The sequence below is a fragment of the Oryctolagus cuniculus genome, chromosome 7 (genome assembly GCF_964237555.1).
Source record: "Oryctolagus cuniculus chromosome 7, mOryCun1.1, whole genome shotgun sequence".
Classification (NCBI taxonomy): domain Eukaryota; kingdom Metazoa; phylum Chordata; class Mammalia; order Lagomorpha; family Leporidae; genus Oryctolagus; species Oryctolagus cuniculus.
In genome coordinates, this window is record NC_091438.1 from 64,004,371 (window position 1) to 64,076,459 (window position 72,089).

A 72,089-nucleotide genomic window follows, 5' to 3' on the forward strand; every position below is an offset into this window, starting at 1 on the left:
ACCGAGACTTTACACTTTATTTGGAGAGAAAGAATCAGAGTTCAGGAAAATGGGTGCAGACTTGATGATGGGGCACCCAGGCCTCTTAAGCTTAGATATTCAGACAGAATCATTTGTAGATATTGGCCTACATGGTGGGCCTATAATCTATAGAAGTCTTTAATACTCTATATGATTTAAAATAATTAATTGATATGAGAGCAAGGGTGTGGGGGTGAGGGAAAGAGCAAGAATATTCTTGTCTGCCTGTTTACTTCTCAAGTGCCTACAATGGCTGGACTGGGACAGACCAAAGCTGGGAGCCAGGAAATCCCTCATGGGTGGTAAGGATCCAGCTACTGCAATCACCACTACTGCCTCCAGAGACTGCATTAGTAGGATGCTAGAATCTGGAGAGGGGCTGGGATCCAAACCCACTATGAGATGCAGACCTCCCATTTGGCATCTTAACCACTGTGCCAAATGACCACTTTCATATACTTTTATATAGGATATAATTGAGAAGTCCTTTCAACCATTGCACAGAATCAGGAATATTAGGGAAGATAAAAGAGGAAATGAGTCCGGATAGCTGAGCTCCAGGCATGAGGGAAAATCAGAAACAATGGCGACACTTCGTACTTGTCACTTACTTGACTTTTTGTAAATTTCCTTTCCTTTCTTCCTCCTTTCTCTCATCCTTCTCCTTCTCCCTCTCCCTCTCTCTCTTTCTCTCCTTTATTCTTCCCTCCATCTTGTTTAAGACTATGTTTCTTTCACATACACCTCAAAACAAATTAAGACAGTTTTAAGAAGCAAATGACATATACTTAAAATACTTAGAAAAGAATTATTTTTTCCTAAAGATACATGTCTTTCCAATTTCAATCATGTAGGAAAGTATACTTAATAAGTAAACACTTGGGGTTGGTGCTGTGGCTCACTAGGTTAATCCTCCGCCTGCAGCATTAGCATCCCATATGGGCACCGGGTTCTGTCCCAGTTGCTCCTCTTCAGGTCCAGCTCTCTGCTGTGGCCCAGGAAGGCAGTGGAGGATGGCCCAAGTGCTTGGGCAACTGCACCCACATGGGAGACCAGGAAGAAGCACCTAGCTCCTGGCTTCGGATGGGCGCAGCGCTGGCTGTAGTGGCCATTTGGGGGGTGAACCAATGGAAGGAAGACCTTTCTCTCTGTCTCTCTCTGTCTCTCTCTCTCACTGTCTAACTCTGCCTGGCAAAATAAATAAATAATAAATCAACTAAAATAAAATAAAAAATATTAAGTGTTTACTTAATTTTTTTATTTGACAGTTTTTTTATTTATTTGGCAGATAGTTATAGACAGTGAGAGAGAGACAGAGAAAGAGACAGAGAAAGAGACAGAGAGAAAGACCTTCCTTCCTTTGGTTCACTCCTCTAATGGCTGCTACTGCTAGTGCTACGCCAATCTGGAGCCAGGAGCCGGGTGTTTCCTCCCCGACTCCCATGCAGGTGCAGGGACCCAAGCACTTAGGCCATCCTCCACTGCCCTCCTGGGCCACAACAGAGAGCTGGACTGGAAAAGGAGCAACCGGGACTAGTACCCAGCGTCCCAACAGGGACTAGAACCCAGGGTGCTGGTGCTGCAGGTGGAGGATTAACCAGGTGAGCCACGGTGCCGGCCACACTTAATCTTCTTATTCAGAAGGTTATGCTCATTTTAGGTCTCCATTGGGAAGACATTAAAAAATTCTTTTTCCTTTTTAAGTAGGTAACCATTTAGCTTCTGACATGAATTTGCTAATAACCATCTTTCCCTTTCAAAAGATTGAAATCACTGTTGAAGGCATGGTTAATGATTAATGTGCTTTTTCCAAAAGTTAGACTAACTTTTAAGAACTCCAGCCAGAAAGTAAAATGGATGTTATCCCATGGACAGATGACATCAATTGAAATGTATTTTTTCTTCAAGGTGATTGATGTAATTTTCTATTAAAGTGACCTTTGCTAGAAATGTTTTCCCTGTAATGATTTCCTGTCCTTTTGGCTCAGCAGCCAGAACAGAAAAACTGGCTTAAGCATATTTCAGTTACTTGATGTTGCAATGGGAAGAAAACTCAACTCTGAAGCAAGCACAGCTGAAGTGCCATGTGACAGCCAACCCCTAGCCAGCCAACTCCACTGATGCCTTCCGTCTTCTTACAAAATAGTTCCTACTGTCATGAAGTCCTGCTCCCTTTTTTCATTTTTGCTCATAATAGTGATACTCTTAGAACTCCAGGTGATACACAAATATACTCTGTCCAAGATGTAAGAATATATTATGCATGTGATAGGGAGAGAGTTATAGTCTAAGAAAGAATTAGACAAGGAAGAGGCTAAGACAGGAAAGAATGGTACTGGGGGAATGACTTTTAATCTACAAGAATACTTGCAAAAGTTTGTGGGAAATTCAATTAAAAGATGTTCATTTTGGTAAAATCCTTTTTTGTTGTTGTTGTTGTTGTTGTTGTAGTTGTTGTTTCACTTTTATTTAACAAATATAAATTTCCAAAGTACAGCTTATGGATTACAATGGCTTCCCCCCCCCCCATAACTTCCTTCCCACCCGCAATCGTCCCATCTCCCACTCCCTCTCCTATCACATTCACATCAAGATTCATTTTCAATTCTCTTTATATACAGGAGATCAATTTAGCATATATTAAGTAAAGATTTCAACAGTTTGCTCCCACACAGAAACACAAAGTGTAAAATACTGTTTGAGTACTAGTTATAGCATTACTTCACATTGGACAACACATTAAGGACAGAGATCCTACATGAGGAGTAAGTACACAGTGATTCCTGTTGTTGACTTAACAAGTTGACACTTTTGTTTATGGTGTCAGTAATCTCCCTAGGCTCTTGTCATGAGTTTCCAAGGCTATGGAAGCCTTTTGAGTTCACCAGCTCCGATCTTATTTAGACAAGGTCATAGTCAAAGTGGAAGTGTGGAAGTTCTCTCTCTCCTCCCTTCAGAGAAAGGTACTTCCTTCTTTGATGGCCCATTCTTTCCACTGGGATCTCACTCACAGAGATCTTTCATTTAGCATTTAGGTTTTGTTTTTTGTTTTTTGTTTTTTGTTTTTTTTTTTCCAAAGTGTCTTGGCTTTCCATGCCTAAAATACTCTCATGGGCTCTTCAGCCAGATTTGAATGCCTTTAGGGCTGATTCTGAGGCCAGAGTGCTGTTTAGGACATCCGCCATTCTATGAGTCTGCTGTGTATCCTGCTTCCCATGTTGGATCCTTCTCTCCCTTTTTAATTCTGCCAGTTAGTATTAGCAGACACTATTTGAAATTCACACTATGTAGTTTTTTTATAATATAATTTTTCCATGAATGCTCTGAAGATTTTTTTACAAATAAATTTCAATTTTTTTGCACCAAACAACTTTTTTTTCTTCTTTTTTTAACTTTTATTTAATGAATATAAATTTCCAAAGTACAGCTGATGGATTACAATGGCTTCCCCCCCTACAATGTCCCTCCCACCCGCAACCCTTCCCTTTCCCACTCCCTCTCCCCTTCCATTCACATCAAGATTCATTTTCGATTCTCTTTATATACAGAAGATCAGTTTAGCATACATTGAGCAAAGATTTCAACAGTTTGCTCCCACACAGAAACATAAAGTGAAAAATACTGTTTGAGTACTAGTTATAGCATTAAATCTCAATGTACAGCACACTAAGGACAGAGATCCTACATGAGGAGCAAGTGCACAGTGACTCCTGTTGTTGACTTAACAAATTGACACTCTTGTTTATGGCATCAGTAAACAACTTTTTAGTTCCATTTTTCCATGAGTTTTTGGAAGTGCCCTCATGACCAGAAAACTTGAAATAACTTGCTGTTGCTGTTTTTGGGTCTGCAGTTGGTAATTTTGTGTGTGTGTGTGTATGTGTGTGTGTGTATGTGTCGTGTGTAAACCTGCCCTTGTTATTCATTGTCATTCTCTCCATGGTCTTTTCTATCTCTGCTTCTCTCCTGTTCCACCTTCTTCTCCATGTCATATTCCATCACCTCCTCTCTGTAGTTCTGCACTGGCTCTTGGACACAAATATCTCATGTTATTGCCTCCATCTTAGCATTTGTGATTCCAATTCCTGTGTAAATCTACAAATCACATTACATTCTTCACCCATATTTTTAGTATCATAGAAAGTATCAGTACAGAGTGTCAGAAAAGGACACTAGTATGTCCTTAATTTTCAGATTCAATTGTGAAAGATAATTTTTCTTAAGGACATGACCCTGGGTTGTCTTTTAAAAATCAATTTTAATTTATTTGTTTGAGAAGCAGAAAGAAAGAGAGCAGGGGAGAATGAGAGAGAGAGAGAGTTAGTTCCTATTTGTTGGTTCTCTCCCCAGATGATCACAACTGTGGAGGCTGGACTGGGCTGAAAGCCAGGAATCAGAATACAATCCAGGCTTTTGATGTGGGTGGGAGAAATACAATTATTTCAGCCATCACTCTGCCTTCCAGAGAATGCATTGGCTGGGAGGTGGAATGAAAAACTGGAGGTGGGGATTGAACCCAATGCCTCTGATGTGGTATGAAATCTTAAATACCAGATTAAATGCCTATTCTTGTATTTATGTTTACTATTTTCTCACATAAGATGCAGAAACATTTCTCTGTTAGCTTTATCTAACAGGAAATGAACTAAAAAGGTAAAAACAAATAGATAATAAGGTAGGCTTTTAAGAAATGATCTGTGGTAAGTAGTCATTATGATTTATTTCACTACTTAACATGAAAAGGTATATTTGTACAGTTATTACAAAGAGTAGTGATAGCATCCTTTTTTACAATACTTCATAATGGGTCAAATAAATCCTCCTTGCCTTTGAAACTGTAGCTATATATGTACATGTGTGGAAACTCCCCCCAACACACATACACATTCTCATCCACTGGTTACTAGCACTTTCTTAAGGTAAGAAATACCAATAACAAATATTTTTCTCATTTGGTCATATCCTTAAATTACTATTTTTTTAAGATTTATTTATTTATTTGAAAGGCAGAGTTACAGATAGGCAGAGGCAGGGGGCAGGGGGAGTGTCTTCCATTCACTGGTTCACTCCTCAGATGGCCGAAACAGCCAGAGCTGCACTGATCCAAAGCCAGGAGCCAGCAGCTGCTTCTGGGTCTCCCACGTGGGTACGTGGCCCCAAGCACCTGGGCCATCTCTTATTGCTTTTCCAGGCCATAGTAGAAAGCTGAAGGGGAAGTGGAACAGCTGGGACTCTAATTGGCACCCATATGGGATGCTGGCACTGCAGGCAGTGGCTTTACCTGCTACATCACAGTGCTGGCCCCTTGGTCTTAGCTTTGAATTGGTAGGAAAATCTCCCTGTAGCTTAAATATTGTAAATTTTGTTAATCATAACAACCAGTGCTCTGTAAATATTTATTCTTAATATGCACAGATTAATGATATTGATAGGTAGAATTATTTGGTTTTGTCCATTATTTGTACCTGGGATGATTTCAGGAGATGATGTGCTTAGCCTACATGTCTTAAATACAGTCCATATTGATTTAGGCCAATTAAACTTACTTCCAATGGCTGTAAGAAGAAATGAAAACAATGATTTTGTTGCAGAGGGCTCTTGAGTTCAACATACATATGGAAATATAAACTTAGCCCCCAAATGGTTAGATAATGTAAGAATGATAAAGAAATAAAAATAGGTGAGAGAACTGCGGAAATGACCATAATTTTGAATTAAATTTCTCCTTGGTCTCCAAATATCTCCGGATACACATTTGACTCAGTATTCTTCATAGCCCGGAGTTTCTACTCTTCCCCTCGTAGCTATTTCATTGTATCTATACCCCGTCTATATCTGCAGGCCACCAAGCTCAGTGATTTGTATATCAATGTCAAAATGCATTGTGAAGTATTTCTCCAATGATTCTGGTTCAACTGGCTTATCCTGTACCAGAAAGTTTTTATTACTCCCAGCCTTTTTTTTACTTTGTCATTGAACACCAGAGAAGTCTGTTTAGAGGTGAGAATTCTTTCCACTGAACACCTTTCTATCCAGAAAATATGATTCAAAAAATTAACAGAAATGTTGAGTTTGAACCTTTAATAACAAATTGAATGTCTGTAGGTGAATTTCTATAAATATTTTATATCTGTATTTCTATTATATTATAAATATTTTGTTTTTGATACCTTCTGTCTTATATTGTATTATGTGATTGTATTATGTAATTCTTTGAAAATCATAGATTCTACTTTGAATAATAACAGTTTTTCACAAACAACATGAAACTCAGACTGTTCAGTAAATCTTCTTGCACATTTTACAAGGATAATTTTGGTAAAAGTGAACATTTAAATTATATAGAAATCATTTTATTTGGAAATAAATTGTACCACTTCTGAAGACATATTGAATAAGAGTTTATTCTTATATATATAAATATTTTCCTATGTATTCCACAGCTGGGCTGCAAAGCTTAAAACATAGTCCCAGTATTTATTATCTAAAAACAATCTGAGAGTTGCAAATGAAGAACTTGTTTCTTCCACAGGTCCAAGCAGGAGAGAATACCATGTGAGGAAGGCAATCTTTATTTTTGTACAAACAACTCTGCCAAGGCCAGGCATATTACCAAGGCACCAAAATTGCAAGTGGAGCACATGCTAGGCTATCTTATTCACACTGATGTATGATCAACTTCCAAGTTTTTCATTTTATATTCTTGTTTTAAGGAAAGAAAATCTCCCTACCTACATCCTAGATTTATCTCTGAAATAAACAAATGGAATTTTTATTATTAAGAGCTCTTTATGTTCATCTTTGAGTTGCAACTGCACACTCATCGTCACTTATCAATAAATCATCCCAATGCCTTCCTTCACCTCCTTTCAGGTTGGAAAAGACACATTTTCTCCGGTCTGACAAATCTTGTAGCTTACTTCTTCTTTAATGTATGTCAAATATATCCACACATCAAATGACATTTCAAGAGCTCCAAACATTTCAGGTCTCAAGGTAGCCTGGTGTTCTAAAATAGTTCTATTCTATTTCTCTGTTAAAAATGAGATAAAAGACATGACTTTAAGTGACTTCTTTTACCTTTAGATATTTAGGTGTTTAACCCCTGTCCAAGTAGTTTGGGAGCTCCACAGGACTGGATCTCAGCCTTAATTATTTTAACACTCTCTCAGTATATTACTTTGGACAAATTAGATGGCCAATAAATCTGAGTTAAATTTTGAAATTTTAGAAGGGCATATTTTGCTTACCTCCAATCCTCACTCTATTCCAAAGAACATGGACAAAGGGAAGAACAAGAGGACATAAGATTTCAATACAGCACTAAGAAAATTGAAGGATACATATGACTTTCCTTACTACATTTTCACCTCATCTCTTTTTCTCTCTCCTCTCTGTCTCTTTTACATCTATATTTCTATCTCACTCACAGATGTACATAGACACACAGACACATACACACACCACCACCATGTCCATCTTCACTTATACTTCAGTGTTAATGTTAATGTTAATTAAAGACCCTGTGTTTAGTTTCTTTCATTTGAATTGCTTTCCTTACCTAGGGAGATAATATCAGGAGTATTTTTTCTAATGTCACAATTGTGTGTGGCAGATAGTGGAACTGGACATTTTGTCTATGTGCCTTAAAACTGGTTCCTCTTGTCTCTCTAACCTCTCCTAAAAATAGTTACATCTCTCCTATACTAAAATCGGTTAGATTGAGAAATTCTTTTTGCAAATTATTGTATCCTCTCCATTGTTCTCACTTTATTGCCCATTCATAATGCAACTCGTGCAGTTTGGTTTTTGTGCCAACAAACTGAAATTGCCATGGCGAAGAAAAGCAAGCAATGGCATGTTTCAACTTTTATGATCCTAGTATAAAGACCCAAAGTGATACAGTTTATTGTATAGTTGTATAAGCTATTTGACTTTCTCAAAACTCTTAGTAACCTTTGTGGAACCTGTTATCCTCTTACCACCTGACCTCTTGCTTCTAAGTTTCTTCCATTAGCAATTATTTTGTATACCACTTAAACGGTGATTTCTTTTTTTTTAATATTTTCATTTATTTATTTGACAGGTAGCGTTACAGACAGTGAGAGAAAGAGACAGAGAGAAAGGTTGTCCCTCCATTGGCTTACTCCCCAAATGGCTGCAACGTCAGGAGCTACACCGATCAGGAGCCAGGAGCCTCCTCTGGGTCTCCCACGCAGGTGCAGGGGCCCACAGACTTGGGCCACATCCTCCACTGCCTTCCCAGGCCACAGCAGAGAGCTGGACCGGAAGAAGAGCAACCAAGACTAGAATCCAGTGCCCATATGGGATGCCAGTGCCGCAAGCAGAGGATTAACCTAGTGCGCCACAGCTCTGGTCCCTTAAACAGTGAATTCTTATGTTCCATTCTCACAGCATATTACTCTCTTTGCTAACATCTTAGTCTCCTCAGATATCATTCATTTCTCCTTCAGTGAACCTATTGAAAGTGTGCCTGTGTGAAATAAATCTAGATATCAGAGAGATATCAGATGTTGATATTGGATAGGATATCTACAGCCCCAATTTTCCCCTGAGGAAATCTAAGTTTTCGCTTAACATTGGCACTCAGATGTTGCAGAAATATTACTAGTTAACAGGTGGTTCTTGAAAGAATTCATATTTTCATCTTCCATATTTTCTTTATTTCCTTCATTTTATGGGTTTCTGAAAAGCATCACTGTTTACCTGGTCTTGTAGTATTGGGGTTTTCATGGATTCCTATTCCATATCCGTCACAGCCAACCAAGTGCAAAACCCTGCTGCTCTCACCTGAATCGTTAAGTAATAGATTTCATATATTGCTTTACCTCCATCTGCCACCAAGTTCAGGAAGGATCTCATTCCCATTAGCATGAAATAATGAAATAGCGAACCAACATAATTTCACACTCAGGGTGTCCCTGTATCCCTACCTCATCAGCCAGTATATTCCCATATTATAACTAGAATGATATTTCAGTAAAAGTGTGTCCTTGTTGCTCTCCTTTTTAAAGTCCTTCATAGCTACTCATCACCTACAAGCTGAAGCCCAGTCTTGTTTTGCTTGCACAATAATTGTTTACCAATCTGTGCACTTTGCTTTTAGAAATATCTTTAAGTTTGATATTGCACACATTCTATCTACAATGCATTTGTTAAAATTTTGCATTCCTTATTTGTGCTCCTCTAATATTCAGGTCAATTTTCATCTCTTGGTGATTTATGACTCCTCATAACTATCTCACTTTTGTCCTCTTGCACTAGGTCATGTGTGTGGATCCATCCCAAATCATTACATCTTTGTATTACAATAATTTAGATGTCTGTCTTCACCATTAGATGATAAGCTCCTCAAGGTCAGAGATGATGCCAGATTTGCTTTTCTATATCTGTTTTAGTACAACTTCACACAATATGTACAAATGAGTTTGTCTTGAACTGAATTAACATTTATTGTATATGTTATCTCAGTTATTTCACATATACTTCAGTGCTTCTGAGACTTAGGATGATTTGTAATACAAAATGCAACTGGGGTGATGATTAAAACTGTGGCCTAATATAGCTTATTCAGCACAAGTCTATGAAAGAGATAATAGAATTCCTAGGTGTAGGAAGTGAGGAAATCGAATTGCAGAAAGATTGAGTAATATGTCCAATCACAAAGCTATTAAATGATAAACCCAAGATCTGTACACAGCAAATATACTTGTCTCATAATTGAATCCTTTGAGAAAATAGTCAAGTTTCTCATGTACTCTATATATGTACATATATTTACAAACACATGCATGCACACATGTAGTATAAGTGTATATGCGCAGGTCAGAAAATCAAGTTTTGTTTTTTGCATTATCTATTCTTATAGAAAGATATTCCTTTGATGAAGAATAGGAAAAAATTTACCCTGTTCTATTTTTGTGGGTATCAAAACTAAATCCCAAATAAAATTAAATCAAGTTAGAAAGATGTCCAATAAACAATAGTAAGTCAGTTCATTTTTTAAAGATTTATTTCCTTATGTTAAAGACAGAGTTGCAGAGATAGACAGACAGAGAGAGAGAGAGAGAGAGAGAGAGAGAATCTTCTGTATCCTGGTTCACCCCCCAAATGGCTACAGCTGCTGGGGCTGGCCTAGGCTGAAGCCAGGAGCCAGGAGCTTCTTCCAGGTCTCCCACACCCACGTGGGTGCAGGGTTTGAAGTAATTGGGCCATCCTCTGTTGCTTTATGAGGCACATTAGCAGGGAGCTAGATATGAAGTAGATCAGCCTGGACTTGAACTGGTGCCTATGTGGAATACCTGTGTCACAGGCAGTGGCTTAATCTGCTTTGCCACAATGCCCACCCCGAAGTCAGAGTTCTTAAAACCCAATTTTTACAGATCCTTATAGAATATAATGTAGGGTTAACTATATGATCCTTAAGTAAACTGAAAATAGATATTTGTAAAAATTAAGAGTAGGAATGTGAGAGGGAGGAAGAGGAAGGGTTGGAGCGTGGGTGGGAGGGAGGGTGGGGTGTGTCACTATGTTCCTAAATCTGTATATATGAAATACATTAAACTTGTATCGCTTAAATATTAAATATATTGCATCCTATAGGTGGCCATATTTTGATTTCAGTAAAGGTGTAACTGATAGAAAAATATTTTCTCAATATAGATGGTCCTAGACTTACAATGGTTTGACTTATTCTGAAATTTGAATTTTGATTCTTTCCCAGGCCAATGACAGTGTACAACTATCTTGTTTCTCACTTTAAATGAAATAGTACATAAATTACCCGTGACATAAAACATGTTTTTTATGAATAGGCTTTGCATGTAAGTGAATGCGTTTTCTTTTTCTTTTTTTTTTCTTTTTTTAGCACATTTAAGTTAGTCCGATCTAAGCTTGAATTTTGGCAGATTAAGTGTAATTACATTCATTATCCACTTATTATATTTCACCTTATGATGAATTCACTGGGACATACCCATCAGAAGTTGAGGAGCAGCTGGAGTTTTCTAATCATCATTTGTTCCCTAAGTATTGAAGGTTGAAAGATGAAAAAATTAGGCATAATCTGCCTCAAAAAGTTTAGAAATACTTTTGAAAATGTACATCCTTTTACCAACATGATTATGTAGAAACCTACTAATTTGACTTCTCCCATGCCCTCTTCAGTCAGCTTCTTAAATGAGAATAGTGATACCTGTCCCACAACATTATTAGAAAGATTAGTTGAAATAGCTTATGTACTTTCTGGCCCTGAGTTTGGTAGACAGAAAGTGCTCAATAAATATAATGCTCCTCCTTTTCTTCTTTTTCAATCCTGTTCCATTTTCTTCCCTATGATTCAATAGATTATTGCCATAGTGTCTTTAGTGGTCTCCTTCTCTATCTTCCTTTACAATTCATCTTCTGCTCTGCTCTCTGGGCACCCAGTGAACTAATTGCAAGGACATGACAAAGGTCATCTTGTTAATCCTCAGAAATGTTTAATAATAACAAAAATCTATCAAGAAACTTAATTTATACTTCTAGTGTTGGAAGAAACACATGAGACATTTGTGAAATTCTAGTCCAAGACATTTTTACAACATTGTAACATATACCCTGTGGTCCACACTTAATCTATGTCCTTAGCTTCCTTTTAATAATACGTCTGAGGCTCTTCTCCTACATGCTAGACTAGAATCATCACCAAGATTTTTATACTGTTTGCTAAGATAGCAGAAAGTATCAATCGTTACTAGTTGAATGTTTGATTAGCAGAAACTTATTTAAAAGAGAGCTCAGCTATTACTTTATACAATTGAGAGATCTCAGAAATAAGTTTTTAAATCATTGTAAAATATTCTAATCTTTTGTACAACTGTGTGTGCGTGTGTGTGGGTGGGTGGGTGGATGCCATTCATGCACACAAAGCATCCTCAAATCATGTAACAGCCCAAACGGATGGGATTATCTTCTGTCATGCCCATTTCAGAGCTCCCTCCCTCCAAATAAGTCTTTGTTTCCACGGGCAACAGAGCTGCACATGGATTCTGAAGCACTTGGGTTGCCTCTCATGCCCTGAGGTAAACAGTTGCCTGCTGCACAACATAAATACTGAAAGCAAAGCTCTCTTGGTAAAAGACCTGACCAGCATGAATTGAGGAGTAACTGCAGGCTGCTCCAAAAAGCTCACCTCCAACAGCTCCGCGATAAAGGTTCCCAGAGAGAGTGCTATATACCCTGTGGTTTTAATAATTTCTGCCACTTAGGAATAGGAGTCTTTTGTCAGATGTTTGCAGCTTTTATATTGGTTTGAGATACAATAGAATGTTATTAATGTCATCAATGCCTTTCAAACTCCAGAGAGAACACCATTTCTGGCAAATCTGTTTGTTTCTAAGTCAAAATGAGTTAGGAATTTTCATTGTGCTTTGAAACCAATAGTTTTGGATGTCGCTATACATAATCACATATCTTTGGCTATGTGCTAACTAAGGGTAATTATTTTAATGTCAACTTTAATAGTTAACCCTTTACCATCGCATTTGAAGGTACAAATTGAGTACATTATGTTAAACTATTTCTAAACAGTGAAGGATGGTAATTGCAAAATTCAGGTGACCCCAGAAATATCATTTTTATGTCTAACAACCTGAGTAACAGTTTGGTCAACCAGATTGCTTTCCTTCTTTATATTGATTTATTTTTTTTATTTTTAAAGTTTTATTTATTTATTTGACAGACAAAGAAATGGGAAGATTCTTTCATCTCTGGTTCACACACCAAATGCCTGGAACAGGCAGAAATGGGTCTGGCCACCGCCAGGAGCCAAGAAGTTCCATCTGGGTCACTCACATGGGTGGCAGGAACCCATATACTTGAGCCATCATCTGCTGCTTCAAAGCCAGATTAACAGGAAATTGGATGAGAAGTACAAAGGAGCTTGGACTTAAACTAGTAACATGCTGTGCCACAGCACCCACCCCTTTCTTATTTTTATCTCATCAATTGCTGGAGGAAGAAAGCAGAGATAACAGATCTGGATGAGACAGGTTACTAGAGTCTAGAATTCAGTTTATGTAACTTCTTTTCAAATATAACACAGTTTCCTTCTATTTCCAACACTGTATCTCATTGAGAGGTAAAGAATGCCTTTGCCACATTCTTTCCTCCTTTGTTCCTCTGGCAGTGTATTTTTCTTTGACAATAAGAAACATGACATCTGGCTACCTGTTGTATTTGCCTACCTTCTGGCATAACTTGCTCTTAATTATGGCACTTTGTAAAATTTGCTGAATTATTAAAGTGTAAGTTAACAGAAGTTTTTTTTTTTTTTTCAGAAATACTGGAAGAATTAACCATTACTGCCTTGCCCTTGTGTGATGCATATATAAGCTGATACCAATAACATGTAACTGTTATGGCAGCAACAGGCAATTCTTGTAGGTCTCTTCTATTGATATCTGAAAAACAAATCCAAAGAGTAAATTGATATTCAGCTATAATATTATTTCACCTTTGTATAGTTTTTTATTTTTAAATTGCTATTTATTTATTTGAGAGGGAAAGAGATTTCTATCAGCTGGCTCACTCCTTAAATGGCTGGGGCTGAAGGGAGGGGCTGGGAGCTCAATCCAACTATCCCACGTATGTAGCAGGAACTCAAAGAATTGAACTAAATACTACTGCTTCCCAGGGTCAGCATTCATAGGAAGCTGGAGCCAGGAGCTGAAGCTGCATTTAGAGCTTCTGGCACTCATATGTGGGACTCAGATGTCTTCATTGATATTTTAATTGCTTGTCCCTTGTGAGATTGTTAATGGAGCACATCATCTTATTTAATCTCTGCAACCGTACCATGAATTAGTGAGAAGATCACATTTAAGGTTATACAAAAACCAAGGGAACTTTAATTGTACATTACACAGCAATTGTTCAAGTACTTTGAATCCTTTTTTAGTTTTATTTCTGTCGCCCTAGAGTCTCAGTGGGAAGGATGGGAGTGAAGGCTGTAGAGCACAAATATGAGATAGCACAACCACCTAGTCACAGAAAGTCTTTTATCCACAGAGGATTCAATTAAATGCATGCACAATTTTCAGAAGATTCATCCATATAGATGGCTGCAGATTCAGCGCTAGAATTTAGACCATGTGACCAAAGTGCCAAAGAGAAGCAGTGATGGTAACATGAGTGTCAACAACAAATGGCAAAATATGGTTTAGTAATACTTCTAAAACACCTTAAAATTTAGACTGTTATTATTCAATCACCTCCTTTGATTTTTCACACAAAGTACATAATTGGAAGGTATATGGAACATTTTAGCTGATTTTTTCATGCCTAAACTAGCTGGCAAACATCCAGAAGGCCCCGGAGATTTTGGCAGCGTGGTTTTTAGCCATGTCTAAGTCCCTAGCTGGGCCCCTTTAACTTCCAGTGGCCACGGATATCACTTGTGCACCTGCTTTCTGCGTGAGTTCTTCAGCTCCCTTAGTGACTGAGCATAACCGTCTGACTCCATCAGCCCAAATCCAACCCACATAACAGAAACATGTTCATTCAAGTGACTGAATACTGTGTATCTGTGCATACTGTGTGGTGCTATCTCTTTTTGTATACAATGAAAAAGACATGATCTTTGTGCTCAGTCACATTATCAACCACTCACCAGTTCCTTCAGCTTTCTATGTAAAGAATTGAACATAAGGTTACAATAAGTAAGGCTTGTGTTATGAGAAAGTTCTAAAGAATGAATTTGCTGAATGAAGTCATAACTGCCAAAGTTATTATTAGATTGCTGATCACCTAAAATATGTGTCATAGGAATTCAAATTGAGTCTGCAGGTGTCAGAAGAATATTTTGTTGAAAGTTATAGTTTAATATGATGCTATCTTGTGTAGGTGTTCAGGGCATTGTTAATGTCTTTGGTAAAAGTAGTTCATTCGGTTTCTCAGGGGTGTCTACCACTGCCATATCAGTGTCAGTGCTAGTCAGTTAGGATTTATTTGTTCCTTAAAGGGATAATTTGCATTCAGTTTGTTTGGTAGCCTCCTTCCCCCTACCTCACACTGTTGGTGGCAGTTTATTTATGATATTTCTTTTAGCATTATTTTGTTCATTAAAATCTCATGAAAATGTATTGCAGGCAATATGGTATTAAGGAAGGGAGGTGAGCTTTAGGAGCCGCCAGGTAGGACTTTGAGTTTTAATTCTATAGGTATTTGTTTGCTTTGCGAGTCAGTTCACTTCCTTGGCCCTCAGTTTCTTCGTCTGTAAATAGAGGTAAGATTTCCTGTTCTTACATTTTATTAAGAGTTGACAAGTCAATATCACAATAGTTAAAAGCACAATTAAAAGCTTGTTTACTATAATCCTTTCCATGTAAGTCGTGGCTAAAGAGGTATTAAATGTAACAGAGTGTTGCTTTCAGGCATTTGTAGCATTGAATATCATAGCTGATCTTCACAGAGTAGATAAGGCACCAAAATACCCATGTGTTCCTCTGTTTAAGTGTATTTTGCATATATACTTTCAATAGCTCTGTTCAATTACTAACTTTTGGGCAGCTGAAGTGATTACTGATTAAAGATCATCATTGCATTTAGCTGATAGACAATAAATTTCTCAAAATGATTTTTTCATTTTTTTGAAAGGCAGATGTACAGAGAGAGAGACAGAGAGGTAGGGAGAGAGAGAAAGAGAGCGAGAGAGAGAGAGAGAGAGAGAGAGAGAGATTTTCCTTTCGCTGATTCACTAATAAGATGGCTGCACAAACCAGGGCTGGGCCCTGCCTAATCCCACAGCCGGGAGCTTCATAGTCTCCCACGTGGGTGACAGGGGTCCAAACACTTGAGCCATCTGTGTGGCAGGAGCCCAAACACTTGAGCCATCTTCCGCTGCTCTTCTCAGGCCACTAGCAGGGGACTTATCACAGGTGGAGTACGAACCAGTGCCCTTTGGGGTTGCTGGCGTGGCAGGCAGTTGTTTTACCATCTACACCATAAGTCTCGCCCTTAAATGTTAAATTTTGCGATAAAGACATGTGATATATAAAACCCTCAAGAACTACAAATAATTTTAGGAAATGTTGAATATTTAAATGCTATTGTAGATGAATTGTGAAGCAGTGAAAGGAAGGTTCATATAAGATTTCAAATAGTTTACCTAGGTTTACCTGATTCAATGAAACTCCACATCCATGATTTCTGCATCCATGAATTCAACCTAATGGGGATCAAAAATATATTTCTGTCAAATAAATAATAAAAAATTGCATTTGTAATTAACATATACAGACTATTTTCCTTATCATCATTCCCTAAACAATACAGTATAACAGAACATTTACATTGTGTTAGGTGTTATAAGTAAACTACATGTGAGTTAAAGTAAGTGAGATGATGTGGGTAGGTTATATGCAAACATTCTACCATTTAATATAAACAACTTGAATATCCAGGGTTTTTGGTGGCCATGGAGGGTCCTGGAACCAATCCTTAAGGATTCTCTGAGGGGCCAACTATGCCCAATTTTTTTTTTCTTGCCATTGTCACAATATTTAGTAATAATATGTAGATACATTGGAATCTGAGACATGCTCACTAATTTAATTAATGCACACAAATTGCTTATTTGTGCCATTCACTATGCTGACTACTGCAGAAAAAGTGAAGAGTGAGCACAGGCAATCTGTCACCTTTTGAAGCAGGGACTGTGAACAACTCCTCCACGAGCAAACCTTGTCAGCATCACCCAGCCCTCTAGAGCTCAGCCAAGCATCTGAAAGCCTGATGTAAGCTTGAGTATTCAGAGGCTTTCTCTTGAAATTTGAAAACATAATAAGAGACATCAAAATTCAGGGCTAATTCAGGCTGACCACATTCATGTAATCCAAGGAGGATCATAAACTGAACCAATGAGATATCTGGAACTGCCTGATTTCAGCCTTTGGTTTTGTTGGACTTACCTGGGCTACTTTCACTGGATCCATGCTCATGATTCAGCTGACTCAAAGCAATTCATATATATATATATATATATATATATATAGACAGGTAGAGTTAGACAGTGAGAGAGAGAGACAGAGAGAAATGTCTTCCTTCCTTTGGTTCACTTCCCAAATGGCCACTACAGCCAGAGCTATGCCAATCCAAAGCCAGGAGCCAGGTGCTTCTTCCTGGTCTCCCATGCGATTGCAGGGGCCCAAGCACTTGGGCTATCCTCCACTGCCTTCCCGGGCCACAGCAGAGAGCTGGACTGGAAGAGGAGCAACTGGGACTAGAACCTAGCACCCATATGGGATGCCGGTGCCGAAGGCAGAGGATTAACCAAGTGAGCCATGGTGCCGGCCCCAGCAATTCATATTTTTAATGCCTAATTCTACCAAACTCAGACTAATATGTCAACGAGTAAAAATCTGTAGTGTTTAATGTTCTATTGTATTTATTAAGTGAATATTTCTAATTTGATCATATTTATCCTTTATATTTTATCCAATTCTTTTTTTAAAATATTTTATTTATTTGAGAGGTAGAGTTACAGAAAGCGGGAGAGACAGACAAAGGTCTTTCATCTGCTGGTTCACTCCTCAAATTGCTGCGATGGTGGGAGCTGGGCCGATCCAAAGTCAGGAATCAGGAGCTTGTCCTGGGTCTACCATATGGGTCAGGGGCCCAAGTACTTGGGCCATCTTCTACTGCTTTCACAGGCCACAGCAGAAAGCTGGATCAGAAGAGGAGCAGCCAGGACTAGAACCAACGCCCATATGGGATGCTGGTGCTGCAAGCAGAGTATTAACCTACTGTGCCTGGGAAAAACAGGGGAAGATGGCCCAAGTGTTTGGCCCCTGCCGCTCATGAGGAAACCTAGATTAAGTTCCTCCCTCTTTTGGCTTTGGCTTATCTCGACCTCAGCTGTTGCAACCACTTGGGGAATGAATCAGCAGATGGAAGATTCTTTCTCTGTCTCTCCTTCTTTCTATGTAACTCTGACTTCCAAAATAAATAAATAAAACTTTTAAAAATCATTTACCCTTATTTTTATTTATTGAGTTTCCTTTTAGTTTTCTAATACATTTAGAATACTTCTAGGAGATAAATTTATGTTTGAATCACAAATCTTTATTCATAATGTATCTAAGGCAGTAATCTAGGTTAGTTCTAAATTGTTTCATTAGAGTTCTGAACTTCCATGCAAGTTCAAGAATCTTGCCAGAGAGACTGGGATGGGAGGCTCTCAGTTGATATGAAGTAGAGGGGCATTCTGCTGGGCCCAACCTTCCATCCATCACCTCCAAGGCATTGGTTATATGAATGAACATCTTTTGCCCTTAGGACTACCTATAACAGTGATGAAATAACTTTAAATAATTTCAATCTATTGTGGAACAAAATTACCACCCAAACTTGGGAATTTGTGATAGAAGTCTGAATTTCTCAGCCACAAAATAGTGAAATATAGCAATATTTTTGTTGGTTTCCAATTGGTAAATTTCAGACATTTTGTTAGGTAACAATATAAAAACCGAATATAAATGGTCATCTAAATCAATTTATAATTATAAATTATAATAGCTGAAATGTCTTGATAGATACAAGGTACTCTGACAGATTGTAATAGAGACTCTTAGAGTGGTGTTCATGCTTTCTTTTTCAATTCTTTCTCTATAAGAAGTAGAATGTCAGTAGTGGATAGTTTGGAGTTGGCATGATTCGTTATGTGTAATAAAAGTGATAAAAGCATCCTTCTGCATAAGGATATCCACTTTTTCACAACAATTTAGTCAAGATGTGGTCCTTTCCCTCTTGTGTATTCTTGGTACATTTGTTGAAGATCAATCGACTAAATGATAAATGATTTATTTCTTTGTTCTTTATTCTGCCCCATTGGTCTACTAATATATTATTTTTTGCCAGTAATACACTATTTGATGACTAGATTTTTGTTGTAAATTTTGAGATCAGGTAATGTGTTGTCTCCAGTTCTGTTCTTTTTTTGCTTTAGAATTCTTACACTATTTGGGTTCATTTCATTTTATATATAAGTTTAAGGTTTTTTTTCAATTCCCTGAAAATTGCATTGGAATTCTAATAGGAATTGCATTGAATCTCTAGATCACTTTAGGTACAAATAATAGTTTAATATTATTCATTATTACAACATATGAACATGAGATAGTTTTCCATTTATTTATGCCTTCATCAGTATATATAATCAGTCTTGTACAATTTCAAGTATATAAATCTTTCATATCTTTGGTTAAATTCCTTCTTAAGGATTTTAATTTTTGATATTATTATTTAAATACGTAAATGTAAGGTCTGGAATTGTAAAATTATAACAAGAAAAAGTAGAGGTATAGCTTCTTTCTATTTATTTATTTTTAAATGATTTATCTTATTTATTTGAACAGCAAAGTTAGAGAGAGACAGAGATAGACAGAGGGTCCCAAGGACTTGAACCTTCTTCCACTGCTTTCCCAGGTACATTAGCAGAGAGCTGGATCTGCAGTAGAGTAGCTGTGACTCGAACCATCACCCATGTGGGATACTGCCACTGCAAGTGGTTTCCCAACTGATTATGCCTCAAAACTGCCAATCCCTCATTTTTAAAGATTTATTTATTTTATTTGAAAGGCAGTTTCAGAGAGAGAAGGAGAGATAGAGAATCTTCCACCTGCAGATTCATTCCCCAATGAAGCTGAAGCCAGGAGCCAGGAGCTTCATCCAGGTTTCTCATGTGGATGCAGGGGCCCAAAGACTTGAGCTTTCTTCCACTGGTTTCCCAAGTGTATTAGCAGAGAGCTGTTGGATGGGATGTGGACCATTCAGAACTCAACTGGTGCCCCATGGCGTGCTAATTTTGCAGGTAGCAGCTTAACCTGCTAGACCACAATGCTGGCCCATTGTTACAGCTTCTTGATACTGGTCTTGACAAAAGCTTTTCGATTTGACCACAGAAACACAGGCAGAAAATCCACAAGTAAACTAATAGGACTGCATCTACTTTAAGTTGCAGCAAGGAAACAACCAATGGATCAAGGAGGCAATGTACAAAATAGGAGAAAATATATAGAAACTATACATCAGTAAAGGGGTTAATATTCAACAATATCTAGGGAATGAAACTCAGTAGCAATAAAACAAATAACTAAATTAAAAAGTAAATGAGAAATGTAGACAGATATTTCTTTATTTCTTTTTTTTAAAGAACTCCACATGATATTGCTTTTGTTGTTGTTGTGTGTTTTTTAAATATTTATTCATTTATTTGAAAAGCAGAGTTATGGAGAGGCAGAGGCGGAGAGAGAGAGAGAGAGAGGGAGAGAGAGGTCTTCCACCCTCTGTTTCACTCCCTGAAAGGCTGCAACAGCCAGAGAAGGGCCGATTGGAAGCCAGGATCCAGGAGATTCTTCCAGGTCACTCATTCAGGTACAGGGACCCAAGCACTTGGGCCATCTTCTACTGCTTTCCCAGGGTGTAGCAGAGAGCTGGATCAGAGTTGGAGCAGCCAGGACTTGAACTGGTGCCTATATGGGATGCCGATACCACAGGTGGCAGCTTTATGTCCTATGCCACAGCACCAGCCCTGAAGATTAATATTTCTATTTTTTTTTTTTTTTGACAGGCAGAGTTAGACAGTGAGAGAGAGACAGAGAGAAAGGTCTTCCTTCTGTTGGTTTACCCTCCCCCCCACCATGGCCACTACAGCTGGCATACTGCGCCGACCCGAAGCCAGGAGCCAGGTGCTTCCTCCTGGTCTCCCACGCGGGTGCAGGTGCCCAAGCACTTTGGCCATCCTCTACTGCCTTCCCAGGCCACAGCAGAGAGCTGGACTGGAAGAGGAGCAACCGGGACAGAATGTGGCGCCCCAACTGGGACTAGAACCTGGTGTGCTGGCGCCACAGGCGGAGGATTAGTCAAGTGAGCCACAGCGCCAGCCAATAGATATTTCTTAAATGACCAGCTAGGAGATGAAAAGGTGCAAAACATTAATAATCAAGAAATGCAAATTTAAATTTCAGTGAGTTATCATCTCACACCTACTAGAAGGGCTATTATCAAAACAAACAAACAAACAAAAATAAATTGGTGGAGATTCACAGAAAAGAAAATCATTGTACATGGTTGGTGGGAATACAAATTAGTACAATCATTGTAGAAAACAGGCAACGGTTCCTCGTAATGTTAAAAGGAAGACAAGGTATTTGGGTAGTGGGGAAGAACCTCTTGGGTTGTATTGGAGTGCCTAGGCTTGAGTTTTTATTCCAGTGCTGATTCTAGCTTCCTACTAATGCACACTCTGTGAGGGAGAAGTTAATGGCTCAAGTACTTCTGTCCCTGTCATCCATCTGGGGAATCTGGATTGAGTTCTAGGATCCTGTCTTTAGCCTGGGCAGGTGCTAGCTTTTGCAGTGGATGTGAGATCTCCCTGTGTTGGTTGTTCATGGTGTCCATTTCACTTCAAAAGTTTTCCCCTTTGGTGCTCAGTTAGTTGTCGCTGATCAGGGAGAACATATGACATTTGTCCCTTTGGGACTGGCTTAATTCACTCAGCATAATGTTTTCCAGATTCCTCCACTTTGTTGCAAATGACCGGATTTCATTGTTTTTGACTGCTGTATAGTATTCAATAGAGTACATGTCCCATAATTTCTTTATCCAGTCTACTGCTGATGAGCATTTGGGTTGGTTCCAGGTCTTTGCTATTGTGAATTGAACTGCAATAAACATTAATGTGCAGACAGCTTTTTTGTTTGCCAATTTAATTTCCTTTGGATAAATACCAAGGAGTGGTATGGCTGGGTTGTATGGTAGGGTTACATTCAAGTTTCTGGTTTTTCTCTCTTTCTCTTTGAAAAATATTGAAAATAGGATTAGAAGCAAAGTGAAATCAACATGCTGAATGATGTCTGCCTGTCCATGTTCATCATAATATTATTTATAATAGGTAAGATATGGAATCAACATGTGTCCATAAAATAATGAATCAACAAACAATGTGGCATGTATTCACAACAGAACTATTTTGATTTGTGTAAAGAAGGAAATCCTGTCAATTGTGACAACATGGATGAATCTAGGGGACATTATGCTAAGAGAAATAAGATATCTATAGAAAGGAAAATTCTTTAAGATATTACTTATATATAAAAAGTCTAACCTGCATTAGTAGAGAATATAATGGTGGTTTACCAGTGGCTGGGGTGGTAGGGAGGGATATGGTAATATGTTTGTCAAGAGTACAGAAAGGAGCAAACAGTTGAGTCAAAGAGTACAGATATCAGCGAGACCAGAAGAGTAAGTCCTGGAGATCCATCATACAATATGGATCTCCATATTAACATATGGAGATATTACAGTTAATAAAACATGAGTGTACTTGAAAATCTCTTAGGGAAAATTACCTATTCTCATCACACACAAAAAAAATCATGTTCATGAGATGATGGCTATATTGATCTAATCATACCATGATATACACACAAAGCAAAAATATCTTAAATGTGAGCATAGGCAATTTTTACTTCCAAGTAAGACTTAATATTGCTGGAAAAAGAAGTGCCAAGTTCAGCAGCTAGATGAAAGGGAAGGGAAGCTGAACGTGAAGTCACTCCATAATTTCCCTTAAAACCATTTCTACTGATTCATCATGAAGGAACACTACACATTAACTGTCATTGAGGTGTTCTTTTAGAAGGGGCTTGCAAGGGAAATTTTAATAACTTCAGAGATGGAAACTGTATCAGAAAAGAGATTTACTAAAATATACCAATTATTAAGTTTCTATTGTGTTTCAGGCACAAAATAATAAATCTACTCTATCCTTTTTTCCATTAAGTTTATATAAAGATACTGTTCTTTTGAGGCAGAAGGATTTAATTGACTTTTATCTTACTTCACTGTTATTTCAAAAACTTAGAATGGTAGGTTACTCATTTTTTCAAAATTTGCAAATAACTTGTGGGTGGCAAATATAAGTTTAAAGTCTGGTTGTTTGATTTCAACGCCTGCCCTAAACATTATTATATTATATATATTATACTATTATTAGTACTATTGAGAAGCACACCGGTTATGACCATTATGATCCAGGCATAGAATATGTGAACATTAAGTCACTAAGAGCATGTTTAGGTTGAGTTAACACTAAGAACAGATAAAGTTTTTCATAAAGTCATCTGTTTGGTTTGGACTCTGAAGAAAAGTCTAGATTTTACAGAGCTATTGAAATGCACAGACAGTTGCAAACATACAAATATATGCAATATACTACTTTCCAACTTTATATCCATTCTTTCTTTACCCTAGGAAAAACCTTGAGTAAGATCTAAAATACATAGTGTAGCAAGAGCTCAACAGAAAGGCAAATGAAATGAACAATGTACAATTGCTAAAAAAAATCTGATAATAGTAAAAGAGTTGGCCTTTATAGGACCAGCTCCTGTAATATTTTCGTGATGGATAGTAACTCAAAATTTTTTTTTCAATTCTGCTTGATGTTAAATATTTTTGGACAGATATGAATCCACTTCAATTTATTGTTCTGTGAAAAATATTTTACCTTTTATGAGAAAGAGAAGATATAGCCAAACTGTCAAAAATTTCTATGCTTGCTCTCTGGGCATGATGTATGAAAGATACTACAATGCTGATTCACAGTGTAGCTCAAATAGAACTCACCTTCCTTTACTATTCATATCTTTTTTAAAGATTTTATTTATTTATTTGAGAGGTAGAGTTAGAGACAGTGAGAGGGAGAGACAGAGGGAAAGGTCTTCCATCTGCTTGTTCACTCTCCAAGTGGCCGCAATGGCTGGAGCTGAGCCAAAATCCAAAGCCAGTAGTCAAGAGCTTCTTCCATGTGTCCCATGCTGGTACAGGGGCCCAAGCATCTGGGCCATCTTCTACTGCCAGTGCCACAGGGGAGAATTAACCTACTGAGCCACAGCACTGTTCCCCCCTTTACTATCCATATTTAGAGATGTCATGTGTCTGTGATACTTTTTATATAAACTTCCTATTTGGAGTTTTTTACTAATTGCTAAGTTTGATTTTAGAATACTTGTTTTAGGGGTTGGCATTTATCCTACTGATTCAGATACCCATGTCCCCATTACATTGCCTGGGATTGAGTCCTGGTTCCAGTTCCTGATCTCAGCTTCCTAACACTGCAGATCTTCTAAGGCAGAAGTCATGGCTCACATAATTGAGTTTTTGCTACCTACATGGGAGTTCTAGATTCAGTATCCAGGTCCCAAGCATGTGGGCAGTGCATCAGAGGATAGATGTTCTCTCTTTCTCTCCTTCATCTCCAACTTCCACCTCTTAAATAAATAAATAAATATTTTTAAAAAAAATTACTTGTTTTAGACAGCAGTAGTAGAATGCACTCTATTGTTAATGACATGTTTCAGTAGCTATTTTCTGAGGACACAGATTCTGTACCTCTAAGTCAGTCCCCAAAAAGGGACCTAGACTCAAGTAAGATTTGTGGCAGGGCCAACCTTGTTTCATCTTTAGTTCTTGCTCTATAACTAGGAAGCCCAATCCATAGTGCTGTGGACTGAAAGAACATGGCTTGATTTTAAAGCTCTTAGTTTTCTAATGACTTTTACCTTGGCAGAGAGAAGAAAACACAGAAAACTCTTGTTAAGAATAGCAAAAATGTTAAAAGACAGTGGAATGGGGCCAATGTTGTGGCACAGTGGGTAAAACCGCCACCTGCAGCACCGGCATCCCATGTGGGCACCAGTTCAAGTCCCTGCTGCTCCACTTCTGATCAAGCTCTCTGCTATGGCCTGGGAAAGCAGAAGATGGCTCAAGTCCTTGGGCCCCTGCACCTGTGCGGGAGACCTGGAAGAAATTCTAGTCTCCTGGCTTCCAATCGGCACATCTCTGGCCGTTGTGACCATTTAGGGAGTCAATCAGTGGATGGGACCTCTCTCTCTCTCTCTCTCTGCCTCAGCCTCTGTAACTCCACTTTTCAAATAAATAAATAAGTCTTTAAAAAAAGACAATAGAACTAATAATCATTTATTAATTAGCCTAACATACTGTCCAAGGGTAAGGTTTTCGAATTCTACAAGAACATAAATTTAAAAATTGGTATGTCTGATTATCCCATATCATAGGTCTATTTCTAATTCAAATACCAGTATATATTAATCATGTGGCTTAGGAAAAATAGAACTGATTTGAGTAACTAGAAATGCAGAGAGATTAAAAAAATGTATATCCTGAGCCACTCGGCTAGCAGAGATGATTAAGTGTTTTTTGCCAAAGGTAGACAACGTGAATGTTGACGTAAATATGCATGGAGTAGGTGGCTCACTCGAGGGAAAGAGCTGCTGATTTTGTTAGACTGCTAAAGGAATTTAACACTCCTAAATTAAGTGTAATAATATGAAGTGTCCTACAGAGTGACTATAGCAGCATGTACTCAGTTATAGGGCATTTGGAAAACTGAATGTAAGACAACACTTTTATTCCAGATGGCTATGTCTGTTACATTTAAAAGGCAAGTAGACAGCTCCTGGTTATCAATGAGTGATCCATGTAGAATGAGGTGGCTTCCATGTGTTAGGGAGAAGCCAACACCTCTGAGGGTAGAGGCCTGGCTGGGGTCTTGCACCTATGAACTGCGACCTGGAGAATAGAATAGTTGACAAGACTTACTTATAAATTTTTCCAAGTGATGGGCAGAATTTAGGAAACCCAATAAGGCTTGGTGTAGTTTTCTGAAGTTCACAGTAGGTAGGAGCTCTTAACCTATGTTTGAAGAAATGTGAAGTGAGAAATTGTCAGATTTTGGAGTAGGCTACCTGACAGGTGGCCTGCTGCAGAAGCACACAGATGACCCTTACATACCCTGAACTCTCTCTCTTGTAGCTGCCCTTCAAATGATCTGTCTTCATTGAAGGGGTCATCAGGATCAGCTGTCTAGCAAGAAGGAAGATCCCAGAACTCAAGCAGCAGGCCAGGGAAGACAATGGAATTTTCCTGGCTCACAACATGTTGTTAACATTGAATCACCAAAAAAGAAATTTTTTTGTCATTCAATTTCAGTGGTGAATATATCTATTTTAGAATACTTTAAAGACCCTTCTGCACTTTTATAAAATAATAATAAATAAAAGTAGTTAATGAATCCATAATGATTATTTTTTTCCAGCTTGGTTGTCAGCCAATAAGCCCTTAGTAAAACTCATTATCAATAACAGCAACTATAGTAGTAATAATTATAAATTTTTGCTTCCTACTACTCTTCATACCTTTGATTTCTTTTTTTAATTTTCATAGTTTAATTATACTTTTAACCATTGGCTACATACTCATACTGGCCAAATTTAGATACAACTGACTGCTTAGTGGGTGTGTGAACTTGGACAAATGACTTATAATTGCTTAGTGTTAATTTTCTCATAAGAAAAATGAAGATACTATTTATGTGTTTCTGTCAAACATGCAGAAAAAACAGATTTTAGTTGAAATTATCACTTCTATGATATAATGTCAGTAAATAAATAATAATTAATTCAAATTAACTTGTATAAATATGTATAAATCATGAGATAACCATGCTTTCTTAACTTGAACATGGAAATGGTTATTTCCCTCACAGTGTTTTGGGGAATATCAAGTGAGATAAAATGTGGAAAATTCTCTGTAATATGTAATGTACCCATAAATGTTGGTTCTTGCTGTAGTTATTAGCAATATTAGAACTATTTCCTTTAGCAATGAATTATCTCCAGTGGAAGTGGTGGACTGGTTGAGCTTTGACCATGTCTCAAAAGGGTCAGGAAAGTATAGTGTGTCTGAAATACCATCAGAAAGAAGAGTGAGGTCAGTCCTCACTTTATAGTCTTTGCTTTACAATGTGAAAAGTTTGAGCAAAAAGAAAAGGCTGTCTTAGGGGCATCTCTTTGCAGACTGAGAATAATGATTGTAAGGAGAATGTTTTATGAATGTACTTACCCAAGGATTTTTTTAATAGTTGCAACTAAGGAAATCAGGGTACTTTCCCAAGGTTACTTTTTAAGTGATTGCACCAGCAAAGAAAATGATAAAGAACAAACTAAGAAACAGCAGGATAATAGGGCATTTCTTTGGCATAGATATTAAAGTCCTGTTGCAAAGCAGTTATGATTTACCATTCCTCCTTAATGGAAGTATTAAAATATGTATATGCTATTTATAATATATTCAAAGCTGTATAGTTTGTAATCTCTGAAGAGAACTCATGTACTTTAGACGAACCAAATCTTGGGATGAATCAATTTACTGGCATACCTTTTTTCTTTCTGATTCATACTGTTATATATTTATATATATATATATGATATATACATATGATATATATATATATATATATATATCTCACCCAAAAGGGCCTTGGCATGTCTTTGAAATATAAACAGGTCTACATGTTTGTGTGTGTGTGTGTGTGTGTGTTAATGTGCACATGCACACACACACTATCCATAGTGTGCACTATTGCAGAAATCTTTTAAATTTGGGGGAAGATTTAAGAATTTCTGTGACCTGGATGAATATGGAATTTAATTTAGGGTTGTCTTATAATTGGGGGACTTTTAGTTTACTTATTTGCAGTTTGTCCTTCGAAAGTTTCATGGACTAGTAAAACTGTATTGAGGCAGTTTAAGAAGTTCTTGATTCTAGTCCCAATGCAGTCATAGATGAAAACTGTAACCCTGGACAATGTCATTTAACTCCTCTAGATTTCAGTTAATTCATCTCTAAAGCGTTGAGGTTGAACTCTGTGATCTCTAAGGTTCTTATGAGAGGTAAATTTTTACGATTCTCTGTGAGTTAATTATTGAGGTCTTTTGTGGTCAAGTTTGCATCCTTCATTGTTTGAGGCAGCAATAAACAAGAATAACCTCTGCTCCAAAATTAGAATATTCAGTAACTTACTAGAAATAGATGAAACTATTCTAAGGAGAATAATGATTGCCTCATCTGATATAGGTGCAGGGATGAAAAATGCCAAGTAAAGCTTATTTACCATCCCTTTAAGTGCTTCCCTTGTTCAAAAATGAATCAGAACAGAGACCTGTTATTCCCTATAGTTCAAACAGGTAACACCCTGGGTGTTTTTGTTCATGCCTTTGCTATAGTCTGACATCGTTTTCAGATCTGCCACTGTTCCTTGTCAGTGTCAGTGACAAAACCAGATTTCTCTTACATACACAGAGTGGATTTAAAAGAAAGGCATGACAGCATCTTTTCTGTGGCTTAGATTTCTTTGCTTGCATGTTATAATTCACTTCCCTACTATCAGGCCACTGGCCTGTGTTCCAACTTTAATTCCCTCACAGATGTTAAAGAGACTAATAATATCCCCAGGGCCTGTCTCAGACAGAACAGCACTGGAGAAAACGACTGTTTTGGGGACATTTTAACCTCCTTTTTCAGAACCATCACCAAGTGCCAAGCTTGTGCTCCATTATCTCAAAGCTAGATTTCAATATTCCATATTATCTGTTAGCTGGGAGGCATTTAAGAGTGGCATCCACTCAGCCAGTTTGTCTTATAACAATGGATTGTTAATGCCATCAATGTTGAGAATCAAAGGAATTAAGGGTATAATTTTATCAGAAGGGAACGCCATTTACAAAGACAATTCTCCTTACAAGGACAGAGAGGTAAATTTCAGGTCACTTTAGACAGAGGAATCTCCATATGTAGATCCATTTTGGCATTGCATGTATAATTGTTAATGCCATCAATGTTGAGAATCAAAGGAATTAAGGATATAATTTTATCAGAAGGGAACGCCATTTACAAAGACAAGTCTCCTTACAAGGACAGAGAGGTAAATTTCAGGTCACTTTAGACAGAGGAATCTCCACATGTAGATCCATTTTGGCATTGCATGTATATACACTGGATGGGTAATACGGACTATTGGAAAAGGCAGGGCTATATTTAAATTTCAGTCTTCAGTAATATTGTCTTACTTCCCTCAGCCTCTGTTCTGTAATTTAACAAAATGAACTTGTTTAATTCCATGTGAGCTTTCTGTAGGATGTAACAAGAATGATTTATTTACAGTCCCTAGCATAATTGCCTTGAAAATTAAATGCATTTCCTAAATATTAGTTCTTTTCTCTTAGAAATCTATTATATAAGATAAGAAACTGGCCATTTGCAGTTTTTGAGTTACAGACCACAATTAATAACAGCATAGCAAATTTCTTACATAACAAGAAATCTGGAGGCAGGTAGGAGCTGGCATTGGTTCAGGAAGTCAGTTACATCAAGGTTACGTGCTGGAATTCTTTTGGTTTTCCTTTCCTGACTATACAATAGCTGCAATTTTTCTGTGCATCTGCTGTATTCAAGAAGGGAGGAGGAAAAGTGATATGCCCTTTGTTAGCAAATTGTAAGAATTTCTGGAATCCCAGCATTGGACTCTCCCCTTAACTTTACTAGGCACCATGGATTCTGTGACCACTCTAGCTGCAAGAGAGGCTCCTAACACAGTTGAGTGTCCCCTCCAAAACTCACATTGAATTTAGTAGCCACTCTGCTGGTATTGGGAAGCAAGAGGTGATTACTGATCCAGCAAGAAGTGATTAGATCAGGAGGGCTCTATTCTCATGGATGAATTAATATTGCCTACAAAGAAGTGGGTTAGTTATTTCAGGAGTGATAAAAGCACATACTCTCATGAACATGGGCTCTTATCCCCCACCATTGTATTTCATCAAGCGATGCCACCCACCATGTTACAATGCAGCTGTAAGGCCCTTATTAGATGTAGCCCTTTGATATTGGCATTCCCAGTCTGTAGAACTGTGAAAATTAAATTTCTTTTTAAAAAATAAATGACCCCATCTGTGGTATTGCTATATCAGTCTATGAAAGACTATGACAACTGGGAAGTAAAGAACAAGAATTAAACCAATAATGACTCAATGTCTGGTCAACATAAACTCCATTGTGGACATAGATTCCCTTTTGACATCAAGGTGAAGAACTATTGTGTAGTGTGTCCTGTGGATCCTTCTTTCTAGACAAATGTAAATAAAATACGAAAATAAAACACAATATATATTTTATTAACTTGGACACAGAAAAATTCCTAAGAAATCCATAGGGAGACCCAAGGCTGTCCTCAACCCTTATGGGTCTGTGTGACTTCCTTGTAGAGGGAGAGCTACAGCCAGGCACTGATGGTAACGAGAAAGTCAGTGAGAGAAAATCCTTCTATTTTTAATTTCTCCTGACTTTGCATTGCTTTGGAATATCATGGACTTCTCCTTGGTGACAGGAATCAGTCTCAACAGTAGGTTTGGGATGAATAATGCCAGAATGAACAAAAGCCCAGCTGAGATGAAGAAAACAGGTACAGGCTGAATTTCACCCCAGAAACGTGAATTGCAACCTAAGGAAACACTTCTGGATGCTGAAATACAAAGAGTTCACTGGTAGAACAGCATTACACCATGGTTGTTAACTTGTTCTATTTCTTCTTGTGTGAGTTTTAGTAGATTGTGTCTTTCAAGGAATTAGTTCATTTCTGTGTTATCAAATCTGTGACCATGAAATTGTTTTTTGTATTTCTTTTATTGTCCCTTCATTGTTCACAGGATCTATAGCAATGACTTTTCTTTCATTTCTGATATAAGAAATTTGTATGCTTTCTCTTTTTATTTTCTAATTAGCTTAACTAGAGTCTTACTGATTGTATTGACCTCTCAAAGAACTAGCTTTCGGTTTTATTGCTTTTCTCTATTGATTTCTTGACTATAATTTCATTGACTCTGCTCTAGCTTTTATTATTTTTTATTATTTCTTTTATTCTTCCAACTCCTTTTCCTAGTTTCCTTGCTGAAAGCTAAGAATGATTGATTTTAGAGCTTTCTTCTTTTCTAATATATGCATGCAAAGCTATAAAATTCTAGGCACTGCTTTTGCCACATCACACAAATTTTGATAAGTGGATTTTCATTTTCTGTTCATGAGTTTCTGCTGTGCAGAGGTTCTAGTCTCTGTATCCATCTGCTTTTCTCCCCAGTTTTGGGGAAAGTTGTTTGTTCTGTGACCTCACTTCTCTTAGAGATCTAAAATAATTGTTGATTTTTCAGTTTCTTTACTTACGGAATTAGAAACTGAAAGTCTTTTTACTTATTCTGTGATGCCTGAGGATTTCCTCTCTGGATTTCATCCTACTAATTATTTTAAACATTATCAGGAAGTACACAATATATGATTTGGAAATTCCCAGTACTTATCACCAGAAAGAGGAACTGTTGTCCCTAGAAGATCAAGAGTTTGTAGTTTATGGTGGCTAGACATATATGGATGTCATATGGTAAAGGAAAAATTGCGTACAACATGATGCTATTATTAGGTTTTTCAGAACTAAAATTTGTATTACACATAATAAATATACTCACAGATGAGCCAAATGGTGAGGAAAAAATACCCATGAGAGGAATTAAAAGGGAATGCTGGAAATGGCAATTATAATCACCCCAATAATTGATAGAATAAAGGGCCTTTGCTCATGTGACCACCTTAATAATCTGGCAATGGGGATATTATTCTGGATTATTTGAATGAATTCAAATGCAAAGAAAAAAGAGAGCTTTGAAGAGGCTAAGTTGCTGGCTTTGAATATAAAGGAAATTAAATTGGCAAATAAAAGAGATGTCTGCACCTCAATATTTATTGCAGCTCAATTCACAATAGCTAAGACCTGAAATCAACCTAAATACCTATCAACAGAAGACTGGAAGAAATTATGGAATATGTACTATATAGAATACTATACATCACTAAAAAAAAATGAAATCCGGTCATTTGCAAGACTGGATTTGGAAGAATCTGGAAAACATCATGCTGAGTGAATTAAACCAGTTCCAAAGGGACAAATGTCGTATGTTCTCCCTGATCAGTGACAACTAACTGAGCACCTAAAAGGAAACCTGTTGAAGTGAAATGGACACTATGAGAAACAATGCCTTGATCAGCCCTTGTCCTGACTGTTGAGGAAATATTTACAATTTTATTCCTTTTAGTATTTTTGGTTCTACTTAATACCATTGGTTGAACTCTTTAATTAACACACAATTATTCTTAGGTGTTTAAATTTAACTGAAAAGTGATCCCTGTTAAATATAAGAATGGGAATCAGAGAGGGAGATGTACAGTTGGGCACATGCTCAATGAGACTTACCACTAATGGTAGAGTTAGAAACATGCCAGGGGATTCCAATTCAATCCCATCAAGGTGGCATGTACCATAAATAAGATTGTCAATTGTTAAATCAACAACAGAAATCACTGTGCACCTACTCCCCATGTAGGATCTCTGTTCTTAATGTGTTTTATTATGTGAATTAATGGTATAATAGTACTCAAACAGTACTTTATACTTTGTGTGTTTGTGTGGGTGCAAACTGTTGAAATCTTTATTTAGTATGTACTAAATTGATCTTCTGTGGATAAGGATAATTGAAATGAATCTTCATGTGAATGGGATGGGAGTGGGAGCGGGAGATGAGTTGGTTATGAGTTGGAGGGTGGTTATGGGGGGAAAAAGCTGCTATAATCCCAATGTTGTATTTTGGAAATTTATATTTATTAAATAAAGTTAAAAATATAATAAAGGAAATTTAAAACTGAAGCTACTCACAATTACAATGAAAGGATATGTCACATTCTGTGACACATAGCAAACATAGTCCTGGCAAGACATAATAGCCTTAAATATATTAAAACTAATAAGCAGATAGCTTAAACAAATGAGTTAGGACCTCAGCAAAAGAAATTAGAAAATATAGCAACACAGGAAACCCACAGAAGCATAATTTTACATGAAGATAAAATTAAAAAATCAATGAGATAAACAGGAAAAAAGATTAATAAAATAAAAAATTTAGTCCTTTGTAAATATAAATATCTCTGTTAAAATTGAATAAGAAACCATCCTTTTCAAGGGGTTGTGCTATTGCCCAATGAATGCAGAGTGAGTGCAACACTGCTAATGCCCTCCCAACTGCACCACACACACACACACACAAATTTGAAAAAGAATTAGATGTAGTGCAAATAAAGTACAAAGATATATACTGACACAAATATTTTAAGCAAAACTGTGCTATGATTATGCAACAATAGTTTTTTTTAAAGATTTAATTATTTTAAAGGCAGAGTGACAAAGACAGATGTAGAAACAGAGATGAAAGAGACAGAGAGAAATAGAGAAAGAAAAACAGAGAGAGAACTCTTCCATTTAGTGGTTCATTTCCCAAATGCCTGCCACAACCAGAGGTGGCCAGGCATAGCCAGGAGCCTGGAATGCCATCCTGATCTTTCCAATGGGTTGCAGAGATCCAAGTTCTTTGGCCATCATTCTGTACCTTCTCAGGTACATTGACAGGAATCTAGATTTTAAGCAGAGTTGCTGGAACTCAAATTGGTACACTGGTAAGGGATGCCAGCATTACAAATGACAGTTTAACACTTTAAATTTAAATTTAACATTTTAAACTTCATGAGTTTAGTATAATTTGATTTCAAACTCCAGGTATAGATAATACTAGAAAACAAACTTACGATTTCTTTTTTTAATGCAAAAAGAGTGTTCCTAGATAACATAAAAACCAAGGAATCTAGCTGTGTGTTATAATATTCCCTGGGTGTCCTGAAGATGCTCAGATAGATTCGTATGTCCAGTGGCATACTTTGGAGATGATTTCAGGAAACATTGGTAGGTAGGTGAGAAATGATTCAGGGCAAGGATTCTGTTAGCAAACAGATCACCATGTAGGCCCCTGGAATTACTGTAGCTGGGGTTCTTGGGCACAGAGTAGAACTTATACCAGAGTCACTTTATCTGAGGAACTACTTTTGCTCTTTTGTTTGGTTGTTTGCAAATGAATCTTCATCATTTTTTGGTTGAGAAACACTATCCATAACCACAGATTGATCAACAATATCGGTATTTCTTAGCATTAAATATTATCTGAAATAACCTGACAACTATTACAATTAAAATTACATCTCATCTTAACACTCTTGCTTTTCTTCTATACATTAAAGCACACAAAATAAATGGAATAAGAATATTTTCATCAGTTTTGGCACAATTTTTGTAAATTTACAGTTGCTGCATAATGTAATAAAATCTGAATTTTTGGAGGAATTTCATTGAGGAAGAAAAATATGCTACTGGCTTTTCATAGAAGAATTACCAGTCCTTCTCTTAACGTAAAATGTTGAATTGTCTTCATAACGTTTTTATTTCTTCTTTCAAGTGAAATTTGATTTAAGGACTAGAGTTGAAGAGAGAAAGACCTCTTGCAAATACACACGCTCATACAATGCAGTCTTTGAATTAGGCGGCCGAAATGTTCTCTGCTTACAGAGATTGCTTACAGTTGGTCGATTTTCCCTGCAATGCCTCATTAGCTCCGAACACATTTTTCCCTGGATAAATTTAAAAGCTCATTCTAATTAGACTTCACAGGGGTGGTCTGAATTATTTGATTCATTTGGAAAAAATAAAGATAGAAAAAAGATTACATGGTGAGGGAGGGATAGCATGAATGACAGTGAGGATTACCATGGTGATTTTCGAGCTCTGAGTTAGGTTACACGTAATTTTCAACAATCCAACCTCAACATCAAGGAATAAATAATGTTCCTAAGCAATCTTTCTGTTTACTTTTATTAAGTGCTGTTTTAACTGTAATATTGTTTTCATATTTTATTAAATCAGTTTGTTCCTGACACTGACCTATCACACCAAATCAGTGAAAAATCACAGTTACATATTGATAAAAGTGCTGGGTGTGTAATGTTTTATTTTAGGGTGTATCTCTAACTATACTATTGATAGACTTCCTCTTCAATGAAGCTGTCATAAAGACTTCTAGTCTCTCCATTACAGCAACAGCAGAGCTTTCTTGGAGAACTGCCTGCCCATGGAAGACGTCCACTCTAGGTGTTTACAAAGTTCTTTGTTCTCTCTCCTCCATGATACCAGATACATAATCTATTGTGTTTTTAGACAGCATCATGTACATACATGGTACTGTATATCTATACTGGGGGATATAAATCTACATTTCTTATGACATTAAGATCCAGAATTTGGAAATTGCCATGAGTGGCATATGGAAAATTTTATGCAAAAATTCAATAAATTAATCAGAGCAGGATTATTATAATATTTTAATATTTTCCTATACATGACAGGATGTAGTCCAAAGTTCTAAGTATGGCACAAAATTCTGTTCATACTAAAATTCCTTTTCATTTATAGGCATGTTTCTCATTAGTCTTTTAACAGATGCTAGGCTCCAATGACAACATGTTTCTAGCAAAATACCATGTTCTTTACCCCAACATTTTATTATGATCATTTGTTTTTACATCCATCAATCCATACCATTCATATTCTCAGACGACAATGCAATGAAGCTGGAAATCAACAGCTCAAAGATCTCTGGAACTTATGCAAACACATGGAAACTGAACAACATATTACTCAATGAACAGTGGGTCATAGGAGAAATCAAAAGAGAAATAAAAAAAATTCTGGAAACAAATGAAGATGACAGTCTATCATATCAAAACTTAGGGGACGCAAATTCAGTGTAAAGAGGGAAATTTGGTGCCTACATGAAGAAATTGGAAAGGCACCAAATAGTTGAGCTATTAATGCATCTGAAGGATATAGAAAACCAACAAACCAAACCCAAAATTAGTAGGAGAAAAAAATAATTAAAAGTAAAGAAGAAATAAACAAGATAGAAACAAAAAATACAAAATATCAGTGAAATGAAGGGCTGGTTCTTTGAAGAAAAAAAAAACAATTATTGGAACACCATTCATTGGCACAACTAACCAAAAAAAAAAAAAAAAAAAGGAAAGAAAGAGAAGAAAATAAGAAATGGAAAATAATAGTAGAATAACCACAGAAATGAAAGGAATCACTACAGAGATCTGTATCCCAACACTTCATGAAGCCTAGAAGAAATGGATAGACATGTACAATATACCAAAATTGAGTCATGAAGACACAGGAAACCAAAAAGGAGATTGAATCAGTAATAAAGACTTTCCCAACAAAGAAAAGCCCAGGACTGGATGGATTCATTGCTGAATTCTATGAGACATTTAAAGAACTAATTCCAATATTTCTCAAGCTATTCAAAATGATTGAGAGGCAATCCTCCTAAACTCCTAAGAAGCCTGAATCCATCTTATTTTCTAACATTTAAGATTAAATAGTGTTAGTATCATTTAACTCTAAACTTTTCAGCTTTCTTATGTTGAATATTGGTTTGTGAGTAGTTTTTTAGGTAATATTAACACAAAGTTAATTAAAAAGTATAATATTCATCAGGGAAATGGAAATCAAAACCAAAATGAGGTTTCACCTCACCCCTGTTAGAATGGCTCACATACAGAAATTTACCAACAACAGATGCTGGCCAGGATGTGGGGAAAAAGGGACATTAACACACAGTTGGTAGGAATGCAAACTGGTTAAACCACTATGGAAGTCAGCCTGGAGGTTCCTCAGAAACGTGAATATAACCCTACCATACAACCCAGCCATCCCACTCCTTGGAATTTACCCAAAGGAAATTAAATTGGCAAACAAAAAAGCAGTCTGCACCTCAATGTTTATTTCAGCTCAATTTACAATAGCTAAGACCTGGAATCAACCCAAATGTCCATCAACAGTACACTGAATAAAGAAATTATGGGACATGTACTCTATAGAATACTATACAGCAGTCAAAAACAATGAAATCCAGTCATTTGCAACAAAATGGAGGAATCTGGGAAACATTATGCTGAGTGAAATAAGCCAGTCCCAGAAGGACAAATGTCATATGTTCTCCCTGATCAGTGACAACTAACTGAGCACCAAAAAGGAAACCTATTGAAGTGAAATGGACACTATGAGAAACAATGACTTTAACATCCCTTGTCCTGACTGTTGATGAACAATTTAATATTTTATCCCTTTTAGTATTTTTTTTGTTTGCTCTACTTAATACTTTTGATTGAATTCTGTAATCAATACACAATTATTCTTAGGTGTTGAAATTTAACTGCAAAGTGATCCCTGTTAAATATAAGAGTGGGAATAAGAGAGGAAAGAGATGTACACTTTGGGACATGCTCAAGCTGACTTCCCTCAAACGGTAGAGTTAGAAACATACCAGGGGATTCCAATTCAATCCCATCAAGGTGGCATGTACCAATGCCATCTCACTAGTCCAAGCGATCAATTTCTGTTCACAATTGATCATAATGATAGGACTAAGAACCAAAGGGATCACATAAACAAGACTAGTGTCTGCAAATACTAACCGATAGAATAAAAAAGGGAGAGAAATATCCAACATGGGAAGTGAGATACACAGCAGACTCATAGAATGGCAGATGGCCTAAACAGCACTCTGGCCTCAGAATCAGCCCTATAGGGATGCAGATCCGGCTGAAAAGCCCATGAGAGTATTACAGGCATGGAAAGCCAAGACACTCTGGGGAAAAAAAATGACCTAAATGTCTCTGTGAGTGAGATCCCAGTGGAAAGAAGGGGCCATCAAAGAAGGAGGTATCTTTCTCTGAAGGGAGGAGAGAACTTTGACTATGACGTTGTCTAAATATGATCAGAGTTGGCGAACTCAAAAGGCCTCCACAGCCTTGGCAACTCTTGACAAGAGCCTAGGGTAATTACTGAGGCCATAAACAAGAGTGTCAATTGGTAATTCAACAACAGGATTCACTGTGCACTTGCTCCTCATGTAGGATCTCTGTCCTTAATGTGCTGTACATTGTGATTTAATGCTATAACTAGTACTCAAACAGTATTTTTCACTTTGTGTTTCTATGTGTGTGCGAACTGTTGAAAGCTTTGCTTAATATATGCTAAACTGATCTTCTGTATATAAAGAGAATTGAAAATGAATCTTGATGTGAATGGAATGGGAGAGGGAGTGGGAAAGGGGAGGGTCTTGGGTGGGAGGGAATTTATGGGGGGGAAGCCATTGTAATCCATAAGCTGTACTTGGAAATTTATATTCATTATATAACAGCTAAAAAATTGTTTTTGATTTATTTGAAAGAGTTACAGAGAGAGAGAGAGAGAGAGAGAGAGAGAGAGGGAGGGAGGGAGAGACGCACACAGAGCAAGAGTGAGAGCAAGAGCGAGAGTGAGAGCAAGAGCAAGAGTGAGAGACTGATCTTTCTTCCACTGTTTCACTCCCCAGGTGGCTGTAAATGCCAGGGCAGAGCCAAGCAGAAGTCAGTAGCCAGGCATTTCATCCAGGTCTCCTAAGAAAGTGACAGGGGCCAAGACACATAAGCCATATTCTGCTGCTTTTTGCAGACCATTAGCAAGCTGGATCAGAAATGGGGCATGAACAGACGCCTTTATGGGAAGTTGGCATCCCAGGTGGTCATTTTACCTGCTTTGCCACATGTTGGTCCCAGTAATTAACATTTTCTAAGGACACAAATCTTGCAGACCGTTTATGTGTTTTTTTTTTTTTTTTTTTGACAGGCAGAGTGGACAGTGAGAGAGAGAGACAGAGAGAGAAAGGTCTTCCTTTGCCGTTGGTTCACCCTCCAATGGCCGCCGCTGCAGCCGGCGCACCGCGCTGATCCTGGCAGGAGCCAGGAGCCAGGTGCATTTCCTGGTCTCCCATGGGGTGCAGGGCCCAAGCACCTGGGCCATCCTCCACTGCACTCCCTGGCCATAGCAGAGAGCTGGCATGGAAGAGGGGCAACCGGGACAGAATCCGGCGCCCCAACCGGGACTAGAACCCGGTGTGCCGGCGCCGCAAGGTGGAGGATTAGCCTATTGAGCCACGGCGCCGGCCCCGTTTATGTGTTATTTAATTATGTCCTCTTTTTGATGTCAGTTCAAAAATATTTATTCTTTAATTTTGCTTTTACCTGTTGTACGCAACACAAAAAATAATACTGTTTTCTATATTGAACTTGTGACCTTGGCACAAGTTCATAATAGTTCTAGTAGATTTTTATAGATGTCTTAGAGTTTTCATTATAAACAATCATAATATCTGTCTGAACAAAGACAATTTAATTTATTTCTATCTTATTTTAGACTTTATTTTTCTTTCCTTATCGTAGGGGCACAGATCTTCAAGAGAATGTTTAATAAAAATGATGAGTGAATATTCTTACTCTATTCACACATAAGGGGGCAGTCTTTCTTTTTCCACTAATTGTAATTATAGCTATAGGTTTTCGCAAATTCCCCTTAAAATATTAAGGAAGTCTCCTTCCATTCCTAATTTTTTATCTTATTCTTACTATGAATAGTAATACACTATCATTTTTATTTCTCTGCATCTGGTGTTCTAATGGATTTAGCATCTATTTTCTAAAAGTAAAAATTACATTGAATTTTAAATAGTTGTCCAATTTTCATTTCAGAGATCAATCTAATCCACTGTTGGTGGGAATGTAAACTGGTGCAGCACTGTGGAAGACAGAATGGAGATAGCTCAGACATCTGAATAGAGATCTACCATATGATCCAGACATCCCACTCCCAAACCAAAATAAATCAGCATATGAAAGAGTTATCTGTACCTCAAAGTTCATTACAGCTCAGTTCACAATATCTAAGATATTGAATCAACCCAGATGTCCAACAACTGATGACTAGATAAAGAAATGATGATATATATATGCACTATGGAGTACTATCCAGGTATAAAAAAAAAATGAAATCCTGTCTTTGGCAATAACATGAATGCAACTAGAAACCATTATACTTAGTGAGATAAGTCCATTCCTAAAAGAAAGATATCATATGTTTTCCCTGATCAGAGGTAACTAACAGAGTACCTAAAATGTAATGTCTTGGAGTGAAATGGACATTTTGAGATTCAATGATTATGTATAGTCCTTGTCTCTTCTGTTGAGGAACAGTGTTTTTTTTTTTTTTCTTCAGACTATTTGTTGAACTCTTTATTTAGTGTAGGTTAACCTTACAATCACTAAGTAAACTGAAAATAGATCTTTGTAAAAATTAATAGTGGGAATAGGAGAGAGTGGAGGAAGAAGGGTTGAAGCGTGGGCAAGAGGGAGAGTAGGGTGTGAAGCATCACTATTTTCCTAAATTGGTATATATGAAAATTGTATAACTTAAATAAAATTTAAAAAAATACATACATACTCATATAGTGCTCTGTAATTTTACTTAGTATACCGTCTCTTTAAGTTGTATTATCTGTAAAATATTTGTCTCATAGTATAAGTTAAGACCTCCTTTCTACACTAAAATATTATTTCTTGATTATGTAATGCATTGATTTTCTTCTCTGAATAGCCAATTAGCCAATTTACTTATTCCTTATAAAATAGTTCACATATATCTTTACTGCCTAGCTTTCCTTACTGTATACTTAGACAATCATTCTGTTTTGAGTGCTTTGTACATCATTCTTTAGTAGGATTTTATAATAAATTCCCCATGTAAGCTTATGATATAAAGATGTAAAAGATTCCATCAAAGAACTGAATGCGGTCATATTTTAAAACCAGATTTTGGATCATCTATGAGACTGTATTTGGATGGATTCATAATTGGTCCATAACTGCTTCCATCATCCATGAAGCCAGCCCTATTTTATATGAGAATTCACAAGACAGACTGATAACAAAGCTTCTGTAGGAGAGTTGTACATTTCCTTTCTTTCTTTGGTGGGGCAGGGACTCTTAGCACCTGATTCCAACTGAGTGGAGACTTCAGGAGAAATTTAAGAATATAATATGTTGTTAGGAATTTGGGGAAAGCGTTGAAATGAATGTCTGATACGTTCTATGATAGTTTTATGAATCAGTTTGCTAGTTTATAATACAAAGATATTTATTAAAATAATAATCAAAGCTTTCATGAAACAGTATATTATAGATGTGGTAAACATCTATGATCAATTCACTTCATTTAAAAATTACCCTTGATGATGCAGGTAGGCTTCAAACAATCATTTGAAAAGCCTTTGAGGCCGACATGGGTTTGAAGAATATACATATGTATTAATCTAGTATTATATATTAGGTTATAATTTATTATTTATAAAATATATTTTATATTACTAAACACATACACATATCTATCTATCTATCTATCTATCTATCTATCTATCTATCTATAATTGCTTCTGTTTGTCTGGAAGACCTTGACAAATGCACCTTCATTAAAACAATCTATAGGAAATCTAGCCTCAGGAAAAGCCTATATTTGTTGGATTTCCTTCCATTGGTAGAACCAAAAATGACTGGATGCTAAATGTTGCTATGGATCAGGTATGTGTGCCTGAGAAATTAGCTTTATTTTGTTGCCTGAAAAGAGATGTTTACAGAGGATCCTCTGGGGAGGTCAATAAACTCCAAAAATGAAAAAACTAATGTGTGGGATAAACTTCTTGAATTCAGGCAGGATTTGTCATAAGTGTTCACCTAGAGAAGACATCATCATCTTTAAGGGCTTACAGGAATTCCTAAGTTTAAATAAAATTATTCCATGGAAGCAAAGCCAATATTTGATTTTTCACAGAGGGCAGATAATGATCACGGTGGCCACTTTGTCCTTTTTCATGAATCCCTCCTGAGGGTCTGTAAATAGCAGCCAGTTAACAATATGGGGTTAAATAAGAATGAAGAGGACCAAATGTTTCTTCTCACGTTAGGCTTCTGGAACTGAATCAGAAATAAACAGGAGATAAAACTATCATTAACATTCAAGGGAAAGAAAAATGGTTTTTTGAGGTTAGTGAGAATTTATAATAGATGATAAATTAATGTATTTCTGCAGTACAGACTGTGACTGAAAACTACATTATCTACCTAAGATTTTATCCATGCTCAGGGAAGAATTACTTTCGGATGTAAAGGTATAGAAAAGTATTTTTCTAATAATTTCATATTAGAAAGTCTAGTTTATTCAGTACCTGGCTACATTTTTATAATAACATTTTACCTAAAAGTATATTTTGTTCCAGAGTGATATTACTGTTTAAGAAAGTATGCATTTTGGAAACTATATCATAAAAGTAATTATCTTATTGGGAAAGTTAAGAAGCAAATAGTTTGAGAATCCTAAACATTTTTTTTCATATTGGAATTTTGACATAATTAATTTTGTTGGCTAATTATTTTATTATTTAAGTCTCAAGCATTAAATACTTGTTTAATGAATTGCTTACTAAATTGTGATTTGTTGATATAATATGAATTCATTTGTTTTTTAAAAGTAATTAAAATGTTAATTTAATAATTAACGGGAGTGCCAGTGCTTTTGGTGATTATGTATCATAATAACATTGTTATTAATCATGATAATAAAGGAAAAAATTGAAATTTAATTGTTTAAAGGAAAACACAATATTTATAAGTGATTTTAACTACTGTTTGTAAAGAAAAAAAACGGATGATGTTAATCAAAACTACTTTGCTATGCTGCATATGAACACACTTTCTCAATTTTAATAGATAACTAGTTGTTATCTATTAAAGCATTTTATCTATTAAAACATATTATCTAGTTGTTGTGTTCTCATTGAACTGAGTCACTAATAAGTGCAGAGACTGCAGAAAGAACTAGAAGTGATGAAGTTGTATTTGTTGAGCTTCTTTCCAGTGAGATGAGATGAACAAAAAGAAAGACCAGTACTAGAATATCCTGGACTAATAGTAAATATTTCAACAAGTTGAGGACCAGAGCAGGTGCGTGCACGAGGTTGGTTTCAAATGGGTGGTGGAGGAAGTACTCTCTGAAGTGGTGGCATTTTAGCAAGAATCTGAATGACCAAGGGAGTAGCCAAGTAGATATGGAAGAACATGTTTGTCTTCTAGACAGCACTGACCTTTAATTCAGATTCTTTACCTTTATGTGAATATTATACACTCCAGTTGTTTTGCAATAGTTTTTCTCTTAAATGAGTATATAAAGCATAGTATTATGTATTAAAATCCTTTCTAACTGAATTAATATTGTTTATTTTTGATTGAAACTATTCCTATGCTGGTAGTACAGATCAACACCTTAATTTAAGTATAAGTAACCTAATTTATAAATGTAGAGATATAAAATGCCCCGATAAAGTTATTGTACTGTAATTTCAGTTTTTGAGATCACTACTACTATAGTATATTTTTAAGTAAATCTTTTGCTTCATTGTGTCCTATTTTTGGTCAAAAGTTGGTTTGAATTTGTTTCACATATTAAATAGCAATGGCTGCAAGAAACCCATAAAAGAAAAATCCAGTTTAAATATCAGTGATGAGAGAGAAGGTAGAACTTTTAACGACAGGCATAAAAATTTATTAGGTTTAACTGTATATTGCAGTTTTATTAAAAATAGGTTCTCATTTTCCTATTTTTCAATGATACTACCTGAAGATTATAAAAATATTAGTATACTTAATTTTCTTATAGTAAATGAAAAAATGAATAGATTGAAATTATATAACAATAATATATATTTATATCTGTGTATACTTAAGATAAATATCAACATGTTTATCTTCCCCAGGGTAAAAAAAAATTATATTTTTCTAAAAACTTTGGGATCCAGGATTGTTACAACAGTATTTTTTCAAGTATATAATAATCATTCTCTTATTTGACTTTTTACTGCTGCTTCTAACCATGTGGCTTGCCAAAACTTTTAAACTATTGACCTGTGTGTCAGCTATAACATTACATTTTCATAACATGAGTTGTCAGTTATCAGCATGCATTGTACTTTTCTCACTAGGCTGTATTTTCCTTCAGGCTTTGGGGGCATTTTAAAGAATTACATTAATTATTGTAGGCATTAAACCCAATGGTACGATTTTCTACTATCATGCTGTGGGTTGATATATAATGATGAATTTAGAGCACTGAAGTTGCAAGAAGAAATTCTGACTTAAGATTTGGATCCTATCATCATTTACTATCTGGATGACGTTGAAGTCACTTCATCTCTTTGACTCTGGTTTTCTTATTCTTAAATTCTCGTAACATGATAATACCACTCCCATCTTACTATTGTGAAAATACAATAATATACTGTATTTGCAAATGTTTCACAAAGTGTAAAGTACCATGTAAGTTACTATTTTTATATTGGCTTCTTCTATTATGAAAACTCAGATAATACTGAGTATAATGTAGATAAAAATGTTGTAAAAAGGATGTGCTAGGTAAGTCTGGAGATCTCTAATGTATTAAAAACCCAGCTATAAGATTACATTTTACAATACAGCTAATATTGAAATTCATTGTTCAAAAATAAATCAACAAATTCCTTTAACCTGACTGAAACTTTTGAAAGATTAAGAAAAAAAGCATTTAATGGGATAACAACTGTGAGAAACAGAAAAAGGTGAGTAATGTTACTGCTTCTTACACAAAGGTGTCTGTGGTAGGCCAGATTCTAACAAGGCCCCCAAAATCCCCTGACCCTGACATGCACAGCCTGTTTAACCTGCTTCTCTTGAATATGGACAGCACCTGTGAATATGATGCGATAGGTCACCAATCAATCGACTTTGATTTAGTTAAAAGAGAAATGATCTGGATAGGCCTCACCTAATCACAAGATCCCCTCCAGTCTGTTTTACTGCCAGATAGAAGTCAGAGATACTGAAAGCATGAGTGAAGTGTGGAAGCGGCTCCTGCTGAGAAACTGAGAGAAATCAGGAGCTCGGATGCTCCCCCCACTTCTGACAAAACCAAGACAAGGGAGCCTTAGGCTTACAGCTGCAAAAGCAAGATCTGCCAACTCTCAGGTGAGTGTGAAAGATGACCCTGAGCTCCAAAAAGGAATTCAGCCCAACTGACAGAGTGATTTTACTTGTGAGATAATGAGGTGATTCCTCACCTGGATTCCTGACCCAAGGAAAGTGGCAAGACAAATCTGCATTACTTTACACTGTTCAATTTGCTGTTTGTTTTATACATGGAAAACAACTACGAGATCCTTTAAAATATATTGCTCTTTTGGATATTTTCAGCAAATCAGTTAAAATAATGTCTACTCTGGTGAGCAGATGAAGCTAACAAATATTATTTTTTTAATTTTTATATAATGAATATAAATTTCCAAAGTACAGCTTATGGATTACAATGGCTTCCCCCCCCTATAAACTCCCTCCCACCCACAACCCTCCCCTTTCCCACTCCCTCTCCCCTTCCATTCACATCAAGATTCATTTTCAATTCTCTTTATATACAGATCAGTTTAGCATATATTAAGTAAAGATTTCAACAGTTTGCACCCACATAGAAACACAAAGTGAAAAATACTGTTTCAATACTAGTTATAGCATTAAATCACAATGTACAGCACATTAAGGACAGAGATCCTACATGAGGACTAAGTGCACAGTGACTCCTGTTGTTGACTTAACAATTTGACACTCTTGTTCATGGCATCAGTAATCTCCCTAGGCTCTGGTCATGAGTTGCCAAGGCTATGGAGCCTCTTGAGTTCACTGACTCTGATCATATTTAGACAAGGTCATAGTCAAAGTGGAAGTTCTCTCCTCCCTTCAGAGAAAGGTACCTCCTTCTTTGATGACCCGTTCTTTCCACTGGGATCTCACTCATGGAGATCTTTCATTTAGGTCATTTTTTTTTGCAAGAGTTTCTTGGCTTTCCATGCCTGAAATACTCTAATGGGCTTTTCAGCCAGATCTGCATGCCTTAAGGGCTGATTCTAAGGCCAGAGTTCTGTTTAGGCCATCTGCCATTCTATGAGTCTGCTCTGTATCCTGCTTCCCATGTTGGATTATTCTCTCCTTTTTAATTCTATCAGTTAGTATTAGCAGACACTAGTCTTGTTTATCTAATCCCTTTCACTCTTAGTCCTATCATTGTGATCAATTATGAACTGAACTGATCACTTTGACTAGTGAGATTGCATTGGTACATGCCACCTTGATGGGATTGAATTGGAATCCCCTGGTATGTTTCTAACTCTACCGTTAGGGGCAAGTCCAATTGAGCATGTGTCAAACTGTACATCTCCTCCCTCTCTTATTCCTACTCTTAATTTTAAAAGGGATCATTTTTCAGTAAAATTTAAACACCTAAGATTAATTTTGTGTTAATTAAAGAGTTCAACCAATGGTATTAAGTAGAACCAAAAATACTAAAAGGAATGAAATAATAAATTATTCCTCAATAGTCAGGACAAGGGCTGATCAAGTCACTGTTTCTCATAGTGTCCATTTCACTTCAACAGGTTTCCTTTTAGGTGCTCAGTTAGTTGTCACTGATCAGGGAGAACATATGGTATTTGAACCTTTGGGACTGGCTTAATTCATTCAGCATGATGTTTTCCAGATTCCTTCATTTTGTTGCATATGACTGGATTTCATTTTTTTTACTGCTGTATAGAATTCTATAGAGTACATATCCCATAATTTCTTAATCCAGTCTACTGTTCATGGGCATTTAGGTTGATTCCAGGTCTTAGCTATTGTGAATTGAGCTGAAATAAACATTAAGGTGCTGACTGCTTTTTTGTTTGCCAATTTCATTTCCTTTGGGTAAATTCCAAGGAGTGGGATGGCTGGGTTGTATGGCAGGGTTATATTCACATTTCTGAGGAACCTCCAGGCTGACTTCCATAGTGGCTCAACCAGTTTGCATTCCTACCAACTGTGTGTTAGTGTCCCTTTTTCCCCACATCCTGACCTGCATCTGTTGTTGGCAGATTTCTGAATGTAAGCCATTCTAACCAGGATGAGGTGAAACCTCATTGTGGTTTTGATTGGCATTTCCCTGATGGCTAGTGATCCTGAACATTTTTTCATGTGTCTGTTGGCCATTTGGATTTCCTCTTTTGAAGCATATCTATTTAGGTCCTTGGCCCATCTCTTAAGTGGGTTGTTTGTTTTGTTGTTGTGGAGTTCTCGATCTCTTTTAGATTCTGGTTATTAAACCTTCATCTGTTGCATAGTTTGCAAATATTTTTTCCCATTCTGTTGGTTGCCTCTTCACTTTCCTGACTGTTTCTTTTGCAGTACAGAAGCTTCTCAATTTGATGTAATTCCAATTGTTAATTTTGGCTTTGACTGCCTGTGCCTCAGGGGTCTTTTCCAAGAAGTCTTTGACTGTGCCTATATCTTGTAGGGTTTCTGTGATGTTATCTAATAATTTGATGGTTTCGAGTCATAAATTTAGAGCTTTATTCCATGTTGAGTGGATTTTTGTGTAAGGTGAAAGGTAGGGTCTTACTTCATGCTTCTGCATGTGGAATTCCAGTTTTCCCAGCACCATTTGTTGAATAGACTGTCCTTGCTCCAGCAATTGGTTTTAGATCCTTGATCAAAGAACTTTTAATGTACATATTACAAATTTATTTTTAATATAAAGGCTTATGTTGCTAATTAAGTAGAATAAGGAGAAAACAGAATTTCTCATTTCCAGTTTGTGGTTCCATCTGTTTTTGAAACTTAAGTAAGTTTATTTTAATGGACTTTGTGAGAATTTCCTTTCAGTATTTTTAGCTGGGTTTTTTTTCTATTAATACCATACCAAAAAATCTTTAAAAGAATATCAGAAATACATGAGCTGTGGCCAAGTTTTTAAATGTCTGAGTTGGTTAGGAAATAGGATTGTGAGCAAGAGGACAGGTAAAGATCCTGGGGATAAGAGATGAGGATGGAACTTGACTTGCTTACTGCTGAGCTGCCAACTCAGAACATGTGATCCAGTATGAACTTCCAAAAATTGTTTTTGAATGAAAGATGTACATTCCACATAAATTTAAAAGATCTTTCTCTTTCTCTAAGAAGGTATAAAGGATCTAACAGCATATCGAGGTTCTAACATATACTCTCTTCAAACATAGTTTAAAGTATTAGTTAAATTTTTTGTTCACCTTATTATAACATGCATATAGGAAATGATCCTTAAGAACAAGACGTTACAGCAGACATTTTGATTGCGGTTTGCTTCTACTCACATGAGTGGCATCTAACGTGATCAAGGAGTTTGAATACAGTGGAAACACAATGAAAATGATTCTCATGTCTTAAGCACACTAAGATAGAACTTTAATTATACATATTCCACTGGTAATTAATTCTTCATTGTTATACGTTATAAATAACCAAAATAAAGAAGAAGCCCTAAAGCCATGTTGAAGAAGCTAAAAATTTATTACACTTCAGACACCGAGAAAAGTGAACATAAATTTTGTCAACAATGTTTATAGGGGCCAATACTGTGGGTAGATGGTAGCCACTGCCTGCAGTGCTGGCATCCTATATAGGTGCTGGTTTGAGACCCAGCTGCTCCGCTTCCAATCCAGCTCCATGCTATGGCCTGGAAAAGCAGTAGCAGATGGCCCAATTCCTTGGTTTCCTGCACCCACGTGGGAGACCTGGAAGAAGCTCCTGGCTCCCGGCTTTGGATCGGCTCAGCTCCAGTCATTGTCGCCATCCAGGGGGTCAATTAGTGGATGAAAGATTCTCTCTCTCTCTCTCTCCCTCTCTCCCTCTCTCCCTCTATCCCTCTCTCCCTCTCTCCCACTCTCTCCCCTCTCTCTCTTTGCCTCTGCCTCTCTGTAACTCTGTCTTTCAAATAAATAAATGCATCTTAAAAAGAACAAGTTTATATAAAAATAAACCTATTCATTCTTTATTCATTCATTCATTTACCCTGCAGATATTTACTGAGCAGCTACAATGCACCACACACCATAGAGGTTTTGTGTAAGTTCAGACATACAGTAGTATGTATGTATATATGCTGGCTGTCTCTGTAAGACTGACACTGTATTTTAGTTTTACTTTTCATTGCCAATAGTCTAGGATATTTGCATGGATTCTTTGGTATTTTCAGACACAAGTGTATTTAGACATTATCCCAAAATTCCATTTTAATATTTAAAAAGTATTTATTTTTTAAGAGGTAGAGAGAGATCATCTACCTGCAGTTCAGTCTTCAAATGCCCACAATAACAGGGTTAGAGCAAGCTACAGCTCAAAGCCTAGTGCTCAATCTGGGTTCTCACTGTGGTTCAAGGACCCAACTCCTTGTGCCATCACTTCCTGCACATTAGCGGGAAGCTATAATGGGAAAAGAGCCCAAATTCTAACCCAGATCCTTTGATATGGGACGCAGATCTCCCAAACAGCCTTTTAGCTTCTGCACCAAATACCCACCCTTCCAAAATTCTGAAACTATTCCTCAGAGCTCCCAATGGATGAATCAATGCTGTTATGGAAATTGTTAAACTTGCTAAAAAAAGTAAGGATTGTATGGAGTTTTTTCACCTCCAACAGTTTTTAGCTTTGAATTCTAGAGAAATTGTATCCTCCTTACAAACTGAAATATCTATTTAGTTTTTAAAAGTGTCAAAATGTTTTGTTGGATCTGACAATATTAATGAAAGCAGGCGACGCTTATGAGGGCGTATCTGGGTTCTGTTTCAGTGCTGTGAGAAATCTATGAGACAGGTACCATTTCATAAACATACAGGAAAGGATAGACAGGTAGTTCTGATAGGATAAGGAATTTTCCTAAGTGCAATAGTTAAGAAATTTTGATTGAGCCCAGACAGTAAATCTTTATGACTTGAAGTAGTGCTTCTTTTGGGATTCTAGCAGTCTTTGTGTTATGGATAGATATGAAAACTACAAATACTCACACCTTGCCAGGATTATTAGCTCCTTGTTCCAAGGTCTCAAGAGATGCAGTCAGAACCTTAAACATTGGAAAATGAGGTTAATTCCCAATAACCCAACTCATAATTCTCACTAAGTTGGAATAAAGTTAGAGTTTTATAGGTAAATCCTAAGAAGTACTAAAAATAATAATATATGCTATTGAATGCTTATCTGGGACTTTATGTGATGCAATTGCTCTTCTTAATAACCTTATTGTTAGCCCCAATTTATAGACAAGGAAAGTGAGGAACAGAGCATTTTAATAATGTCACAATAGGTGCCCCTCAGTCAAGTATCACCAAAAGCTTATCTCCAGGCAGAAAATAATGTATGTTATGTATGTGTACTTCTCTGTGAAAAGGGGAGCAGAATACAGAATGGCTTGAGCTCCCTGTTTTGAAACTCACCTTTGGAATTGATGTGATCATACTTAGTTTCTCTTTCCTCCACAAAAAAGAAAGTGCTATTTGGGGGAGAAGATAGGGATAAGAGAAGGACGTCACTTCCCTCTAAAACAACTATTGCAGACTAAATACTACCTATGTTTATTCCATATGTGATTCCAACTAAATCATTAAAAATGAAAAGTTTCTAGTTTATATATTTCTTACTTGGTTAATGATTTGTTTTGTTGCACAACATATTGCAAACTCTATTCCCTAGAAATTGAAATGAGAGCATTACTTTTGTACTTTAAAAATATTTCTCAGGAGTAAATTATAATAAAGGTGACAAATCTGCTTACTGTAAGATATTAAAAATGAATTATAGCAATTTTGTTCTAGAAACTAAGTAATCCATGTTAAATATCTCTGAAAGATTGGCTCATGATATCTTGTGTCTTCTTAATGTCTATTTATTCTTCAATATTACATCCTGTTTATTACAAAAGATAAGGCCTGATTTAGGTTGAATCTCTGTCAAGTTTAATTCTATAGATGAGAAATTTTCCTTAAGGTTAAAATTAATATTAGAAGTAATTGTGCTCAAGGTGAAAACATAATTTGAAATGATATTGATTTAAATGTTAAACACCCTTTGCATGAAATTAGCTTTTGCCCAAAAATGTAGTTAGCCAGATTGAATTTCTGTCTGCCATTATTCAGATTTTGAATATCAAGGAATTGTGGATATAGCCAACTCTTGGAGACTTTTTACCTACTTGCATCTGAAAAATAACCCTCAGGAAGTTAGCCTGAAGTAGAGTGTGATTTAAATGATCATTTGGGTTACTCATGAGTTTGTGGCATGTTTACAATTAGAATCATAGCAACTTCAAAAGAAAGAACATTATCAGTAACTCAGACGCCTGCCTCGTGCTTTATTTCAATTAGTATAATCATAGGTAACCATTATCCTTACTTCTAATACAAACTTCTAAAATTATAACTTGATTTGGTTATTTGCATTAATGGAATCATAAAATATGATTGGAAGCACATTAAATCTGTAAGTCCACTCAAAACATATGGCCATTTTAATCATATTGAATCTTCCATCTATGAACATGATGCATCTGTCCATTTACTTCAATTTTCATTCATTTCTCTCTGCCTTACTTTGTAGTTTTCATCAAATTGATCTTGCACACATATTGTTAATGTTACAAGAGATCATACAATAATTTTAGTTGCTATTGTAGATGTAATTTAAGAATGGTAATTTCAATTGCTTATTGCTAATATATAAAAATACAATTGAATTTTAAAATTTTGTCCTCATCAACCTCATTAAATTAACATATTATTTCTAGTAGTGTAGACTACCTAGACGTATCTACTTGGATAATCATGTTGTCATCAGTTAACAGTAGTTTTACTTTTATCCTCATCTATACAATTTTTGCTCTTCTTTATTGCCTTACTGCACTTTTTAGGATTTCCAGAATAATGTTGAGTACAAATAGTGAAAGAATACATTCTTAGCTTGTTCTGAATTTCAGGGAAAAACAATTCAGCCATTTTTATCAGGTAGGAGGTTACTTATAGGTCATATATCAAGTTGAGGTCACTTTCTCAAGTGTCTTGTTTGCTATTTGCCTTTTGATCACACATGGCTGCTTACTTATGTTGAATACATTTTCTGTGTCCTTTCATATTTACATGTTTCCTTATTGCCTAATATGATGATGTGTATTGAAATAATTGTGCATTTTGAAAAATTTTGAGTTCTTATTCTTGGATTAAGCTATTAATATTTTGGTAAGTATTTGTTTCTGTGTTCATGGACTTTTCTTATAGTATCTTTGATTTGATTTAAAGAATAAATATGTAGCTTTCTCTTTTAATACCTTTGGTTTGATTCAAGATAAAACTAGCTTTATAAAATGAGTAGAGACATATTATTTGTATATCTATTTCCTGGAATAATCTATGTGGAATTACTCTTCTTTCTTATATATATTTGATAGGGTTCACCAATGAAGATGATTTCTTTGTAGGAATATATTTTAGATCAAAAATTTAATTAATTTATTCAATTGCTTTCATAGATACTTCTCAATTCTGTATTTCTTTTTTCTTTATTGAATTTTGGTAGATTATACTTTTTTGCTGTGGTTACAAACAGTTGTTATTTATTGACTGCCTACTATGGGCTAAACATTTCATATTATTTAAATCCATTTAAACCCAGAGAAAAATGCATAACTTCACAACAAAAGTTATGATTAGTGAGCTGCAGATCTAAGATTCAAACCCAGAAAGTCCAACTTCTGAGTCTATGTTTCGAGCCACTATCCTATATTATTTTATAGGATACCATTTAATTCTACCATAATTCTTCAAGATATATATATAGATTATATATAACATAGTGCAAATATAAACACAATATGATAGAGTATGTTGCCCACTTTGGAGATCAGAAACAATGAAAATCAAAGAGACTAAGTAATACCCTCCCCAAGTAACATATGTGAGTGCTCTGGTAAATTTTATATTATTTTAATTATGCTTAACAATGACTACCTCAGTTGTTATTGTGGGAATTAAATAGGATCATGAATGTGGTTATTTGTAGACTAATATATTGTACTATGTTGGGTTCAGTTTCCCTTAAACACATTCTTACGTTGCCATCATGCCTATTAGCTTTTAGCAAATGGTATCCAAGCTTTAATTCCATTTAATTTGTCTATTGTTTTTAAAATGTAGTAATTTATGTATAAAATAAATATATTTGACTAATATATCATATTTATTACCATAAAATATTCACACTGTTTCTTCTAAGATTCAAAAAGACTTACCTCTTTATTTGAAAGACAGAGTGACAGAAATGACAGAAAATGAAGGAAAGAGAGAGAAAGAGAACTTTCATCTTCTGGCTCCCTCTCCAGTTAGCCACAGTGGTCAAGTCTGGGCCATGCCAAAGCCACTAGTTTGGAACTCCATCCTGGTTTCCCACCTAGGTGGCAGGAACTCAAGTATTCAGGACATTACCTGCTGCCTTCCCAGGCACATTAGCAGGGAGCTGGATCCTAAGCTGAGGACTGATACTGGAGCTCTGATACAGGATGCATGCATCACCAGTGGTGGCTTAACCCTCTGTGTCACATCTCCAAGCCACCTTCTAATAATTCCAATGTCTATAGAAAGTTTGATGAAGTTGGTACTACTCTCCCTAATATTGGATATTTATACTTCTCCTTTATTCTTTGATCATTTCTTTGTTTCATATGTGGCTATTCCATTCCACCTTTCAAACTATGAGGAAATATTTCTCAAATTTTCATAGTAAGAACCTGGTGAGTTTCCTGATATGAAATCTCAAAACCTATAACCCCCAAGAATTTCTCACTTTCACACTATCAATAATTCATGAGTTATAGCATACATTTCAGCACCATCTATTCCAAAGAAGCAAATCTTGGCTAAGACTCTACTTATACACCTGTATCTCCAATATTTTTGGGTGACAGTAAGCTCTGCCATCTCAGTTCTCTGATGAGTTCAAGAAAGCTCACCAAGTTTCAATTTGTCCACCTCTTTGTTTTTCTGGATATTGAAGTGATGACATCAAGGCTCAACATGCCAGTTCTGAAACCACATGTCAATTTTGAAATTTTTATATTTTGCTTTTATAATCAATATTGATTTTTGTTATATCATTAATTTTTTAGCAATTATTATGTCAATATTTTATCTCAGTTATAATAATACATTTTTACCCAATCCTTTCTGCATTTCTCCTATAGATTTAATAATATGATTTGTATCATGTTATTACATTTTCCTTTAAAAATATAGTTTGTATCTGCTCACATTTTAAATTGCTTGATTTTGTAATTTATTTGTATAAATCCAAATTGTCATCTATTATATTCTTTTTATCTAAAGGCATTCTTTAACAATTCCTATATATTTTTTAAAGATTTTTACTTGTTTATTTGAGATGTGGAGTTACAGTGAGAGGGAGAGGCAGAGAGAGAGATCTTCCTTCCATTGGTTCACTCCCCAGATGGCTGCAACAGCTGGAGCTTTGCCGATCTGAAGCCAGGAGCCAGGTGCTTCTTCCCAGTCTCCCATGTGGGTGCAGGGGCCAAAGGATTGGGCCATCTTCCACTGCTTTCCCAGGCCATAGCAGAGAGCTGAATTGGAGAGGGGCAGCCAGGACTAGAACCGGTGCCCATATGGGATGCCAGTGCCACAGGCGGAGGATTAAGCTACTGCGCCATGTTACTGGCCCCCAATTCCTGTATTTTGAATCTTATATCAATAAATCATCTTATTTTCTATCTTTCTTAAAACAGTGTCTATTTTTACTTTCTTTCTGAAACATTTATTTTCTGGGTATGTAATTATAGTTTGACAGTTTATCTCTTTTTTAAGATTTGTTTATTTATTTGAAGGGCAGAGTGACTGAGAGAGGAAGAAGTGGAAAAAGAGATATCTTCATACTCTAGCTCACTCCTCAGATACAAAGACTAGAGCTATCTGAACTCTGGAGCCTGGAACTCCATGCTGGTCTCCCAGGTGGTTATAGGGATTCAAAGACTTGGGCCATCTTCAGCTGCTTTATCAGGCTCATTAAGAATGAGCTGGATCAGAAGTGGAGCCACCATGACTGGAACTGGTATCCATATGGGATTCCAGCATTGCAAGTGGCAACTTAACCTGCTGTACCTCAATACTGCCCCAAACAGTTTTTATCTTGTCAGCTTATTTCTTCTTTTACCATATTAAACATAATATCTAGTCTTTTCAAAAAAATAATTTGTTTATTTGAAAGGTGGAGTGATGATAGAGATTTTCCATCTGCATATGTCCACAGTAGCTGGGAATGGTCAGGCTGAAACCAGAAGCCAGGAATCCATCTGAGTCTTCCATGTGGGTGTCAGAGTACTACAGTGTCAACCTTGGCTATCTAGTTTTTGATGAAATGTTTGATGATGTTAATTTTGCTTCTTTGTACTCAATATTTTTATTGAATATTTTCTCTTTCTAATGAATTTTAAGGTGTTTGTGTTCTTTTTTATATTATATTTCTTGCAGGTTCGTAAATCTGTGGTCTTTGTCCTTTATAATTAATTCTGGAAAATTCTGAACCATTGTCTATTCAAGCATTTCTTCCTCCTCTTCTTATTGCTACTCCCACACAGACTCCAGTCCATGCATTTTATTTATTTATTTATTATTTATTATTTTTTTGACAGGCAGAGTGGAGAGTGAGAGAGAGAGAGACAGAAAGAAAGGTCTTCCTTAGCTGTTGGTTCACCCTCCAATGGCCGCCGCGGCCGGCACACTGCGGCCAGCGCACCGCGCTGATCCGCTGATCCGATGGCAGGAGCCAGGAGCCAGGTGCTTTTCCTGGTCTCCCATGGGGTGCAGGGCCCAAGGACTCAGGCCATCCTCCACTGTACTCCCTGGCCACAGCAGAGAGCTGGCCTGGAAGAGGGGCAACCGGGACAGAATCCAGCGCCCCGACCAGAACTAGAACCCGGTGTGCCGGAGCCGCAAGGCGGAGGATTAGCCTAGTGAGCCGTGGCGCGGGCCCAGTCCATGCATTTTAGACTGCTAGATATTATCTCACAGATGTAGAAAGATAGTTTTGTATTAACCTTTTTTGTTTCCTCCATTCAATTTATAACTTTTCATTGACATATTTTCAGTTCTTGTTGCTTGCTTTGCATATGTAGTATGAATTTAAGTTCACTGAAAGAATGTTTAATCCCCAATGAGTTTTTTATTTGATGAGGTGTATCTCTGATTGATAAGTTTTAACAGTTTTCTTCTCTATTTTCTCTTCTGAACTTCACCACTGTTTATAAGTGTTGATGACTCCTTAAATCTTTTCCAAATTTATCATAATTATTTTAAAGTAACTGCCTGATAATTTTGAGACATGGCTGTTTCTGTGTTTGTTTTCTCTCGACATAGATAATTCTTGTGGTTTCTATTCTTTCCGTTGCCTCCTCATACATTCTTAGATTGAATCCTATAATGTTAGAGGTAGAGGTAAATAGTATTTATGCTCAGAAAAGGACAGATGTCTACTTCTGTGATGTTATTTTTTCAGGAACGAAAATGAATCTTATTAGCAATTGAGCTGGGTTTGAGTTTTGCTGTTGCTATTATATTAAATTGTATTTCAAAGAAGAGCTTGTACTACTTTGTACATGACAGGAGTCTGAAAATCACAGATGGTTTTCCTAGTTTGTACGCTGTGTTCTCCACCCTCAGCAATGGGGAGACTGTGCCCAGGTACAATGGACACACTTTCTATTCACTTTCACCTCTCCCTGGAAGTCTATTGCTTTTGCTTGTTATTGTGCAAGATTCATGGTCAAAGTGAGAGTCAATGATTATTCTTTTGCTCTAGCCTTAGTCTCAGCAGTGGGGTTTTCTCAGTATTTTTCCTCAGTGGTAGCTAGGCTTTTCCCTGAATCTAACAGACTGTCCTCTATTTCCCCTAGAAATCTTTTAAAAGATTTATTTTATTTATTTGAAAGTAGTAGACAGGAAGACCTACAGAGAGTCTTTTTCTATCCATTGGTTTACTCCCCAAATAGCTGCAAGGCCAGGGTTGGGTCATGCCAAAGCCAAGGGTCAGGAGTTTCTCCCACATTGGTGAAGGGGCCCAAGGAATGGGGCCATTTTTTCTGCTTTCCAAGGAACATTAGCAGAAAACTGGGTAGGAAGTGGAGAAGGACTCAAACTGGCACCTATATGGGATGTCAGCATTGCAGTTATGACATAGTGTCAGCCCCCCAGTAATTTGAACTCAACTTTGTATAAGTGCAATTCCAGGTGTCACATGGGTTTCCTGTCTTTGTGAACTTGGCAAATGGCTTTTCCTCTACCACTTCTCTAGCAGCAGCCACCCTTTGCCAGACATGGCTTTCGTTTCTGCTACTTATGCAACATAAGTGAATATTTACTTTAGATTAAGGGAAAAATGTACTTGCTTTCAATTCTCTAATTAGTGGCGAAAGAATTTTGCTGTATATGGAAGCATATTCTGTGTACTGATGAAGGAAGATTTCTTGTCTTTGACTCAAAGTCCTCCAATGGTCACCCAGTGGAAGTCAAAGAAAAAAAGTTGCTTACTGGATGCTATCTCCCTTTGTATCTAGCACTGTGAAATATTATTGGATTCAGACTCAATTATGAAGGAACTGTTACTATGGCTTGCAGAGGTCTTTAGGAAGTCATTAAAATTCCAGTTATTTTCAACACATATATTCTGTCTTATTCAGATGGCATTGTTATCTGTCTTAGTATATTTTCTGTTGCTATAACAAATTCCAAGGAATGGGATGGCTGGGTTATGTGGTAGGGTTATATTCAGGTTTCTGAGGAATCTCCAGACTGACTTCCATAGTGGCTTGACCAGTTTGCATTCCCACCAACAGTAGGTTAGTGTCCCTTTTTCCCCACATCCTCGCCAGCATCTGTTGTTAGTAGATTTCTGAATGTGAGCCATTCTAACCGGGGTGAGGTGAAACCTCATTGTGGTTTTGATTTGCATTTCCCTGATTGCTAGTGATCTTGAACATTTCTTCATGTGTCTGTTGGCCATTTGGATTTCTTCTTTTGAAAAATGTCTATTGAGGTCCTTGGCCTATCTCTTGAGTGGGTTGTTTGTTTTGATGTTGTGGAGTTTCTTGATCTCTTTGTAGATTCTGGTTATCAACCCTTTATCTGTTGCATAGTTTACAAATATTTTTTCTCCATTCTGTTGGTAGCCTTTTCACTTTTCTGACTGTTTCTTTTGCAGTACAGAAACTTCTCAATTTGATGCAATCCCAAATGTTAATTTTGGCTTTGACTGCCCGTGCTTCCGGGGTCTTTTCCAAGAAATCTTTGCCAATACCTATATCTTAAAGGGTTTCTCCAATGTTCTCTAATAATTTGATGGTGTCTGGTCATAGATTTAAGTCTGCTAATACTAACTGATAGAATAAAAAAGGGAGAGAAAGATCCAACATGGGAAGCGGGATACACCGCAGACTCATAGAATGGCAGATGTCCTAAACAGCACTCTGGCAGCAAAGTAAGCCCTTAAGGCATTTGGATCTTGCTGAAGAGCCCATGAGAGTATTTTAGGCATGGAAAGCCAAGACACTCTGAAAACAAACAAACAAACAAACAAACAAACAAAAAACCCTAAATGAAGATGTCCTAAACAGCACTCTGGCCTCAGAATCAGCCCTTAAGGCATGCGGATCCGGCTGAAATGCCCATGAGAGTATTTCAGGCATGGAAAGCCAAGACACTCTGGGGGGAAAAAAAAACCTAAATGAAAGATCTCTGCAAGTGAGATCCCAGTGGAAAGAACGGGTCATCAAAGAAGGAGGTACCTTTCTCTGAAGGGAGGAGAGAACTTCCACTTTGACCATGGCCTTGTCTAAATATGATCAGATTCGATGAACTCAGGGGGCTTCCATAGCCTTGGCAGCTCATGACAAGAGCCTAGGGTGATTACTGATGCCATAAACAAGAGTGTCAATTTGTTAAGTCAACAACAGGAGTCACTGTGCACTTAATCCTCATGTCGGATCTTTGTCCTTAGTGCCTTAGTGTGCTGTACATTGAGATTTAATGCTATAACTAGTACTCAAACAGTATTTTTCACTTTATGTTTCTGTGTGGGAGCAAACTGTTGAAATCTTTACTTAATGTATGCTAAACTGATCTTCTGTATATAAAGAGAATCTAAAATGAATCATGATGTGAATGGAAGGGGAGAGGGAGTGGGAAAGGGGAGGGTTGCGGGCGGGAGGGGTATTATTGGGGCAAGCCATTGTAATCCATAAGCTGTACTTTGGAAATTTATATTCATTAAATAAAAGTTTAAAAATGAAAAAAAAAAAAGAAAGATCTCTGTGAGTGAGATCCCAGTAGAAAGAACAGGGCCAGCAAAGGAGGTACCTTTCTCTGAAGGGAGGAGAGAACTTCCACTTTGACTATGACCCTGTCGGAATAACATGGAAGTCGGTGAACTCAAAAGGCCTCCATAGCCTTGGCAACTCATGACTAGAGCCTAGGGAGATTACTGACCCCATAAACACGAGTTTCAAATTGTTAAGTCGACAACAGGAGTCACTGCGTACTTACTCCTCATGTAGGATCTCTGTCCTCAATGTGTTGTTCAATGTGAAGTAATGCTATAACTAGTACTGAAACAGTATTTTACAGTTTGTGTTTCTGTGTGGGTGCAAACTGATGAAATCTTTACTTAATATATACTAAATCGATCTTCTGTACATAAAGATAATTGAAAATGAATCTTGATGTGAATGGAATGGGAGAGGGAGCAGGAGATTGGAGGGGTGCGAGTGGGAGGGAAGTTATTAGGGGGGGAAGCCATTGTAATCCATAAACTATACTTTGGAAATTTATATTTACTAAATAAAAGTTAAACAAACAAACAAACAAAAAATGTAACTGTCATATGATATGGAAACTCCCCTACTGAGTATTATACTGAAGAGACATGAACTCATTTATTAAAGAGATAGCTGCTCCACTATGATTGTAACAGCATGGTTACAATAGACAAGCTATAGAATCAGCTGTAGTGCCCATCATCAGATGAATGGTTAAAGAAAATGTGGCACATATACACTATGGAAGGCCATTCAGCTACAAAAAGAATAAAATAGATGGAATGTGGGACATCATGTTGTGTGGAAAGAACCAGACACAGAAAGACAAGTATCACATGTTCTGCCTTATTTGTGGGAAGGGAAGCAAAATGAAACAAAACAATACCACACTCTCAACACAAAATGTTGATTACTAGAGGTTGGGAGGGTTGGGAGGGATAATGGGATTTTGGTTAAAAAAAAAAAAAGCAGAAGCTGAATGCAGTTCCTTACTTATGACAAAGATACAATTATGAGATGTTAATAGGGGTATGGGTAAAAGGGTATATAGGTACTCCTTCTATTGTATTGTATACAGGTACTCCTTGTAATACCACCTCATAAGTTTTGTTTTGTGAATGTAAAATTATACTGATATAAAATGTAAAAAAATTGAGGCTTAATTTTCCAACAAATGAACTTTTAGGTGACACATTCACCTGATAGCGTCACCCTTAAGAATTCAGCTCATTTGGTTACCCTTTGACACTAGCTCTCCCTACACTCAAAATCCTGGTTTCATAGAATTTTGTAAAATCTAGATGTTCATAAACATTAGGGCAGAGAAATATTTCCTGATTTTTTTTACATCTTAAATCATTTATAACTATAGAAATTATATTTGAAATTATAGCAAATATTTAATTTTAACACAAAGAACAGTAGATTATTTTAAAATGTAGGTCATGTTTTTGCTACTTTCTTTATAGCTTTTGTAATTAAAATAAAATGTTAAATGGATTTAGTTCTAAGTAAACAATTATGGCTATTTCACATTTAATAAACAACATTTCTGTGGCTAAGGGAAATGTTCTTAAAAGGTTATTAGAAACAAACTTATTTTTTAATAAAAATTGATGACCTAACAACTAAAATTCATTTAGATAATACAGTAATCCCTATTTTTGTATTTATCTGAGATTAAAATAAAGGTTTATGATGGAAAATAATTTTTCTATAACAACTTCTGTTTTTCTTTGTAAGACATTGTTATTTGTGATACTCATGTAATTATATGCCAATGTAACTCAAGTATGTAATGACATTTCTCTTTGAAAGCATTTAAATAACTCAGGAAATTGCTTTAGTGTACTGTTTCTTGACTTAAAACCCACTTTTGCCATGTTCATTTTATTATACAATCTGTCTCAACTCATCTAGACAAAATATATTCCATAAAGTATAATGTGCACTGAATGTTTTACTGGTTGATAGCCATATAATTGTATCCATTCTTGCATTTATATTAATACATACACATTTAGCATATTATGTATAAACAGTTGTGTTTATGAATGTGCATGCAAATAATGTATGAAGAAGGATTTTCTCATATTTGTTTTCCTTTCTTTAGTAATTTCAGTTGATATTAAAATCCAATATTTTATGAGTTATTATTTACTTTATGGATTGCAACAGATTCTTTAAAGGATGGAAGAATAATAATTCAATCAATCATAATATATAATTAGTTTGATTAAGATGTAAAAAAATAATAATACAAACTTTTCCTCCATAAGTATGTTCCTGTTATTTTTTTCTCCATAACACACAACCACTGATTACAATGAAATAATGCAATTCTAGGTGACAACATAAGTTTACATATGGGAGAGATAGACAATGTATTTTCACCTAAATGGAAAAATAGGCACTGACATTATATGAAAATGTTTTTAAGCAATTCTTGCTGAATCCCTTTTCACTAGGATGGTGACAGAAACTAATAGCCATAAAATCTACAATTCTGCGAGGCTTGCTGGTCCTAAAAAAGAATATTTATCACAAAAAAAGAAGAGAAAGCAAGACCAAAAAAAAAAAAAAAAAAAAAGAGTGTTTCGGTGGTTCTGAGATCAGCAAGGCAACTAATTCTAGAATTCTTCCAGTTCCAAGGAATTTTACCTACACACAAGTGCCTTGAAGATAAAATGGCTCTTTATACATGCTAAGTAGGAAAGGTCAGGCTCAGGCAAGTCTGTGCCAGCATGTGGGCACAGAAGAAAAGAATGGTGCATTCTCTCTCTGTCATCATCTGAAAGTGTACCAGGGCACTTTGTATCTGGGGAGGTCCAGTGGCATTGCAGGGACACACACTATTCACAGACGGGATAAGGCCACTTGAATGAAGAGGAGACTGACATGAGTGTTGCTGAGGACACAGAGATGAAGCCAGTACTGAGAATCAGCTTGAACTCAAGTGATACGCTGGTGAAGGACACATTGGATTTGTACTCAGGTATATGGGAGCCTGGAGCTGTCATAAGCTGGACTTCAGCTTTGATATGACCTAATTTGTGTTTCTAGGCTAGGGAATATATTATTTACATTTTGTTTTATATATTTCATCTTCACTATCTACTCCCAAGGCAGACCTCTTTTTTTATTAACCTTTATTTTAAAATAAATCATTTTATTTGAAAGGTAAAGTGACAGAGAGAGAGAGAGAGAGAGAGAGACAGATAGAAATTCATTTTCCATCTACTGGTTCACTCTCCAAATGGCTGCATCAGGCAAATTAGGTTAAGTGGAAGCCAGGAGCCGGGAGCTTCATCAGGGTCACCTACCTGGAGGCCGGCAGCCCAGGACTCAGGTTATAGATTGCTGCTTTCCGAGGCCATGAACAGGGAGCTGGAGCAGAAAAGGAACAGTTGGGACACAAATCAGTGCCCAGATGGGATGTTGACATCAAAGGTGGCAGCTTAACCTGTTTCAGCACAATACTCCTTTATTAACTTTTGAAAGTAAGCTCTCACACTAATATGTTAGTGAATATTCTCTTAAAATAGACACTTTCTTCAAGCAATAATTGGATTCTAACAGAAAACTTGCAGTGAAATTGTTGTAATTCTTTTGTGAGTCTCAGACAAAGTAAGAGAAGAGGATAATAGTACTAAAGCGAGAATAGGGTCAGCTAGCATTGCTTGCTCATAGTAAATAGTCAAACCCTTATAAACTTTGAATATAATTGATTTTTCCAATTAAAAAAATAAAAGAAAAGCAAAGTTACTGGAATTTATAATATATACTTTAAGGAGAAAGGAATTTAATAATTTATTATGTATTTCTTAACTATAAGTTTAAATTAAGGATGAATGATTTATTGATAGAAGAGTGTTGGTAGCTTTAGACACCAGTCCACAGTGTAGCCAAGACCATTATCTCCAGATGAAGGATGTGGGAGTAGAGTGTAGAATTTGACTTAATGATATTCAGTAATCTGAAGGCAAAAAGAAAAAGGAATGAGACAAGGAGTCTACCTGGTCATGCCTCTCACAGTATGAATACAGATCTTTAAAAGTATGATAAAGGAATATTTAATTGCTCCTCCAGTAAACCAAGTAGAAGCTAAGGGTTGTCATATACTATTTTAATTCGTTGTGAAAAATTCTAGTGGTTACCACATCACTTATCCAAAAGTCCTAAAGACTCTGGAAATACAAAATATAAGGATTTAGGGGTGGGTGTTTGGCTAATGGTTTAGATGCCCATGCCCCACATCAGACTGCTTCAGTTCAAGTCCTGGCTCTGCTCATGATTCAAATTTCCTTCAGATGCACACCCTGACACTGACATGGGAGATCTGGAATGAGTTCCCGGCTCTTGGGTCAGCCTGGCCCAGCTCCAGCTCTTGCAAATATTTGGAGAGTGAACAGGAGCTATTGTGCTATTGTGCTCTCCCCTGCCCCCCGCCCCCCCCCCCCCCCGCCACCTAGTTGTCTCTCAAATAAATAAGAAAATAAAAATAAAGAAGAGGCTTTAAAGAATAAAGAAAACCCTGGGCTGAGGAGGAGCTCTTTACAAGTAGGACAAGCTATTCTTTTTCTGGTGGTAGCACAGCGTCCCTTCCATGGCTGATGGCCCACAACCTTCATGAGGTCTATTGTGGCCTTTGCTCCATTTTTCCAAGCAACTCTGTAAATTTTTTTGCCCTTCCTCTCGTCCTTTCTTCAACACACACCCAGTCAACTGAGCAGGATCTTCCATTTGCTTTTCTTTGTGATCCAGTTGAAGGTGGTCACACCTATACTAGAATTTTTCTTTCATTTCTTTTGAGCCTTCAGATACCATTAGTCACTTACCTGTGGGAAATAGTCACAATAAATGCTTCTTATTATGTTAATGTAGTTACTTTATGACTAGTTCAACTTCCTCTAACTTGTGTTTTATATTTTGCCACTACATTTTCAGCCATCTACAAATACTGATTTGTTTAATTAATTTTAAGTAGATACATTTCTGAAATGTTTCTCTTGTGCAGCACAATAGAGAAACCAGAAATATATTAACTTTGGATATTTGATTATTAAATTATTAGAGATTTTCTTCATTCAAAGATAAGCAAGCTTGTCTCCCAAAAAATGATTCTTTCTTAAAATGATGAATTTTTAAAAGTATTAGAAAACTTAAGGAAGTTAAGCAATGATAGATACGTAACAATGGTGTTAAATATTGATATAAGGAAAGAAAGATTTGGTTTTGCTGGAGGCTCATGTTCTCCTTACAATACCTAAAAGTATAACAGCCTAGGAGCTCTTTGCTTTATGAAACCCAAGCTACACGAGAATCCCTGGAGAAAGAGGCAACATATGGAGAATAAAAGAAACAAGTAAAACTAGAGAGAAGAGAGTGTCCATATAATCGACTCACTTAGGTCACTATAACAAAGAAATGACTGCAAAAGAACTTGACTAAGCTCATATAGCTAATACTGTTGGTGTTGGTGCTGAGAATGAAGACTTCATTGCTAAGCTACCTGAAGAAGTTTATTTTTTATTTGTAAGATCTAGTTTCATATATGTGGGTACTTCGAAGTATTTCTGAAAAAGTGAAATTTAAAGATAAGTTTATTTTGTACAAAACATTTTTGGAATTCATATATAGATTTTTCATAATGTACATATATTTAAGTTTTTTTTATTAATTTAAAAGTCAGAGTTATAAAGAGAGGAGGAGAAAGAGAGAGACAGAGAGAAAGAGAGATCTTCCATCTGCTGGTTCACTCCCTAAATGGCCACAATGACCAAAGCCAGGCCAACTTGAAGCCAGGATCCTGGAGCTTCTTCCAGGTCTCCCCTGTGGGTGTAGGGGCCCAAGCACTGGGGTCATCTTCTGCTGCTTTCCCTGGTATATTAGCAGAGAGCTATTGGAAGTGGAGTAACGAGCTATCAAACTGATGCCCATATGGGATGTTATTGTTGCAGGATCACCACAATGCCTGTCTCTGTAATATACATCTATAACCTTTTTGAATTTGCCTGCAAGGATTTAAAATTTTTTGTGACAAATCAATTTTATTTTCAATTTCAATTTTTAACAAATGTATTGACATACCTTCACAGCTGATCAAGCTGCCATGAAGATTTAGTAAGTTCTTTTGTTTTAAGCTATTGGGATAGAGCCTGGTACACAGAATTAATTACATATGTCCAGGCCTGCACTGTGGTGTAGCAGGTGAGGCTGCCACCTGCAGTGGCACCAGTTCAAACCTGGCTGCTCCACTTCATATCTGGCTCTCTGCTGAGGCCTGGAAAGGCAGTGGAAGGTGGCCTAAGTCCTTGGGCCCCTGCACCAGCATGGAAGACCCAGAGGATTCTCCTAGCTCCTGGCTTCAAATCGGTCACAGCTCCAGGCATTGAGGCCAATTGGGAGTGAACTGGCAGATGGAGGACCTCTCTTTATGTGCCTCTCCTTTCTCTGTGTAACTCTGACTTTCAAATAATAAATAAATTTAAAAAAATTATATTTGTAGTTTTTTTCTATTTTCATTTTAATGTAAGCATATGTTATACAGAACCAATTTTGACAAGCTCTTTTATTCTGACTTAAATATTTTAAATTATGCAATAAAACAATATTCTTTGAGATTTTTATAAATAAAGCCATTAAAATTAAAGAACCAAAGTTAATCAATTACCTGAATAAGAAAATATTAGTGAATCATAACCAGCACAACTTATCATGGAAGGATGCAAGCATGATGCCAAATATAGATTTTGAGATTAAAGGGTAAACCAATAAAGATGAAAATAAACAATTCTAGTGCATATTAGCAAAATAAAGACCATAATCTTATGGGCATCATTGAGCAGCAATTAAGACACTGCTTAGGCCATCCATATCCCATACCAGAGTGCCTAAGTTTGAGTGCTGGCTATTTCTGTTGGATTCTGGCTTCTTGAAATACACATTATGGGAGGCAATGGATCAAGTTGTTGGGTTGCTGCATTTGGAGAGTGAACCAGTGGATGGAAGATATCTCTCACTGTAAGTTTTTTTTTTTTTCTCTCTCTCTCTGTCTCTCAGTTTCTGTCTCTCTGCCTTTTTTAAAAAAAGTTTTATTTATAAAAAAATCTAGGGGCCCGTGCTGTGGCACAGCGGGTTAAAGATTCCACCTAAGGAACAGGCATGCCATATGGGTGGAGGTTGAATTCTGGCTGCACCACTTCTGATCCACCTCCCTACTAATGTGCCTGGGAAAGCAGTGGATGATGGCTCAAGTGCTTGTGCCCCCCCACACCCTTGTGAGAGACTCCTGACAGTTGGCTTTGGCATGACCCAGTCCTGGCCATTGAAACCTTTTGGGAAGTGAACCAGTAGATGAAATACTTCTCTCTTGGTCTCTCCCTCTCTCTGTAACTCTGCCCATCGAGCATATAAAATAAATATTATTAGAAATTTGATATATAAATCATGAATTTTATGTGATATTATGTGATATTTCATTACATGTATATATTGTATAGCATCCAGTAAGGGTACATATATCCTTTAAATCATATAACATTCCTTTTATTGAAAGCATTAAAAATTCTAACCTCTAACTTTTTTAAATAGAGTAATACACAGTACCTTAACATTATTCATTGTTATCTTACTGCTCAATAGAATGCTGGAACTTCCTACTCCTATCTAGGTGTAGACTAGTGCTCATCAATCAACCTTTCCCCATCCCTCCTCCCTATTTCTTTTCCCAGACTCCGGAAAGCATTACATTTTAAGTTCAATTACATTTCCTGTTTTTTAGACTGCCCATTTTTGTAAGATTATGTGATTTTTTTTTGTGTTTGGATGATGTTACTTTAAATGATGACCGTCCTTTTATCCATGTTGTTTCAAATGACAAGATTTCATCAATTTTATGAATAAGCAATATTTTTTGAATCTATATAACCCATTTTGTTTATCAATTCATTAGCAGATGGACACTTAGGTTGTTTATATTTATTGGCTATTGTGGATAGTGCTGCAATAAACATGGTAGTGCAAATGTGCCTTAAAATGACGAATTTCTTTTTCTTTGGAAATATAATCAGGAGTAAAATAACTGGATTAAATGGCAGCTCCATTTTTACTTTTTTGAGGACATTCCTGCTGTTTTCCTAGGTAGATGTACTAATTTACATTTCACTGACAGTGTGCAAGGATTTTTTTCTCTACATCTTTACTATCACTTGTTATCTTTTATATTTATAATAATAATAATCTTACTAGACTGAGTTGATATCTTATTGTGTTTTTATTTGCATTTTCTTGATAGTGATTTGGGCATTTCTTCCTGTTCCTATTGCCATATATTGTGCATCCCAAAGTTGTCATTTTTTCCCTAACTCTTCCCTAAGACTTTCCATATTTTTTAACCTATCTTCTCCTAGACTAGAGCAGTAAGCTTCCTACCTACTCTACCATCTTAATCTCCAATTTCTTTCAGCAATTATGTATAGTTTTTGTGTAGAGTTTTTACCTCTTCAATTAAATTTATTCATCGGTATTTTATTTCAACTTTTTGTATCTATTGGAAATGGGATTTCTTTCTTGAAATTAATTTTCAAAAGATTCCTGATAGGTATATAACAACAATACTGATTTTTGTACATTGACTTTTGTTTTCTTTTTTTCCCTAGAAACCCTTTATTTAAGGAATGCAAACCTCATGCTATTCATAAATTCAACTTTAGGAATATAGTGATTCTTCCCAACGTACCTGCCCTCCCATCTACATTCCCACCACTTTTCCTCCTCCTTCTCTATTTCCATTCCTATTTTTTACTAATATATATTTTCAATTAACTTTATACACATGGGATTAACTTTGTACTAAGTAAAGTGTTCAACAAACTTTATGAGAAAAAAAAAAACAAAACTGTTCCTCAACAGTCCACACAAGGGCTGTTCAAAGTCATTGTATCTTGAAATTATAATTTCACTTCCACAGATTACCTTTCAGGTGCTCTATTAGTTATCAAAGACCAGGGAGAGCATATGGTATTTGCCCTTTTGTGAGTGGCTTATTTCACTAAGTATGATGTTTTCCAGTTTCATCCATTTTGTTGCAAATGACAGAATTTCATAATTTTTTTATCACTGTATAGTGTTCCATGGTGTATAGATCCCATAATTTCTTTATCCAGTTTTAAGCATTTGGGCATTTGGGTTGATTCCATATCTTAGCTATTGTGAATTGAGCTGCAATAAACATAGGGGTACAGATAACTCTTTCATATGCTGATTTCATTTCCCTTGGGTAACTTCCCAGGAGTGGGATGACTGGGTCATATGGTATTGCATTTATTGATTTCTATATGTTGTGTCATCCTTGTCCTCTTGTGATAAATCCTACTCAGTGAATGATCATTTTAAATGCGCAATTGGATTTGATTTGCTAGTATTTTTCTGAGACTTTTACATCTATGTTCATCAAGAATATTGGCCTATAGCTTTCTTTCTTTTTCTTTTTTTTTTCCTTGTCCTTTACTGGTTTTTGTCTCAAGGTAATTCTGGCCTCATAGAAGGAATTTGGAAGAATTCCCACTTCTTCAATTCTTTTAACTAATTTAAGAAGGATCGATGTTTATTCTTTTTTAAAAGTTTGGTATAATTCAGCAGTGAAGCCATATCATCCTGGGTATTTGTTGATGGGAAATTTGTTTTCTTTTATCAGAGTTTCAATATTGTTACCTGTTTTTAGTTTGTTTAAGTATTTGATTTCCTCATGATTAAATCATTGTGATGTATGTGGCCCAGAATGTGTACATTTCTTCTAAGTTATCAAATGTGTTATTATATAATTTTTCATAGTAATCTCTAAAAATTCTTTTTATTTCTGTACTCTAATTTGTAAAATTTCCATTTTATCTCTAAGTCTATGTATTTGCATCTTCGCTCTTTGTTTTTTCTTCATTAGTCTAGATAGAGTTAGTAAAGCTTGAACCCCAATAACTCAACTCTCTGTTCTTTTCATCCTATCCCATGTTTCCTGTAGGCTTTCTTCATTCTTCTTGATTAATTTTTCTACTGCGTATTTTCAAACAGCCTGTCTTCAAGCTCACTGATTCTTTTCTTTGCTATGTTCTACTATTGATACATTCTATAATGTTTTTAATTTCAGTTAGTTGTTTTCAGTTCAGGGGTTTGTGCTTGATTTTTTAAAATTGCTTCTGTCTCTTCTGTCTCTCTGCCAAAACTTGTCAGAATATTAAATCGCATCTCTGTGTTTTATAAAATTGTGCTGAATTCTTTAAAATAGCTCTTGTAAAATCTTCATTGAACATTTGGAAATTTTAATTCTTGGATAGTTGGTTTCTGGTATACTGATTTACTATTTAGCAGAGGTCCTGTTTTCCCGCTATTTCGTGATACATGGTGTATAACATATTCTGCACATGGAAGGATTAGTAATAATATTCTCCCATCATTTGTTACTGTCATACCAGAAATTCCAAGTGGTCTATTTATTATCTTTTAGATTATGGACACTTTGACTATGTCAGCACTAAATAACAAACCATGTTGTGGTTTGCTCTGGGTAACTGTTGATGCTTTTACTGATTCAGTCTTACAATACCTCAAATTCAAATTTGTCCAAAATCTGGGCCTATAAAGTGTAGTATATTCCTACAAGCCTCCTCCTGGGACTGTGGTGGGTTTAGACTCCCTGTTCCATGCCCTTGAATGTTATAATGCTTGATCACATCCAGAATCCTTAGCCCACCAAGACCAGTGTAGACTGGGGGTACTACCGCAGCTCTCCCTGCTCCAGTCTGTGTGCTGCTGCATTCACTGCTAGATTCTGTTCTGCCAGTCACTGGAGATGTTGACTGGGCTATGAAATCATTCAACTGGGTCCACAGAACACTGATGACCACTGGAGCAGATCCAGAGACTCTGCTGGCACCCTGAGGACAGGGCTCATTATGATCTGCTCAATTCTGTGTTTTATTAACTTCTCAGTGAGTCCCTAAATAGTCCGCCGATTATTTGCTGTGTATCCAATATTTTAGGAGGGATGAAAAGAGACAGTCTTTCATCTACACAGGCAGGCGCTAGGTGAGTCACCTCTGGGCCTCACAGTTAGCAGGTCCTGTGCAATCTTGGGAGTACACACATCAAAGGAAGTCTGTATCACCAGAGTTCAGATCTCTGCCTGATATTTGCTCAAGTCCAGAGAGTGTCTACACTTGATTCAGTATGGAAATTGTTAGGATCAGCCCAGTGTCAGACTTCACCATTCTTACAATGAGTTCTAAGACAATGTCCTTTGGCCCCTTGCTTGTCTACCCAAGTCTGAGAGAAAGTGACAAAAGCAGCCATCTGGCCTCTCAAACGGGACCCACGCTGGTTACATCTGGTTCTACAGCCAAACATTCCTATTAAGGGTATCCACTGATTCCAAGTTGGTGCAATAGGGAAAGGCATAGTGTTCTACACTAGGGATAAGAGGTTAAAAAAAGTGTAGAAAGTACAATCTCAGGGGAGAGTTATAGGAAAAAAAAAACACAATGAAAATTCTATGGGAGGAAGAAGAATGCCATGGCTCTATGTGAGGTGCAAGCGTGCAGCACGAACAAGTACACAACACATGACTCCAGCAGCTGAGAACCCAAGAAAGCACCGACTTTGGAGACTGAGGTGAGGTCAGACTGCAGCGATCCCTGCCACTGCTGACGTAGCTGCATGGAGAGCATGACATAGGTCCAGCCTGGAGTCCTAACGGGGAGAGGGTATCCACAGACCCAGTAAAAACAAAGAGGGGGCATGTGTATCTCACCCTATCCCCCCGACAAGGGTGGCTAACAACTGGCTGAGAGAGGGCAGGCACCATTTTGGGGATAATGGCAGCCACAGAGGCCCTAGAACATGTGCACAGTGACTGGCTCAAACAAGCCTCCATCTTATCAACACTGTTGGGTCCAGCGGCTATGGTGCAACCCCTGGGGAGATAGCAACATTCAGCCAGGGGCTCTTGTGTGCATGTGTGATCCAGAGGTTCTAGCAGAGGGAAAAATCCACATTCCCTCTGACGTTGAATCTGGCTGAGACAATTGACAAGGGGCCTGGCACCCTGTGAGGCTCCTCAGAACTCTCAATATACCACAAGCACTGGGGCTCTAACTACCTAAGCGGAGCACCCACAGGCAGCTGGATCTCTGCGGACTGGAAATGCCAGCAGGGCAGAGACGATCCTTTGTACTGCAAGACTATGGGAATCTTGTGTTCTGAGACTATGGGGCTCTGTGACTGTGTGAGAAGGCACAGGGTGAAGCTGGGTCTCTGGGTAACTACTGTGTGGGGCTCCGTACACTCACAGCTCACTGACTGCCTGGGGTGGGTCATTATAGTTAGACATCATGCTCACAGTGAGGACTGCACAGAGCCTTTGCATGGTTCATATGGCAGCAAACGTGAGTATTGCACCTGCTGATGGCTAACACCCTGCCATTGATCACCTTGAAGGTGTGATAAAACAGAGGTAACCATACCACTCCTTCTGTTAACAAAAGGAGATCCACCATGCCCGATATGAGTGTCGATAATTATCCCGCATTGGAGCACTGGCCAGAGCTCCCTGATCACAGCCAGAACTTACCACTTGGTATGCATTGAACATGCAGACATTACACTGAACCACAGAATAATAGGCTGTAGATAAAAGCCACCAAGTATCTCCACAAATGCCTAAAAATAAATGCAGAAATTCAAAAAACAAGAATAAGGAAGACAACATGACACCCCCAAGGGACACAAAGGAACAAAGCAACACTTTAGTATTAGAATGTGAAGATGAAGAGATTGATGAAATGCCAGAAACAGAATTCAAAAATTAATCATAGGTTTATTCAGAATCAACCAGAAGAAAATCCGTGAATTAAAGAAATCCATACATGACATGGATGAAAATATTTCCTGTGAAATTGAGATTTTAAAGGGAAATCAAAGTGAAACATTAGAAATGAAGAATTCAATATATCAAATAAAAATGTGATGGAGG

At 36.7% G+C, this 72,089-nt stretch overlaps 1 long non-coding RNA gene across 1 annotated transcript; it reads right to left on the reverse strand.

Annotated features, from left to right (window-relative positions):
- Positions 1 to 15,639: 15,639 nt before the first annotated feature.
- On the reverse strand, positions 15,640 to 50,202 carry LOC138850317 (uncharacterized). The gene is made up of 3 exons (XR_011390036.1): positions 50,142 to 50,202; positions 49,716 to 49,771; positions 15,640 to 16,249 (listed from the first exon to the last, which is right to left on the reverse strand). It is a non-coding gene; the product is annotated as an uncharacterized lncRNA (long non-coding RNA).
- Between the last annotated feature and the right edge of the window lie 21,887 nt (positions 50,203 to 72,089).